The following is a 65,249-nucleotide window of genomic DNA, read 5'->3' on the forward strand; positions in this document are numbered from 1 at the left end:
TGGCAAGACGGAATCGATCAAACCAAGCTCTCGGAGACTACTTCAATCCATACATCGCCTTCTTCAATTCACACATAAGACGAGCATCATTAGGATTGTAACTTGGCGGCAATGACATGTAGACTTCCTCCTTTAAGTCCCCATGAAAAAAGGCATGTTTCATATCATATTGCTGCAATGGCCAGTCAAAGTTTGCAGCTAGAGATAATAAAACCCGAATAGTATTGATCTTAGTCACTGGTGCAAATGTCTCCTGATAATCAATACCATAAGTCTGGGTAAAACCACGGGCCACAAGTCTAGCTTTATACCTGTCAATAGAACCATACGGTTTATGTTTAATGGTATAAACCCATTTACAACCAACTGGTTTCTTCCTTTCTAGCAATTGCACCAATTCCCAGGTTTGATTGTTCTCAAGAGCTTGCATCTCTTTAGTCATATCACTGGCCCATTTTGAATCAGTTAACGCATCCTGCACTTTACTGGGAATAGCCACCATAGACATTTGATTTACAAATGCTTGACAAGCTTCAGATAATCTGTGAGTAGACATATAATGAACAATAGGATACTTTATCTTTGTCTCAAGTTGTGGTGAATATCTATCTGGTGGCTTTCCACGATTACTCCTTGGTGGTAATTGATACACACTACTCTCAACAATGTCATAATTATTGTTAGTATTAATCAAATACTCTATACTTACCTCAGGAATGTCAGCATGAGGAGAATTGGACCTCGTGGGATCGACCTCGCAAGTGCACGACCCGTTGGGTAGTATAGCATATGTAAGTGCGAGGTTGATCCCATGAGGATTGATGACAGATCGATTCAATTTGATTCCCTACACAAAACAAAAGAACATAAAATAAGAAAGAAAGAAAAGAACACACTCAAGCAAATAAGTGAACAAGTTCAATTCAGATTCACAGATTGATTCTAGCTAAAGTATGATTAAGCCATGGTGTCTAGTCCTAACCTTGTATTCCTAATTCCCTAATTACATCATTTGTTGTCGAACCTAAATTAAGCATTAGAAATCCATTAAGCATAGAAGAATGATTTAAACAATGAAGCATGTATCTAATTCCTGTTGTCAAATGTCCATACATACTATTCCTATTCATAGTTCAATTCGAATTAAGGCATATGGTGTCTACTCTTAATTCCAACCAAGATAGCTAGCATACAAGTTTTGATGGTGATCAATCATTCAAACAAGCATATTAACTTATAAGCATACTAAATAAGACCGAGAACCGTAATTGAAACTTGGAAACTAATCAAACTTGAAAACTTAAGAATAAGAAATTACATGACAATGAAAAATAAAGTACAACTAAGAAAAATATTAAGGAAATTCTAGCAAAAGGGTTTTATTACAACAATTGAGAACTTAAAAGTAAACGACTGAGAGAATTTGAGGGAGAGAAGGGAGAGGAGCTCTAGAGATATGTTTGAGAGTTCCCCCCCCCCCCCCCCTTGGGGTGTGTTTGTAAGCTTAGAGAACCTCACTATTTATAGGCATAAGGGAAGGAAAAATATGATTTGAGTATTGCCTCTACTTACAACACCCACTTCGCCAACTTTACCTAACTTTCTCACCAAAAATTATTAGCTCATGCATAGGTCATGCATGACCAAGCAACTTTATGAGCATCACAACTTGGGCTTCCCAACTACAAATGAAGACCTTTACCACACTAAATTGAAGCCCAAAAAAGGATCTTTCCAATGGACTAAGGCCATGTAGCCAATTCTCCATGAAATCCATTGAAAAGTTTGATACGCCTTGATTGCACAGCTGTTGGCCCTGTTTGACAATGAATGCACTACAGTCTTCTTGTAGGCACTTTTTTGGCTTGTTCCTCCATTCATAAAATTATGGAAAAATATGGAGCTTCAAGATTTTTGTGTTATCTTTCCAACCATATGTAGCCCATCTCAAGGAAAAATCAGAAAGGCCTTTAAATATCATTTTTTCCACAGTAACGCAGATGCTTCCGAATTTCACCTTAAGCCGCCTTGTCTTGAAATATTGCTCCAAAAATTCTAGAAAAATTACAGAGGCATATTCAATGTCTTAGCTTCACTCTCCAATTGGCATTGCACAAAAATTCCACCAAAAAGTTGTATTTCCATTGAGAACTGATTGAGTGCGCCAGTCAGTCTTCAGGTTGCACGTTTTTGCACCTTTTTATATCTTTTTCTCTCCAAAGTCACTGACATGACCCGCCCCGAATTCCTCAGAATCTGTGACGAATCCTGTGATATTTCCGACATAATCTAATGCCGGGCTCACTTACTAATGAGGGACAAGACTTTCTGCCAAAATTTCAGCAGAGTCTCTCATGAAAAACGGACTTAACCAAAATTTTCAACCTGTCAAAAATGCAGTTTAATAATCACCAAACTTCATCATGCAAAAGGTATGTTATACACAACAAACAAACAGGCCCTCGGCCTCATAACCAAATATTTTCTAAAACGTTCTTGCTGTAGAACTCATTGTAAATCCATACACCCATAACACTTATCGTAAAAGTAATTAGAGAAGACCTTTCTTCTTCCAAAATTCATTTCCACACTTTGAACAATATACAAGCACAACTCAAACAGTTTATTTTGCAGCTGCACCTAGATTAAACCCCAGGCTACCTACGTATCCCTTTGTGAGGGATCAAGTCACACGTAGTTCTTAAATCAACAATCACAATTCAGATAATATACAATTATTTAAAGCAATACCAACGATTAAATTTAGATTCATTTACAACATCAAATTCGACAAGGCACACACTGAACACTTTACAAGTTCTTTTCCTATCAGTTCTTTCCTGCAACCATACCCTATCCAAGGCATATGTTGCCGAACAACACTTTCCAAACTATAAATCATACGTTCATATCTGTGCAGATCCTCACAAAACACCAGTTCAAGAATTTCAACCGAAAACGAATCCATATATATATATATATATATATAAAACTACACATCTCACACCATCATCATGTACCAGGGGAAGACAATCCAATTCGGAGATCGTTTGACTAGACCATATGGAGGAATCCTCAACAACCATGTGGCCAGAGACAAGTCGTCCATCCGAGGGACTGGGCTAACCAGCACGCATAGCAGAATTCTCAATATTCATGCGCCTGTGACAAGTCCTACGCGCGCAGATTACCCAGCTATCCATTTCCATGTATCCAAGTATCCATGTCCACTGTTTCCAAGTATTAGTATCCAACGGGAGGTATATATGATAGTACACATCATGTACCGGGGAAAACAATCTAACGCGGGAATCGTTTGGCTGAACCACACGAAGGAATCCTCAACAATCATGTGGCCAGGGACGAGCCGTCCAATCGGGGGACTGGGCTCACCAACATGCATAGTAGAATCCTCAATACTCATGCGCCTGTGACAAGTCCTATGCGCTCAGACTACCCCGCAAGGGTCTACGGTAAAACCACGTCAAGGGTGCTCGGGTTTCGACATACCCAAACCATATCCACAATTTTCTAAGTATCCATCAATTCCATAATCAGTAACCAAGGAAGCCCACATGCCGGAAAGTCCAACACCACGTGTGGGTATAGTGACTAGGGAAGGTACATATGATGGTGAGGTTTATAACTCTTATATAAACATTATAAAAATAATATCCTTCCTTAATTCAATTTTCCCAAATATTTATTCATAGTATAGAAAATAAACTCTCAAGCATATATTCTATAAAGACCCAAAAATAATTCAAATAGTAATCAAAACTTGTTTACACTTAATTTCCATAAAATACTATATTCCACAATTAAAATAATAGACTTTCGTAAATAACCCGATATCACCCAATCCATATACTTTAATAATAATCATAATAATATTAAATAATGATAAATAATAACCCTTAGAGATCCCATATCCTCATTAAGCCATATTAAATCAATTTTCAATCAAAGCTCATTATGCAAGAAATTCCATATTAGTAGAACAAAGTACACTTAAAAACAAACGTCCACTCATTTCCTAACAAGCAAAGCCGAGTCTCAAGACTCACTTTCACAACCCATCAATCAAGTATCTCATATTCATATATCCCATAACTTCCAATATTGCATAAACTTCAAATACCAAAATAATATCCAAGAATACCATAAAATACTATAAAATAATCTCAGAATCCCAACATAATCAAAATAACTCACATAACAATCAAGCCTCGTTTATAAGATCGTTCTAGTACTTCTCGAAGGAAGAAACTACCGCGGAAGACTCACGGTCAAACGAGGGGTCAAACTGCCCAAACTTGGTCAACCGGGCTCGTAGGGCCCACAACCTCCGATTTCCGATCCGAAAGTTCCTATGGGTTCAACAAGGTTTATTATACATGTTCTGCAAGTTTGATCCGAATCGAACGGTCAGATCACTCGCGATCGCACGATCAGACGGTTACCATTTAACCTAATTTTGAATCATTGAATCAAAGCATCCGGGACATCTATTCATGATCCGCGAATTCCTACACAATCCTAGAGGTATCTAGATCAACATATTTTGAAATGAAGTCAATCCAACGGTCCGAACATATCGAACACAGATTAACGCCTAATATGCGTAATCCGATCGACAGTCAAATGGTAACCAAATTCAAATCCGAGTATATCATCGTGCTCGGGGTGACAAGGGGATCATTTTAGGACCAAATGGGTCACCCAAACAGTACCCACGCGCCGCCACACGCACTAGCAGCGTGTTGGTGTCTTGAGAAATTTCGGCGACCGGAAAAATTCTCGAAACACCCATCAATAGCTATACCTACTTGATCAGGACAACAAGTGAAACAACTTTTGTTTTTGGACTAAGGCCAAAAAGTGACCGGAACTTGCCGGAATCATGAGTCGAAAACCAGCCAAACTTAAGCGATAAATCGAGTTCCAAAACTCAAAAATCGATCCTAATCAACCCAACCCAACCATTAGCTAGAACACACTAAGAGGATGAAAAAGCATACCTAGATCGAAGAAATTGGTGGTCGGGAGAGAGAGAGAGAGAGAGAGAGAGAGAGAGAGAGAGAGAGAGAGAGCGAGAGAGAGAGAGAGAGAGAGAGAGAGTGTGTGTGTGTGTAATGACCTCAAAAAATAATGTTTGGTCTTATTATTTTTGGTGGAAAATATTATTAAGTTGTGTGACTATTGGATGTTTTGTGAATTTGGTTTGATGTAAAAATATTGGAATTAAGTGGCTTAATCTCAAATTGGGACAAAATACCCTTACGATTAAGTTTATGATTTTTCAAAGGACGTTCAGGAAATTGAATTGAGAAAATTATGATTTTTGAATTAGAAAATCGAGCTTGATCTCACGAACGCGTAGGCGCAAACGGTTCGTGAATCCAAGTTGAAACGAAGAAGTTATGCTCGTTTGAAGTTTTAGGGACTTAATTGCAAACAGAGACTTTGTCTATAAATTACAGATGGACACTGTTGGGATTTCAGAATTTGCAATTGTGCCCGAAGGTTTGAGAGCTCGTCGGTGAGGCGATTTCCTGCGGTTTACGGTGGGGGTGATCGACACCACTCACACAGATCAAAATCCTACTATCTCGTGAGCATAACCCAAGAAGAATCAGAGCCATCGAAGGTGTAGTGAAGGCACCGTGACGCCGTGCAGTTGGTTCGTCACTAGTGAAGTCAACGACTTCAACCTGCGGTTTGAGCCCCTTACACTTCGAATCGGACCTTGAGGTAAGAATTAAAGCTGTTCTACTCAGTATTACGAACATTTTGGCGTAGGTCTTGATCGGCGATTCTAGAGTTGGTCTGTCACCGGAATAGTACCCGAACCACCACCGGCGGTGGCGGTGCGTGGTGGGGATTCTGAGTTAGGGTTTTAGAGACAGATTATAGTCCTGGAGTTACTGAACATAGTGGTATGTTTAAAGTGTTGAGATTCTGTCATTTAGTCGACGATCGGAGCCTGACAAATCTGGACCATTGATCGGAGATGATCAGACCGTTGGATTGTGTCCAATTTTAATTATGTTGTAGCTGGTGTTGTTAGGAGTCTGTAGGTTCAGACAGATTGATGACCGGACGTCCCGATCTTAAGTTATTATGTTTCGAAGTTAAGGCGAGCGATCGCCATTCGATCGTGCGATATAGAATTATCCGACCGTTGGATTGGGCCCAAATTGTCGCAAGGTGATGCCGAGACTATTTAGAGTCCATGGGTGCGATCGGATTTGGAATCTGAGGTTGTGGGCCTAAGGCGGATTTTTGGGGTGTCGGTTAGACATGTGGGACCTACGGGACCCAAATAACGACCTTTTGGACAATGGGTGTCATTGGTCATGATTCGACGTCAACAACACGTACATCACTGTTTTGGAGTTGGTTGGATGAGATTTGATAACTTTGGACCCCGATTGGTCCAAAGGGCATTTTCATCATTAGATACGAAATCTTGGATTTTGGAGTTTTGTGCTAAGTTGAGCTATGTACTTTGCTTAGGTACTGTTGGAGTTTGAGTTGGTCGTTGAGGTTTGGGATTGAGGATTCGTTAAGTTGTTGAAGACGCAGCTTGGACGAGATGTGAGTAAAACCATCCTAATCGTGAGTAAAATCACGAATTATTATATTTATTATAATGTGACCCCGGATAATCTTAATGGCTATAATTAATATGTTGTTTGTGATTTTGTAAAATGTTTAATTGATTTAAAGCACATGAACTTGTTCACCAACGGTTCATGAGGTAAGTGAAACCTATTTTGGTTTGAATTGATTATTTTTTATTGGAGATTTTGGTGTTGAACCATATAACATATGTTGTGGATGTATGGTGTTGAACCATATAACATATGTTGAACCATATAACATATGTTTCGGTGTTGGTGTTTTGGTGTTGATGGATTTAGGTGAGAATACCTTGAATCCCTTCTGAGTTTGTCAGGTGGGCATTCTCGTGGCAAATAATGAGGGATAAATTACCCTAGGGAGCAAGACCCAAGAACAGTTAGAGCTCTAGTCTGGCGCCATCTAGTACTCATGACTGGAGTGTAATCATGAGTGAACACTACTTTGGAGTTTTGTAGTGTTATAGATTAGAGGTTCATAGTATTCTCTCTTCTATGTGTCAAATAAATGACGTGTTAAAACTACTTTGAAATAAAAGAGTTTTGGTGTGGTCACAGGTGGTGATCGAAACGGTTCTTTAATTAAAATAAAAGAATTGTGATTGTGATGATATTGATTATTATGATTACCTTGGTTATACAAGGATTGTGGTGTGCTGATGAAAGTGCATGTGTTTGTATATTATGTGTAAATTGACGTATTATACTCTGGATGTGGTTTACTCACACAAGCTTTAGAAAGCTTACCGGGTTGTTCTGTGATGAACCCGGTGCACTATTCGATGGTGTAGGGGAAAATCCTGCAGGTGGTAGAGACCAGGAGCAGGAGAATTAAGGTGAGGAGCAGGAGGCTCATTGGTGGTTCCACAGAGTGCAAAGTGTGGTGTGAGAGTGTTAGTGAGTGTTAGACTTCCGATGTGTGAAATGAGTTCTGAGGAGCAAATTTTGTAATTTAATGATTATTCATTTTATTATGCAAGTTTGTAATGTAATATTCGACTCCGGAGAGTTGAGTCATTATTGACATTGTGGTTCGGAACGGTGGTGCAGTATCAAGAAAGAAAATTTTAAATTTCTAGGTACTTTCGTTGAAGGTTCCGAACTTCACGTCCCGATTGTTGGTTGTTCTGTTTAAACTCGCAAATTTTTGTTGTTGAAAATTTGGGGCGTGACAAGGAGAGAGAGAGAGAGAGAGAGAGAGAGAGAGAGAGAGAGAGGAGAAATTCAGATTTTAAAAAAACCCACTTTGAAATATTTACGATTATGCCACTAGGCTTCCGTAGATTATAACTTCTTCGTTTCAACTCCGATTTGAGCTCACTACGTGTCTACGAACGCGTATCGACGCAATGTATACCATAATACCATTGATTTCCCCAAAATCGTTTCAGATTAAAAAATGGCCAAAAAAACCCTATCCCCGAGGGCAAAATTGTAATTTCATAATTTATTAAATTAATTAAATTAAACGAATACTTAAATTTGGGTCGGGATGTTACAGTCACCATTGATACCTAAAGTTCAATGAACTGAATGAAAAACACAAAAGAGGTTAAAAGCACAAGTTTAACTCAAAAACATTACCAAATCATAAGCTAGAATGGTACAAAATGAAATACAATTTGCACTGATCAATGTGTTCATTGTAGAATACTTGCATAAAATGTTTGTATCTATTGTTTACTCAGCATCAACTAAAAGATTGATTTTAGACTGCATCTGTGGTTTCTCATACCTATTTTTCAGTTTTGACTAAATTCACATCGTTCTTTTAGGTTTGAGGGTGAGGAGGGATGCATAAATCTCTAGTTGTTGGCATCTTAATTGTTCGTTATATTGCCCCTGCCTTCTTATAGGCCATTGCACAGACACGAATATGCGACACGAAGACATGGGGGAACGGTAAATCTCAAAAAACTAGGAAACATGGACACGGCGATTAAAAAATAATAATTTATAATAATACTTATATGTATTTTTAAAACAAGATATTTATGTTCATACTCAAATTTCACAATACTACATAGTGAAATTCAAATGTAGTTTATTAATTTTATATGAATTATAATTGAATGAACACACTTGTCCTTGAGTTTGAGTTGACACCCCGACACTTGGGCTTAGTGGAGTGTCCATGCAACATAAGCTAGCTTCCATGCATCTTGGTTGGGGCTAAAATTTGGTTTAGGGTTTAGTGATCCAATTAATCTGTTTATTCTTCTGCTTCAGATTGCACTGCCACCTGCGATGACATTAGGTATGCCCTTCATAACATGGCAACTCAGTTATCATTCTGTGGACTTACGTTTGGTCCGCTGCCTTCATGTGGCTTGTGGCCCAAGTGTAAAACAGCTACAAAACATCCATCTCCCCCCACCCACCCAATTGAAGCAAAATTTTACATCAACCGAATAGAATATTACGACCGTAGGCAATTTGTGAAATTGTAAACAATACACAGACAATTTCCAGTCTCCTAATCAGATTTCTGAATTAAATGCAAAGTTGAGCAATCCACATTTGCTGATCGATCCTAAGATTTAACACAACTGCAAATATGCTTGAGGAAAGCAAATAAAATCCACTACTTCAGAATATCTAGCCATGAGGATCCAAATGAAGCCATCCCGATCCACATTTGCTTCATCAAAGAGAAGCCTTGTTCAGATCATCAAAGTAAGGGTGTTCCATAGCCTTCTTTGCTGAAATGCGTTTTGCAGGCTCATATTGCAACATTTGCTGCAAGCATAAACATTTACAGCAGGTATTACTTACAATGCAGAATAACATGGTACCATATAAAAAAGTTCCAACCATTTTGAGTAGAGCAAAACTGACATACCAATAACAAATCCAACCCCATCACATCCAAATTGAGAACAGCCTTGGACAAACTTTGAGGGCTCCACTGGGGGTATTCATGCCAGTTCATGAGTTTGCTTACACCTGGCCACACTTCTTCATTTGGAGTACCTAACAACCTACAGGAAAAATTCATAAAGACCAATTAGTCCAAATGACAAGGAAGAAAGTAGATGGAACATCTTTTTTTATAAGAAAGAACTGGAAGCCATATTGGTGAACCTGAATATATGTAGGAGCTGCTGCAGTTCAGAATCCCCAGGGAAGAGTGCTTGCTTTGTGACAAGTTCAGCTATAAATCAGATAGAATATAATGTTAAACCAATGACACAATTGTAAAATTCAATTATATTGAAGTTCAAACACACTGTAGGAAACGGATCAGTACCAAATATACAGCCAACAGACCAGATATCCACTGCAGTTGAGTAATGTGTAGCTCCCAGAAGGACTTCAGGAGCCCTATACCACAGGGTCAATATCTGCAACAGAAATTGCACAAATTCATTGGCTACTGTCAAAGCATCAAGATAACTTGGAACAAAATACTGCTCACACAGAAAATGAGAAAGCATCCAGTACCTCATGAGTATACTTCCTGAGTGGTACAGTAAAGGCTCGAGCTAGTCCAAGATCAGCAATTTTAAGCATCATTGTCTTGCGGTCCATAAGGAGATTGTGAGGCTTAAGATCCCTGCATAATATGCAGTAAAATAAAATGAACCAATTAAAAAGGAAATTCAATAAGAACTTAACAAATAAAAAGAGAAAGAAATGGGTTACCTGTGTAAGATTCCATGACCATGGCAAAAGGCAACACCTTTACAAAGTTGGTACATCAGGCTCTGCATCATCAGAAATCACAATTCTATTTACATTTGTGATTAAGTTGATAAGGAACAAATAATTTGGGGAAGCAGAATTCGAAACCAACCTTAACAATGGGAGAAGGTATGTATTCTCCAGATTGACGGAAGGTGCGGATGTACTTCTTAAGATCGGTGTCCATGTACTCAAACACCAAGTAAAGCACAGTCTTGCCTTCCTTGTTCTGCCCTTGTTTCACATCCATCAACCTATGCCATTGGCATAGTGGGTTTTAGGGTTTCGTTAATTGATAGACAGTTGATTAACAAACGCAATAAATTATAGACAAGAAGAACACCAAAGATTGAAAAACTCATCTCCATCAGATTAATTGAAATTCCTAAAAAAGAAATCAAACCCTAGTTGTAGAATTAAAGGAAGAAAAGAAAGGGCAAGTAAGCAACCTGACGATGTGGGGGTCTCTGGAGAGCATGCGCAAAATGGAGACCTCACGGAGAGTGGTGGGAGGGACGCCTTCCTCGTCCTCATGGAGACGAGTCTTCTTGAGGGCCACGATCTTCCCAGTCGCCTTCTCCCTCGCTCTGTAAACCTTCCCGTACGTTCCTTCTCCCACCTTCTCAAGCTTCTCGAACGCATCCATCGCCGACACTGTTGTTGTATTCGCTGCCTTCGACTCCATTTCTCTCAATTTCTCTCTCTCTCTCTCTCTCTCTCTCTCTCCTCTCTCTCTTTCTGATTTCAGTTTTCAAGTGACAACGTGCTTAAGAGCGTGAGCGTCCGATTTATATAACCGTTAAGGGTAGTTAGGGGAATTTTTTATCTTTGCCGCAACGGCAACTCTTTTTGAAATTCAAATTCTCCAAGCCACCGTTTGCCCCCTTTTATTTTTTGCCTTTTCCATAAAACCCCGCGCCTCGTTTCTATATTTGGACCAATTCTTGTTCAGCTAAATCATTTAGGCCTAAAGAGTCCAAAGAAAAACCAAAATGAAATATTTGGGCTTACCATCCCCATAAGGCCCAATTTGACAGCCTATAATAGAAACAAAAGAATATCTCCAATTCTTCTCTGCACTGCATGCTTGATTTCAGGTTTTCAGTTTTACATTCTAAAATGTCCTATTCAATGTTGCAGGGAGGCTATAATTACGGATTATAATGAGGAGGTCCTTAATAGCCCAATCTAGTGCATAATTATTATTGGACTGTTGGATTGAACTCCCTCAATGTTGAGAGATTATAGGATACTGCGGTAGTACAAACACGTGATACATCTAGTACGGCCATATCATCTACCCATATTATAACACGTGAACAAGATGTATCACATGGTCATACTACCGTAGTATTCTATAATTTCTCCTCAATGTTGGCAAAAGGAAGAAAAACTAATTGCTAAAAGCTCCATTAAGAAAAAAGAGAGAGAGAACAGAACATCAAAGTTATTCATACAAAACCTTTATATACAAGGGGGAAACATCAAAAGTTATTTGATTTCTCCATCCACTACATGAACACTATTATACTACAGTTACATCTAACTACAACTCTGAATAATTTACATTACAACCGGCCTACACTATGGGGATGAAAGAAAAAATCCAAAAATCCCTTTTCTAACCACTACCCGGTAACTAAGCATGCGTGTGACGATGAAAGAAAGCCAACCCAGCCAACTCCCTCTTCCACTTGTTTTGGTGGTATACATGAAAAGGGTGGGCAGGTTCTAACTTCTTAGATTTAGCCTTACATTCCGAACGTTCACTGATATCTTTAACTTCTGTTCTTCCATATCCTTCAAAATGGCAAGTAGCTTGGCTCGATATGCTTCACACTGCTGACTTGCAATGTCCAACTCAGCTGCCAATTCCTTAATTTTCTTATCCTGATCCTACAAAAATGAAATGAAGGAACAGTAATTAGTTATAACAGACATCTAGGCGTGAAGCTAGAAGAAAGCAACTAACAGAATCAAAGGCATGAAAGAACAAGAGGAGGAAACTCTGAACAAGAATTCTGGAGTTGGGACAATTTTCAAGTCCTTTCAGCCTTCTTTCCCCAAATTCCTCTCAAAATATCATTTAGTATTACTAATCCATGGATTGAGTATACTTTTCTAAAATCTAAAACAAAAACCAAAGCCAAAATCTATACAAGAAAACCAAATAGCAGAATCTATGCTTTAGAAACTGAAAATCTGATTTCCTAGCTCATTTTAATTTGATATGAATTAAAACCCTATCTGATCTCTAGAACGTCTTTTCAGATTTTGTGGCAGAAGTACACAATTATGTATTGGAAACATACAACAAAATGTTACAATTTCAGAGGCCAAACAAAGCTCACCACAGGACAAGACTGAAGCTGCTGGCTGCAATTAATTGAAGTACTCTGTACAACCCCAAGACCATGCTTCTTTGCAGCAGTAACCTCGCTAGCAGCCTCATGAAGAGCGTCCATTGCCACAGTATAAACACGCACGGATTCTGCTCCTTCTTCTACATATTTGATAGCTTCCCTGCGTAGATTGTCATACCGAGCAGCAGAGGAGTCTTGGGAATCATTTGGCAACCCAAGAGTGTGCTCATCCCATACAACTCCACTTTTGGCACTTTTGGTCCAACGTTTCAATATATAGTGATTTGGAAGTGTAAGAACATTAGTTACTCTGAAAACAGCTAATATGTGCCTGCATATAATACCTGAAAACTCAAACATTTGGCAGCTACAACTAGATTTCTTCTCAAAAACATTGAACCTAACAAAGTAAACTTTGTGATCTTCCCCAAATTTTGCTACCCGATACACAGTTTCTGATCCTGTATCATCAACCATAGTTGCAGGATAAGCTAGTGTCTCGACTAATTCCTCTTGGAATTTCATGAACACTATCCTTGTATAAAGTTTTGCAGCTTGTTTTTCCATTGGAGATGGAGTCCTTAGAATTGGAGAGATGTTCATTGTATCATAATCTGCCTTTACTTCCTTTTCATGGCGAGTGGCAATAGCTTTTTCGTACTGCTTTATTAGCACCTGAATATTAGTTGATGCATTTATATAGCCATCAAAATATGAGTTTATATTATCACTTCCTTGGGTTACAGACATCTCCCCAAAAAATGTATCCCGAAGGAAAACTGGCACCCATTGCTGGCGAGCATCATACATGGACTGAAGCCACTCATTATCCCCAATATCATACCTTTGAAGAAGGGACTCCCAACATGACTCAAATTCATCAATTGTCTCTGTCATATTGATGCACCTCTGAAACTCGGCTTCAAATGTGGGGTGTGAGTGATATATGTCGGACAATTTCTCCTGAGCTTCCCTCAACACATTCCATTTACAAAATCGGTGGCGAGTTCCAGGGAATACTTGCCCGACAGCTGCCCGAATGATTCTATCCTGGTCTGTTGTGATTGAGACAGGATGGCGGGTAGACATTGCAGCTAGCCAAGTCTGAAATAGCCAAACAAATGAGGACTCCGACTCATTAAGGAGTAATGCACATCCAAATAAAACAGGTTGCCCGTGATGATTCCACCCAGTAAATGGGGCAAATGGGACCCGGTATCGGTTTGTCCTATATGTTGTGTCAAATGTAACAGCGTCTCCAAAGTAGTCATAATTCATTCTTGAATTTGAATCAGCCCAGAAAATGTTTCCTGTTAAGTTCTCAAAATCACCCTGGACGGCAAAATAGAAGCCAGGATCTTCAGACTGCATTCGCTTCAAATAGTCAAAAACAAACTGACCCCCACTCCCCAGAGTTCTCTGCCTGCTGCTACTCATATAATTCTGGCAATCGACTTTTGTGAAACCAACATTATTAATTCCACCTGATTCTTTGATCAGCACAGACATCACACCACTAGGACCCATACCAGCCGCTTGAAGGGTATCAATCAGGCTTCGAGCAGGACCAGAGACATGCCTATGTGAACGAAGACAATGCACCTTATCTGGAGGCACAAGCTCATGATTATGTTCCTTAACTAGTTTCGAAACAGCCCATCTTCCTGAACTCTGTTTCTTCACAGTCATCTGTGCTTTACAACCAACTCTAGTGACTGTACGCTGCCGCTTGGACCTATTTTCACCTCCGTCACGGCGAAACCCTTCACGGGAACACACTACTTGGCGGCATATGATGGAGCCATCTCGACGAGACCGCTGGTACACGCTGACCCGGGTGCTGAAACCAATCCGCCGTGCATAAGAATTATAGAAAATGCGTGAGGCCTGTTCGGAATCGAATTCCATGCCCTCATAGGGTTCAAGATTGGGGTCTCCACTAGCAAAATCATCACGAGACCTAGTAGAATTAGAGGATTGGACTAAATCATCATCGAAAATATCATAGCTATCATCTGGGTGTTCTAAGTCAAGGGCAGTGGCGTCATCTTCGCCCGAACCACCCATGTCAAACTCCACCGCTTCGTTCTCAATATTCAGAGGCTCAAAGTCCATGACTGATTATAATTTATATGAAATTCATGATTATATATATAGTCTCTAACTTCTCCATTGATTTGGATATTTTCAATTTATATTGGCACGGCCAGAAGGATTAAGCATTAAGGTGGGGTTTATGGCTGCACTGCACTATACACCAAAATTAAAACCCAGTTTACTACCACTACTCTACTGGGGTAGTGGCACTGGCAGAAATTAAGAGAGAGAGAACTGACCGTAGTGAGAGAGAGAGAGAGAGAGAGAGAGAGCTTAACTAAGCAACAGGGTATGGAAATTTGCAGTTGCAGGCGAGCTTCGGAAGACCAAAACGACGCAGTTGAAGTTCAACTTCCTGGTTTAGGGTTTTCCATTTTTGGAGGCAATGTGAGAGAAAAGAAAGTAAAGAACTTTGCAGTTTTGGTTGAGTTCAGTTTACTGTTTTGAGAGTTGAGAGCGATGGGAGGGGAGGGAATTTTGGGGGTTTGAGGGATTTCAGTTTGGTTTTGGGGAGAACACTTTTGGGTGTCACAGAGGAAGAGGGAACTTTCTTCTTCTTATGGAGTGGCAGTGATCTGATGTTACGCGACGTTCCTTAGTAGTCTCTTATGGCCACTAAACAGTAAGGGCTTATTCGGGAGAAGAAATCCATTTTACTTTTTACATTCCAACCCAAATGTCACAGCTGACATGGATTTGGCGTAATGTTGTTTGCTGTCAATTTCGATGTACTTCACTTCAAGCTTAAATTTGTTTGTTTCGATTATTTTAGAGTGCTGCTAAACGAATTCTAAAATTAATTGAGTACACCCATCTAATAGCACTCTAATATTTTAATTAAAATTTAAAATTAACTAAGTACACCCTATTTAACTACCAAAAATATCTCTGGTGCACCCTAATACACTATCAAATAACATTCTAAACTAGATTTATCTTTTTACATAAATTTATGCCTTCTTTTCAAATTTTAAGTTTGCATATCTGACCAATAAAACTTAAATCATAAACCAAGAAGCAGCAAAACCCTCTTGAAAGCAGCAAACCCAGTTTGTTCGCAAAATGCCCCATCAAAATTGAGTTTTTAAAAACCCACGGGGGGTCTACCCCATTTTACTATTGCAGGAGCTAGGACAACACCCTAAGGAAAGTTGTGCTCCTGGAATTGGTGCAACACCTGCATAGCACAATTAACCACTTCCAACATCCCACGTCGTCTGCCTGTCCATAAAACAAAATTCCTCTCATTCCAGATTGTACACAACACCATCAAAACTTGTTCTACAAACTCTTTATATGCGTCACCAAACAGTTGCACAAGCCAACATTTAAAATTCAGGCCAGCACGGTTTTGTAAAAGCCTCCACCATGGACTAGTCTCCCAAAAAGCAGAAATAAAATCACATGAAATGAAGACGTGATGTAAATCTTCTAAAGCAGTCCCACAAAAAAAATAATCTCTTTTTTGGTCATTTTATATTAAGGTAAATTAGTAATTTAATAAATACTATGATAGTAGGGTGTACTCAGTTAATTTTAGGGTTCGTTTAGCGGCACTCTTATTTTATTCGTGAACCTCATATTTTATCTAGGACTGCTTGTCTCCTTCCGTGTAAGGAGATATTTCTCCTTCCTGCAAATCACAGTTTGACACACATGCAAAAATAATTTATCATAAACACAAAAAGAAATTTTTTTTCACACATGTCACATTGATATTGACAGGAACGTAGGAGCTCATTCTTACATAATAAGGAGTGAAGTATTTTCTTTTCACTTATATCTATACAGGGAGCTTCAGTTGAGGGATCCCTCAAATAACTTATTTGAGGGACACTCTTGTAGGGCTCACTCCGTATTGTATTTCACTAATCCAAACCTTCCATTTTGTAGATACTCATTCAAAGATCATCTCTACAAAAAAATTACTTGAATCCGATATATTTGACCACTCAATTGAATGATTGAAATTTTAGTACTTTCTTGAGGCATCGTGTTCAATGATTTTGTATGACACAATTGGATATTGAAACGGTTTCTGATTTGTCTAATGTTTTGCAAAGATGATCTATGAATGTAGACTTAAAAAATAGATGGTTGGATTGTTGAAAACAAATTTGCAGGGGACCCTAAAGGGTGTCCCTCAAATAATTTATTTGAGGGATCCCTCAATATAAGGGGACTATATATATAGAGAGAGCATCCGTTGAGGGACACCCTCATAGGACCTACTCTGCCTTGTATTTCACTAATCCAAATGTCAATTTTGTAGATATTCATTCAAAGATCATCTCTACCAAAAAAAAAAAAAAAAAACACTTGAATTCGATATCATTTGACCACACAATTAAATGATTGAAATTTAAGTACTTTCTTGAAGCACTGTGTTCATTGATTTTGTTGGTCACAATTAGATATCTTAATGATTTTTAATTTGTTTGATTTTTTGCAAGGATGATATATGAATGAAGACTTAAAAAATAGACGGTTTTGATCATTGAAAACAAATTTAGTAGGGTACACTAAAGAGTGTCCCTCAAATAAATTAATTTGAGGGATGTTACCATGTGGTTTCATTTGTAAGAAATATATGCTCACGTCCTCTCAATTTTAACAATGAAGTACCCCAACATTGAAAATTTGCTACAATATGGCTTAAAAGTGAAACATTCAAAAACCCTTAAAACACCCTTGCTTAGCAAAAATGCTAGAACACCACAATTTAATAAATGAGGACAAACTAGTAAAAATTTAATTTTCTAAATTATACAAATTAAAAAAAGCAAACAAATTTCACTTAAGCAATTATATGGAAGCAGTTACTCCCCACTCCAAGCACATTCCTTTGTTTTCCATGTAGGTAGACATGTCACTGGATCAGATTTTGATCAGAATCCGATGTAATTAATAGTAGATGGAATAGACTTCTCAATTCGATAATCCAATTACAATCCAAATCCGGCAATCCGATTATAAAATGGATTCGGAAATGGATTATAGTGGACTAGACTTGCTATGAAATATAATTTAAATTTTCTATGCTTTAAAAAGTAGATAAATACAATAAAAGAACGAGGCTACTAATGAAATTTTAATTGTTTTTGTACATCTAAAAATAAATTCAATAATAATCTAATTTGATCCGAATTCGATGCGTAACGGATATGGATTAATAGATGCAATCCGATAATCTGCATACGATCCAAATGCAATAATCCGATTATATATGGATTCAGATTTGAATTGAGGTATATCTAATCTGAATCCAATCCATTTACAGGTCTAGTAGGTCATCAATTTAAAATTTACAAGCAATATTGGGGAATGGGGGTTTTCTTACACACACTGTCAAGGTGCCATGGAGATTCGAACTTGAGACCACTAGTCTACAAGTTAAGGTTCTTTTGTGTTAGGCTAAACCTCATTGGCTTTGACATGTTTATTGGAAATGCTCTTGGTTCGTCATTTTATGTTGGAGCTGATTTTGCTAATATAACTCACCAAATCAAGCACTTAAAAGCAATTAAAGAGGTTGGAGATGTCTAGGTCGGCACTCGTTGAGCCAATGAGCGTATGATGCCATGATGGTGGCGATTGAGAAGTGGAGACTGAAATATGATGTTGGTGTTGACAAAAAAAAAAATGATGTTGGTGGATGAGGGAGAGAAAAGAATGAGAAAGTGTAGATTTAGGGTTTCAATGCCCAGGCAAAAGGCCTCATGGGCCTCAAAATCAGGTTTCAGGGCCCAATTCTTGTCAGGGCAAGAGATGGGCTCCACTAACCCGGGCAAGCCCCAAGGCAAGATGAGCCTGAGCTCATGTTCGCAGGCTATGACATCAGCACTGACGCCATGCTGGCGTTTTATTGTTGGCGTGTGACGTACATGCAAGGATTGCGCAGGTCACGCATGCCAACGGTAAAAAAAATTGAATTTGTTTCATTGAAGCCAGGCTAGCATTAGCACTTGCTTTCCTCCAATGGCTAGAAGCCACATGGCACTACCTAGGATGTCCGATGGCCATAAAAATTGAAAATTTTTGAATAAAATTGGAAAAAAATACCAAAAAATTCTAAATTTTTTTATTTATGTATAAATACCTACCAATATTATTCACTTTCCACACCAAATCTTCATACAAATTCTTCTCCTAATAATATTATCCACTTTTCACACTGTTGGGGTCTTTTTGTTGAGAGCTACAATGGGCTTGTTGGACTACTGCGAAGTAGATTGAGCTTTCTAGCGCCCCTCTCTGAGTTTACGGCACCAAGCCCCAAAACACCCCGAAAGAGTTGAGACCTTAGGGAGTGCTTTGGTCTTCTTCAATGGCTCTTCAGTACATTGAAAGTTTTTATGAGAAGGATACATCAGCTACTGTGAAGCTATTGCTTGATGATAGAGGTGGAGCAGACGCTAGAAGGTTTGCTTGAAAAATAGTGGAACAGGTGTTCCAGCTGCTGGTACTTGTTTGATTGGGCTTTCGGCAGCTTGACGAATGCTTATGCTTGCCCCTCTGCTTGAGTTCAAGAACTAGGCCCCAAGAGTGCTTCGAAAAGCTCATGGAGCCTTAGGAAACACTTTGGTTCCTCTCACCAACAAGATAGACAATTGTTACAGATCAATATTATGGCTTGGCATGAGAAGCTTGTGACATGGGAGCTAAGCTTTCACGAATTTAGCAGTAAAGAGAAAGAGCTTGAATTTCTTATGGAAACGAATATTTAGAACAAGGGAAGAGATAAATTTGGGGGGATTTTGACTAAGGAAGAGAGGGAGAGATGGAAATAGAGAATGGAGTGTCTTGAGTAAATTTCCAGCCGCTTGCAAAGCTTGGTCGCGCTCTTGGATCGTGTGTTTGCTGGGTAGAATGAGCCTCCTTTTATAGGCACTGGAACCCTCAATTTTATCTAGCCTCATGTTGAGACCCAAAAATCCAAGGGTTGGGCCCAAGTTTATTCCTAGCTCAGCACAAATATTCGATTGCAAAAGGAGCCCAATTTGGACATAAGGGAACTTGTAGGACGCACCTGCGCGAGCCATGAGCCACGTGTCACACTAAGCAAACGTGCATGCCGGCCACGCAAAGGGGGCCAAAACGCACTGACTTTATAAATTCACGCTTACTAACCTATCCAATGCTACCTGGCCCGATCATAGCCTATTGTGGCATGATGGAACTCAAGCACAAGCATGCTGAATAAACATGTAACGCCATGTAGAGGACCGCTATTCTAATACCATGTCGTGCTACAGGCTTAAGTGGGCCCAAGCCACGTAATTACCCGGGACTTGCTGAGGAGGTTGTGGTATGGACAGGTACGAGCACTCACAGGGCCCATTGAGGGTTCAAGGAATGAAAGTTTTAGGCCACTTGGGAGCACTAAAACTCAAGCTCATTCCTCGGGCCCAAACACATGGGTTAGCATGAGAGAGGAAAAACTCAAGGAATTTTGTTTGTCTTCCTCTTACAGCAGGCCAAGCCCATTTGTCAGGCTGCTGGAACAAAAAGTCCCCTACACCTCTCTCCCCCTTTTCCTTCACTTTCTTCCATTTAATCTTATTTGGTGAAACTTCCCTAGTGTGAGCCCATAGGCACGAAGCTTTTTGGGGTTCCAAGGTTCTCACGCAGCTGGACTTCTTCATGTGGGTGAGGTGCCACCCACTTTTCCCTCTGGTTTTCCTATTTGAGCTTGGAGAAGAAAGAACCAAGGGTAGGGACGTTAGTCTAATGGGTATTCCTCATGCGTATATGAATTTCCTTTGGTTTTGTAGTGGCTTGCCATTTGACTTGGTTCTGAGGCTTTTGACAATGCTAGATATTTTATAAGGTGGTGAGCTGGACTTTTTGTAAGGTATTGGGTCATTGCCATTTTATTTCCAGCGGTCAGTTAAGTCTTCATGGTTTCGTCAAGCTGCTGGAAGTAGCTTGTTTGCTTCGTTTTTTGACGACGTGCTGGACATTTTAGCTTATGTGAGATTTTTCTAGGTTTTGCAGACCATTGGGTATTCTCCTAAGGCATTTGGTCACTTTTCTCTCTCTCTTGCTTACCCATATATTTGGGCTCAAGGAATGTGCTTGAGTTTTGGTGCTCCCAAGTAGCCCAAAACTTCCATCCTTGAACCCTCAATGGGCCTCGTGAATACTCGAAACCATCCATACCACAACCTACTCAGCAAGCCTTAGGCATTTGCGTGGCTTGAGCCCACTTAAACTTGTAGCGTGGCTTGGTGTCAAAATAAAGGTCTTTCCGCTTGGCGTTGCACATTGCTTGGCGTGTTTGTGCTCGAGCTTTCCCTATTGCAGTGGGTTATAACCAGGCAAAACAGTGCTTGACGGAACAATAAGCGCGGGTTCATAGAATCAGTACAATTTATAGGCTCATTATGACCTTTCTGCATGGCGGGTTGCATGTTTGCTTAGCGTGGCATGTAGACCATAACTTGCGCAAGCACATACGACAAATTCTTGCATACCCAAGTCAGGCTTCTTTCTCGCTTAAGTGTTGTATTGGGCCAGAAATATATTTGGGCCCAGCCTTGGATTTTTTGGGCATCAACACACTCTAAATTTTCTACTACTAAATTCCATTTGTGTAAAAATACAAATGGTCTCTTCCATCGAAGTTGAAGGCTCATGGACAACCATGGAAGATGTTTTGTTGTGTGAGTGTTGGGTCCAAGTTGGTTATTGTCCAATCACAAGCAATAAGATGAAGTTCTCTCATATGTGGAGGAAAATTCATGGAGAATTTTGTGAGTTCGCCTCATACGGTAATGGTCTTAGCTAGTAGGTAGAAAATTTTGAATAAAGAGTTGGGAAATTAAGAGATGCATTGGCAAAAGCAAGAAACAACGTTCGAAGCGGCGAAAATCTTGGCAACGAAGTAAAATTTTTGTAATTGTCGTTTTATTAAATTTAATGTCATATTTTTTTTGATATTTTCTTACATTTTCAATTTGTTTTTTATTATAGATTATTCAAGCACACATGTGGTTCGGTGCCATTAGCAAAGGCAAAAAATCTTTTAACAATCACCAATATTGGGAGGTTGTGAAAAATTGTCCGTTATTCAAAATTATTCCCACGGGTCCAAGTGTTGTGTTGAATGAGACGCCACCTCACAATTCACCGGCATCGGATTCGTCGTTAGACCCCCCGATCGATCAAGACTCGTCAATCCAAAGGGAGCCGAGGCCTATTAGGAGAAAGGCGGCAAAGAGAGTAAGCACTTCGAACAATGAATGTGCAAAATTTTTGGAGCAAATTGTTATCAACGATGCACTAAGAATTGAGAGAGACATGAAAGGAGATGAGATTGCTAGGTAGTACCCACCCGAGTAGACAGTATTATTGATTTGATACGTGATTTGAGGGGAATGTCGTCTCAACACATTGTTGAACACCGGGGATTGACCAAGCATGTTAAGGTCGTTTTGAGATCCCGCTACTTCCAAAAAGGCATGCCAAACTTAGGTATTGAATAATGCAACGGCCTCCAAAATGATACATTTTTTGCCCTTCCTATTTCCCATAATCTCCTTGCCATGCAGTTGGGTAATTCTTCCACTGCCAATGCATGCAGTCGATGCTTCCAATCATGTCTAGGAAACCTTGAGCCTCGGCTTTTTGTAGAAGCCTTTGAAGGTCCCTAGGCGTAGGTTTGAGGAGATAATCCCTCATGTAGATAGTTTCAATTGCATTACAGAATTTGATTAAGCACTCTAGGATAATGGATTTCCCTATCCTAGCAATCTCATCCACATGGTCTGCAAATGCGTCATACGCAAGCATCTGTAAAGAAGCTGTAAGTTTTTGCTCCAGAAGAAGACTCAAAACCCCAACAACATCGTACTTCTGAACAAAGTATGCATCATAATTGCAAACATCATGCATAATTTTATTGAACAAATGAGGATGCATTTATATCGCCCTCAAAAATCAACATTAGAGTACAACGAAGTTGGGATAAAGTAATCTTCCAAGAGATTCTTACCCTAAGAGTGCCTACGTTTGTCCACGTTCGGGCCACGATCGGGTTGTGAACCACGGTGGTGTTGGCTTGATTGATCGACCATACCCACCACTAAAACAACTTGATCATCATTTGTTTCCCACTCCCTTTTTTCTTCATCACGTTTACACATTCTTTCTTCATTTTCTCACTCAACCCTCTCCAACAACCTCCTCGTGTAAGACATTGAAAGTAGAATGTGTTTTGTAAAATCTGAGAAATGAAAGGATATCGAGGATATGAATGATTGATGTGAATTAAGGGTGTGGTTTTATAATAGGATTGAGAATATAGAGATGACACGTGACGCAATAGTAGCAATCAAAAATCTTATCCGAAATCTGAGATGTGAATTTTATAATAAATATGGACACGTGGCAACCGAAAATCTTATTAAAAAAAATCTTATCAAAATTAATATTAGAAGTATAAAAAATAAAATTAATTTGTTGTGAAGAATAATTGCCCTTTGCCATGGCAATAGGTGGGAAAACACCAAAAAATTGCTAAGCCAATCATTATTCACGTGAATAGTAACAACCATTGCCTCCCCTCGCCTTTTGCTATGAAAAATGGATGGAAGTGCTCTTAACCTACATATTATACATACCTACCAGGAAGGTGTCTCATAATTGAGCCCTACCTAACCAGAGACCTACGGTCAGGAAGTTACAAATGCACTCAAACACATCAGATCAAAAAGGCTCCTTATGATAGAATAGAAAAGGAATGGACACTACTTCCCTCCTTAGTGGGAAGGAGGGATTCCTACTTCATGCAAATCACAATTTAACACATAAGCAAAAACAACGTATCAAATACATAAAAAGATAAATCTCTACACACATATCAAACTGTGATTGGCAGAAAAGTAGGACCTCCTACTACTTTTAGAGGAAGGAAGTATTTTCCACAAGGGATTGATCTTTAATTTTTTTGTTAAATTGAGATGTTGAACACATGCTTGTTTCTATAGTTCTTGCATCTGTCAAGAATTAATCTTCAATAAACCCTATGATCACCAAAAATTTGCTCATGTGGCAAAGGAATGAAACTCTATAAAATTGTCACATGTCTTGATCATACAGATGTAAAGAACCGAAAGTTAAACCCGGCACCTTACTAATTCACAAACATCATTTTATCCTTCCCAAAATTTGAAATACAATCCTCATAATTATTTTGTGCAAAACAGTTGCTTCGAAAGGGAAAACAAACTCTGATTATTCCCATAATTTGACACTTCCAAACCTACATTTCCGCATGCTAACCAAGAAAAAAGGACATGAAGATGCCAAAAAACTTTAGAATTCAGTGTACAATAGGCATCAACACCAGTGAAGTTCGATTGAAGAAGAGAAATTAAGTTTACTATTAAAGGGACGATTGGCCATTGATAGGAGAAGAGGACATAACGGAAAGGACTTCTGTCACAGAGGCCATAACACTCAAAGCTGCTTTCAGAACCTCTTGTGAGCACCCAGGCTTTACAATAGTCCGAATCTGGAGAGAAACGAGAGAATGGAGATATCCATGAGAACTAAAGCCATGAATGCAATAGAATCCAGACCAACAAATTAAAAAGTATTCCATGCTTATAATGCAACAACTGAGCTGCAGAAATATTATATTTTCTATCCTCATAATCAGATTTTCAACTATATGGGACTAGCATAATTCATTGTAATTACCTAATGTGTAGGTGTCAAAAAAACAAAACAAAACAAAAACAGAGAGAGTGGGAGGAGGAAAAGGGACAGAGAGAGTAGCATTTTGAGTACCTTGTCAAGATACTCCTGCAGTTTCTTGATACGCCCCATGTAATCCTGGTCTTCAACACATAGCGTTACAGCCTTAGAATCAGCACCAGGACCATCAAACTGAAGAGGGCCTGGATTTCTGTAGATATCATCGAGCAGGAATTTTGTAGCATTTTGTCTCAACAGCCTGCGACCAAAGTCAAAAAGCAGTGTGAAATCAGGGGTGACTATTCTCAGATTTCCATGCTCAGGTTTCATGTAAACAAGGCCCATATCGTAACTTACTCATATGCTTTGCCTTTCAAATCTACAGTAGCTGGATGAATAGCAGGTTTTCCAATTGAAGCAGTCCCAGGATTTTGAGACCAACGCCTAACAGTCATCATTGCCTAACAGTGTCAACCAAATGCAGTCAAAGGAGTCAGTCTCCTAAATCAATAAAAAAACCCCAAGGAACCGAAAAGACAGGTAAGAAATTATAATAAAAAAATACATATATATACAAAAGAAATTCATACTGTAATTGGAGCAGCACCACATCGCCACTTATTCACAGGATTCCTCAAGTTAGTTATAGTTGCCATGTAACCATTCAAACCAGCTGCAAGAATATGGTAGCAGACGTGCCCTAGAACCTGCAAGTGCAGTTATCATATTAAAAAGAAGCATGGTAATAGCACAAAGACTTAGGAGATGAAATGGCCCTAAACCCATACATATGCATAGTCACAGTCGAATTTTGATGGTAAAGACCCCCGAGCCTGATAACCGAAAAAGTGGCAGATTGCATTGAATTTCTTCCCCTTGTATGTGCCTTCTTTCTGCTCATATAACCAAACGCATCAGCACTAAAAGTTAGAGAATAACCTATAGCAAATCAAGACTCACACTTACTCTAATTGAATAAATTTCTGCCTATGTAGAGAACAAAGATGGAAAATACAAATGAAAAATCACTTAAATTTGGAATGCAGATACAAAAATATCATCAGGAATAAAAATAAGGGAGATTCACTATTATACCCAATATAGGAGCCCAAATTATTATATAAAAAAACCCTATATGAAATGGAGTTTAGAAACACACCCAAAACCCATTTACAACATAACCAAAAGGCTTTTAACTTCTTTTAAATTACAAAACTGCCATTGATTTCTTAAAACAAACCCAACCCCAAAACCTCATAAAAAAACCAAAACACTCAATAGGGCATCAAAGTAATTTAATAATCAAAATTCAATTCAATAGGGCCAGCTGTCATTTTTTGGGTTTTTTTTGGGTTTGTTTATAGAAATTAAATGGTGTAGGGTTTATGTATATTATCAGTGCTAAGAATGGGTATATGACTAAATATCTCTAAAAATAAATGAAATGCAGGTCCAGTTGGTTCTCTCTCAGAGAGACACAAGAGGGAGAGAGAGAGAGAGAGATCATACCACACGTCTATTCATCTCCACTTCTACAAGATGTGCCACGAGTTTCTCTGTCTCAATCTGCACAAGAGAGAAAAAATATGAAGATTCTATAGATGAGTAATCCATTCACAAAAATAGACATATCTCCGGCTAATTACCTGGGATAGCTGCGCAGAGTCATCTGATTCAGGCAAAAGGAGCACCTGTAACCAGAAATGGACCCTATTATTCACGAAGATCAACCACATGGCAGATAGTCATACAAGTATTAAGGCAAATTGGAACCTGTTTCTTGATAAAGGGTGGCAAAAATTCAAACAAAGCAGATGCCCAAGGAGAAAGTTGAGAAGAAATTCTATCAGCAGAAACTCCTTGCCTATGCAAACCATGAATTTCCTGAAACGAATAAGGCTCCAGTGTTAGCATATAAATAAAGACAGACCAGAAATATTAAGAATATCCAAAAATAAATAAAAACTGGTTTCCCAAGGAAAGAAAGTCCATCACATCGCCCAATGCTTCTTGATTAAAGCAAAAACAAATGGGAATCACTTGGGGGCATGGGAGAGATGTAGAAAAAAAAAAGCTAATCTGCATGAGTTACCTTCAAGAGGGCATACACTTCAGGAATGCTTTCAATAAGTCCTTCTGGTAATAGGATGACACCATGATTCTTGTCTGAACCAGATGAAATTAATTAGGATACAGAAACATGAAACTCAACAATGACAAGAAAGCAACTGAAATTATTTTGAACCTTGTGCTGCACGGGCTTCGACTGCATCGCAAATTTGCGTTGTAATGTCAAAAAGAGTTAGCTTTGATGCAGCCACCTCCTCACCAAGAATTACCTGCAAAAAGCATATTATTTGATATTGAGAAAAAGAAATCAAGAAAACTACCGGAGATAAAATGAAATTTTAGATTAGATCAATCCCAGACAAAGAATGCTAACCAAGTTTGGGTGGGATTGGAGGGTGCACTCCAATGCAACATGTGATGCCTTCCGGCCCATGAGTCGAATAAAATAATAATACTGGAAAAACAGAAACAGAGAGTTATTTATACTTCCTATGGGATAATGTGATCACCATAAAGAAAGGTTGTGGTGTACAAAGATCAACATGGCATACCACCACTTGAAAGAACATAACAGAGACTGAAATGAAGAGTTCACTTAGGAGAAGCAAATTATGTCAAATGAGTACATTACCTTCTCTGCAGAAAGAGCATCAGTGCAGACATTGCTGATTAGCTGGGAATTGACCTGAGTAAAGAAAAAAGAAGAAAACTCATTTCAAGATTATTTTTGTAAATGTGCACCATATAAACTAGTTTTATCAAAATCCAAACAAGAAAAGATGCTTAGTCTGTGACTAGCACCAAGCAATCAACCAGTCTTTCTTTTTAATAGGAAAGGAATCAACCAGTGTTATGCAAATATGTGCCCTGACATACTCTCATGCTGAGTTATACTGAGCAAACAAACATAGAGTATGATGCTAAACAAAGGACATTCACTTTTGAAGGAACTTGAGAAAACCCACCAAAAAGAGAAAAGAAATATGATAATAAAAGGAAGTTGGTAAAGCTTCCTGATTTCTAAGAGAGTGCCTCCCTCTTACAGATCAAATGTCAGAATCATTTGACTCATACCTTACAGATTGTATCAAAGCCAACATTAGCTTCCACAAACTGGTTTTTAAGATCTCCATTCAAAGTGACAGGAACCCCAACCACCTGCACAAAAATTGAAAGATGCGATCAAAATTCTGGCCGCACATACATATAGCCAGTTAAGTTACACAAGATGCAAGATAGAAACTACATTAGAAGCCTAAAACTTAAACCACATTGCAAATATAAAATGTAATTTAGTAAACAATAAGAATGCAAAGTACCTTTGTCTGGCATTTTGCTTCAGCAAATGTCTCTGCAAGCTGGGCAGCATCGGTATTTGATGTCACACCTTCATGAAAAGAAAACTTAAGAATTTAATTTATGTGATTTAAAAGTATAAACACCAACTACCAAAATATTAAAGTATCAACCTTACCTCCAATAATGACAAGACCGTCCAATTTCAAATCCTTGCATGCAGTTAGCGTGGCATTGACTTGCTCAACTGTTCTAATTTGATCTTTTGTCCTTCCCAGCAAATCATAACCGCCTGGTCAAGCACAATCATATCACAGCTCATAAGTTTTAACATTAAAAAATGATACCCTCACACAGGAAATTATCTTCGTATCACTACATACCTTGATTTTTGTAGGTTGCAAGAATTTCATCTGTTATCTCAAGAGTTTTTTGTGCAAATAAACCTTCAGAACCACCTGTTAACAAATAAAATTGTCGTCATAAGTAATGTCAACTTCCGTGATGAGTGACATATACATGATTCCATAAAACTTCACATCAACCAATGAAATCATTTTACACACATACACAAGGCAATAAACCAATGCAAACAACAGAATATAGATACAAAGACCCAAAGAAAAGAACAGAGCGTACCCAAAAACCCAAGTAAGGTACTTTTGGGGTTGTGAACTTTAAGAGCGTTGAGGAGACCCCATATGACATTGTGTCCTCCAGGAGATTGTCTCCCACAAAAGACAACTCCCACCCTGTTCAACGAAAAGAATTTAAATACTTAAAATGTTTAGATCCATTCAAGCCAAAGATATAACTAAAACACCACAATGCACCAAACAACCAATGCTAATACATTATGGAATATAATAGGCAGATAACTCAGAGAGCAAGAAAAGAAAAATAGAGAGAGAGATAAGAGAGAGATATGCATGCAGACACTAAATTCACACAACGAAAAGTAAAGATGGAAATTGCTGGAAATCATGGATAAGATTTAGAATTGGCAGTACAACAGCAAACAAATTATTTAACTGGTGCCATTACAATTCAAGAAAATACTTTATTATACAACTGGTTAAAATGCAACATATGCACATACCTAAAAGGTGGATGCTCAGTAATAACCTGAGCACCAGGGACTTTTGCAGTTGCCCTGAGAAAGTGAGCCAGAGGCTGACCATAAGTGTGTGGAAAGTAGCGGCCAATGGTGTGGGCATCTGTGGGATCTAGAGATGTGGTTGTATCACCAAATTCAACCCTTACAGTAGCTCCCTGCGAAATGACAATGTATAAACAAGAACTCAGTACAAATTTCAACCGCCGGGAGTAAAAGATTCACCCCATTTAAATATAGTTGATAAATCCTAAAAATCAAAACAATTATGTCGAGAAAACGGAAAGCTCCTCTAGTCAATCAGAGATTGCATAGCAAATACACTTAAATATCTGTTCTTATTGATTGCACAGCAATCAGAGACCAAGTCAAACATATATCTCTCGTTCCCGAGTTTAGACTTGACTAGTATGTTAAAAGCCATAAACCCGTCCCCTTTCATGTTTAGTTCATACTTCATATCTAAGACTATCGGTTTGGTATAAACTCTAAGATCATATCACTATAAATTCCAACCTTCAAATAGCAAATCTGCAACAGTTAACGACTAGGCAAAGCAACAAGCAGACCACTTCAGTAACAAAATAAATATCCAATTCACCCAATTCAATCATAGGGAGTTCCATCCACCAAACTTCTACTTCTGTGTACTAATACTCAGTTAGATCTAATCATAACTGGATCTGCAACTAGACAAGTAAAAATACGAAAAAGAATGAAAGTACTGAGAAACAACTCAAACGACGGAAACAATAAATAAATATAAAAAAAGGAGAGAAAAAAAAAAAGCAAAGAGTAAAGAGAGGGACCTGCAGACAAGGAGGAAGCTCTGGTTGATATTGGGATCGGAGTTTCTGAACATCAGAGAGCTCTCTGGGAATGCCGTAGTCTGAATCCATGGAGTTGAATTGAGTGAGAGAGAAGAGAGAAGAGAGAGAGAGAGAATTTGGTGGGTATTGAGTTTGGTGTAAAGTAGAAAAGCGCTGCTGCGTCTGGTGTCTGGTGACGGGTCTTCAAATGACGGGTTTTATAGAGTGCAAACGGGCCCGGCCATTGGCGATACTACCAACCAAAACCAAATCCTCCTGCTCTCTCTGCCCTTTCTTCCCTTGTTTCCAAGTGCCCCTTCTTTTCCAATTTTATTACGACATACCCACATCACCTATATTTTTTTAATTCACTGATTTGCCCCAAATATTTTCATTCACTGATTTCCCCTAATGCCGTTAAATACTAACCCTAACCCTTATGTTCCTCGTAATAAATGTTTTTTAAGAATGTTATTTAAAAACTCTTTTGTTTTTTTAGTGATATTTTTTTAAATATTGGAATAGATTTGGGTTCAAAATTTAGCTTTGAGTCTCCATTTCCTTATGATTTAGAATTCCTATTGACCTTTCAGTATGTGCATTGGTCATATTTTGTGTACATCTTTTGTCATTTTTTTCTTTTATAATATTGTTGTCATTTTCTAGCATGACATTAAGTTTATACCCCGTATCTTATTTTTTTTATTGGTCCCTCATCTTCTTTCCTAATACAAAAAACTACACATAGTCTCAAGTTCAAACCCCCATAACAACGTGATACCAGTTGTCTCTGTTGTAATTTAGACTATCGCTTGTATTAAGAAGATATTTTGGGCCAATATATGAAAGTGAGAAAAGGGAGCGAAAATTTGATGAATGCTAGATCCTCGCGGGACGGAAAATTGACTGGAAGATAGACGGGCAAGCATCTTTTGACGCACATTCGATTTGAATATGCTTGTAAGGGTATTATTGTAAATTCAAGACAGCCCCTTGTCTTACCAAACCAAACTCCGTAACTGAAATAAAACGAGGACAATGGTGGACACTGGATCTGGAAAATACCTCACCTAACACTCAGCTTTGCATCTTCAACAATTCTTTCTCTTTCCTCAATTCCTCACACACCACCTGTTTTTCTTTATTCTTTTTTTCTTTTAAATATATATTTTTTAATTCTTTTATTTTCCAGCAAATCTGCTGCATCATGTTTTCTATTGCTTATTTTCAAAAAAAATTATCGTACGTATAATTGCATATTCACCTTGTACGTGAAACAATAACATTTCCCTGTGCAGCTTGTTGCACAAGAATTCTAACAAGAGATTTGGCAAATCTTTATAAAGTGATACGCCGTACAAGTTTACATAGGATTACAAATCATGCTTAAGTCTTGGAGTCCAAGACAAGTTTACATAGGATCACAAATAATACATAAGATTTATTTTCCTGATTTACTTCTTATTTATTTTTGTCACATAATAATACAAGAAAAGTAAATTGTTTCAAATTATGCTTCAGAGATATTAACAACATAATCAAAAGAGCAAAGAAAAAAGGAAAGGACAAAACTGGATAAGGACATTATCAAAATTGAATGATCAGTAACTATCATTTTATTTCATTTTCTGTATATGGTTGGTGCAAGAATTGAAAACAATTTTTTTTTTTTTAAATTTCTAATTATATCCCTAAATTATAAATATAAAAAGTACATAATTAATGCTTGCCTTGCTTACAAAAATTTGATGTTCATATATTATTTTTGGTGTCAATATCACGTGTGTTATTCGGTAAAGTTTTTAACAAATACAATGAAAAATTCCGCCATTAGATAATATTTTAATTTATATTATATTTATTCAATAACATGTAAATAAATATGTGTATAATAAATACATGAATTTGTCTGTATTATTGAAATTTTTGTAAAAGGTATGTATATTAAACGTGAAGAATCTGTATACACATATATTGTATGTTTGATTTTAAAACAAGTGTATTTTTCCAAGTCTTTGAGATGTGTACCAAAAATACGTACATACATACATGTATAATACAAAATTGCTAACTAAGCTAAAAAATAAAGATGCATATATATATATATATATATATATGTTTTTTTGTCAAATCGCTTGAAAGACTAAGGGCCTGTTTAGGATTGTTGTCACTTTTAAAAAAAATTTGTTTTTACTGTGCTTTGAAAATAATTAGCTGTAAAGTAAAACAACTCCATGTTTGGTAAACAATATTTTTAGAGTGCTGTTAATACAAAAAGTAGTGTCAAAACTGTTTGGTAAATTTTAATATAAAACTGTTGTAAATGTGAATAATGAGTAAAATAGACATGATGTTGAAAGCGTTATGCGCTAAACATATAGTGGTAGTGGTGGTGGTGAAAGAGATGGAGGTGGAGGTGGAGGAGGTTGTGGTGGCGGGGGAGGAGGAGTATGTGGTGGTGGTGGTGGCGGTGGCGGTGGTGGTGGAGGTGATGGTGGAGGTGGTGGAGTTAGAATCATAAGGATGTGCTTCTCCCCATAAGCGCTTAAAATCACTTAAAGTGAGAAACAAGTGGAAAGTACTTCCCATAAGTGATTATGGGACCAAAATCACTTCCAAACGAGCCATAAAGATGCGTAGTAGCTATGACCCTTAACCCCTTGCCAACAGAAAAACAGAAAAAGAAAAAAAGATGCATAGTAAGGCAGACCCAAAATGAGTTGTTGGGCCATGCCTTCAAGCCCCACTACACTTAAAACCCAAAAAGTAGAAATTTTTTCTTAATAGTGCGTTTGGATGAGGAAATTTAAAAGTATAAAGGAATTCATAAATGACATAATTTAAATTGACGGAAATTAATAATCTAAAATTTGTAAAGTTTCTTGTTTGGGTGACGGATTTAAAATACGGAATTTAACCTTTATTTGTAAAGTTTTTTTTTTATTTTTAAACTCAATCTCTCTTGAAATTTTAGAAATGACAACTTTTAGATAGAATTTAAAGTTGAGATTTATGACCTCCAAATTTCATGTTTTTTCCCACGTGGAATTTCTAAATTTTTATGTCTTTTTTGTCTTAACACGAGAATTGGTTAATGTCAAAACACTATATACATGATGTCAAAAACGTCGGTTGAAAGAGGTCTATCTGGTGGGTTAGCTTATACAAATAATCTTTTACCAGCTGCGCCCATCGGTCTCCTTGGATTATTCCTATTGTTTCAGGTAACAATGTTGGAAATGGTTGCAGTACAAGCTCGATAATAGAACTTAGTCATGACATGTTGCCTTTTTTTCTTTATATATAAATTTGGAGAATGTAGCTGAACTTTTTTCTTTGGGTGTTCTTCTTCCAGACTACTATAGTCAATAACTAGAATGCGACTTTATATATGTTTTTCACATGAGGCAGCCATTGCTTTGGCATTGTTCCACTGGAGGGGTTCTAAATTTCGGAATTTTCTATATTTTTTTCAGGTGACATCTTTTTTTAGTTGACGTATAGTCTATACATTACTTTGGTGCCATAGTCACCAGCTCAAACTATGATGTATTCTTTTGAACATTCTATTCTATGTGATGTATAATACTACCAATTTTATACATGGAAGTCAAGTCAGAGATCAAAAGTAGAAAAAATGGAACTTGCATATCATATTTTTTCTTTAAAAGTACGTGTATGACGTTAATTTCATCTCTTCTGGTAGTTCACTGTTTTGATTCCTAAGGCAAAGATGAAACAAAAGACCACTGAATACCCAACTAGCACAATTGCAACAACATCTAGAAAGTCACGTCTATACCCAAAATAAGTCCTCATAAAATCATCCACAGTTCCACCAGAATCAAGGTGTATTCAATTTGGATTTATTATAGTCTTTGTTTATTATAGCTCTCACCTTAAAACCTACCAAAATTTACCACTCAATTAGGATTCTAGAGGGTTTAAAACAAAATTAAAAATCCGGGTATATTCAATTTGAATTTATACAAACATTAAAAGAGGTTTTACAAGTCTGAATTTTTAAAATCTTTTTAAACTCTCTGGAATCCTAATTGAATACATCTTAGAAATTCTGACTTTTGTCAAAATTCCAAGTTTATTTCCCTCGTCCAAGGCTCCGGCTCTTTCATCTTTGGTCTCTCTCTAATTATCAAACCCATCACCGCGTTTCCTTACCTGCCGTACCGTGCCACCGAAGTCAGCCCCCAACCCCACCGGGTAAAAGAGCTTCCTGCTGTTAGGTACTCTTCTGTTTTCTTCTGTGTTCTCTTTGTCACTGGAATTGAATTAAAATTTGTTTTTGGTTCATTGATCGCTGTTTAATGTTGTTTTTGTTTTCTTTGGGTTTATTTTGTTTCTTTGTATGTCTGCAATTGAATTGACATTGACATTGACATTGAATTTTTCTGTGCTTGAAGAAGCTACCGTTTTCTCGTACCCATCACATTCATGAGAATTTCCGCACCAAGTAATTGCAGTCAGTCATTTAAGATATTTAAGAAAAAAAAGTGGAAAAAAAAAACTAGAAACTTCGTTTTATTTTTCTAGGCTAAGAAGTAGAAAGTTCTATGATGCGAAGGGAAGTAATCATATAAAGGTGTGATGCAATTTAAATAACAGTTAAGAATATCTGTGAATCTCACAACCTATATCATATTTATTCTGTCCTGAACAATTACAGAAAGGTATGATAGATTGTGTTCTACTTTTAGTCATTTGCATTATGTTTTCAGATTAAAAAAACACATATCTTATGTTTATTTTAGATATTACATCTCTTTATATTTCTGTTTGTGTCTGTACTGTATTTGCCTTCGAATGGTGGGTTGTGATTTTTTTAATTCTTAATACCCTGTGATTAGTGAAGCATTTCATTCTCAAGCAGTGTCAACACTCTGCTATAAGGGTTTCTAATGTTCTGTTTGCGTCAGTACTTGTGCCTTACTTTCTTTTCACTATTTTAAATTCCTTTAAAATTATTCTTGTTCTAATTTGGTTTTGTTTCCCTCTTTTCGGCCGGGTAGGCCGACGGAAGGAGTTTTTGGTCCTTCTTCTCTTGAGATGCGTAGGCGTGCCACCACCAAACCACTTGATGGCTTGGATGGAAAGATCGTGTGAGTGTGTTTGCGCTTCTGACTTTTTATCAAACGATTGATCGACCAAGCAAGGAACCTCCTCTTGGCCTAGGTTCTTTTTCTTCCTTGAGGTCAAGGATGATTGAGCTTTGTATGAATATTTTTAGGATTTTTGTGATAAGTGTATTGAATGTAAATGCAATAAAAGAAATGACAGAAATGTAAGTGCGATAAACGAAATGGCAGAAATGTAAATGCGATAAAATAGATTAAAGCGATAAAGACTTGAATTAAATTTGAATGTAAAGACAATTGAAATTAAATTGCAAGAATGTAAGCTTACACTAGGAAAACGAAGAACTTAGATAATCTAAAGAACTTGAAAGATAAAATCCTAGACTATGAATTGAAAAGTACAGGATAGAAAGATAGATTTTGTGTGTTGAGTCGGAGGTCTTTCTTTCTTCATCTGATGTCCTATTTATAGAGCTTCTCAGCTCATGGGTTTGGCCATTCAACTAACTCTGCCTTGGAAATCCTCCCGATGTTAATACCTTCCGGAGCTCGAGGCGTGAACTACCCGATGTCTCGGAAATCTTCCCAATGTTAATGTTTTCCTGAGCTCTAGGCACGAGCTACCCGATGTCTTGGAAATCCTCCCGATGTTAATGCTTTTCTGTCTTTGAACTCCGCCACTTGTAGGGAAACATCTGCTGAACACATCTGCTAGAAAACATCTGCTGAAAACATCTGCTAGAAAACATCTGCTGACAACATCTGCTAGAACTTCTTAACTTAGTTTCGTAGGCTGAGCTTTGGACTTGATTTGACACTTGGTGAGAAGTTGTGAACTTAGAGCTTCTGACTTAGTTAAGACTCCCACCAACATTAAGTGACGTGTGAACTCCAAGTATTTGGATGTCGGCCGCGTGGGTTCCCCACTCAACCAGACATCTTAGCTTTTTGTTTGATATCGCATGAAGCCATCTTGGTATGTTGGTCTTTCAGCCAACACTTTGGCCAACTTTGCAGCCGCAATTTTGCATCCAGCACATTGCAACCCACATTTTGCATCCCACACATTGCAACCCACATTTTGCATCCCACATTTTGCAACCCACATTTTGCATCCCAAGCTTTGCATCCCACATTTTGCATCCCAAGCTTTGCATCCCACATTTTGCATCCCAAGCTTTCCCACGTGACTTGCTGCTTCCTTTGTCCAAATGTTAGTCAACAAAACACCACTTTTGACTGCAACTTGCATTCATACATATAAATAACAAGACAATTGGATTCCAACCCAAACACTTGCAACCCAATTTGCAAAGAGACCAAATACTCCAGCCGACCAAGTTTGGGAATGCCAAAGTAAACCCACGTGGGTCCTCTCATGTCCAAGACATTTCTTCAGCCAAGTTCAAAACCTCCCTTCTTGGTTTACATGCTGGCTACATTTCTTTTCCTCATTTTCTTCTTCCTCTTTCTTCTTCAAGACTCAAAACCGAGGGCACTGTTCAGAAATCCAGAAGTCATATTTCGGAAGCTCCAATCAGAAAACTTCCTTCATGAAAGTTGTTCGTCTACCTGAGGACTAAAATCTGTGAAATTTGTAGATTGTTCTCAATTTTCCTGATGCCTCAAAACGGGTTTCCATCTTTTGTGTTCAGCCATGGCTGCTGGGTTTCTGCAGACTCGGTTTCTGCATTTGATTTTAATATGTGATTCTCGGATGGTTGTGATTGCTTCACGAAACTTGCTCGAAATTGTGTTGGCTATAACATATCCAAAATTGAAGATCATCCAACCGTTGTAGTTCCCCCTGCCTTTATTTTTCTGAAGTATGGACTTGGAGACCACTTGACTTAGCTTGGATTTGGAGACCACATCCAAACATTGCCCCCCGATTTGTTTAGCTCGAAATTGGTGTGGAGGTAAACAAATCGAAACCCAAGACCTTTCAATTTCCGAAAGGAAACCTTTTATCACCTTGTTGCTGGCCTTAGCTTGACCATTTGATTGAGGATTGTATGGGGTGGACTGAACCATCCTAACTCCCCAATTTTTTGCGGCTGCCTTGACAGCCTCTCCCACAAAAGCCGTTCCTCGGTCAGTCATGATAGACTCTGGTAATCCGAATCGATGGATGATAGACTTCTCAATAAACTCTGTCACCTCAGCTTGGGTAACTTGCTTGAGTGGTACGGCCTCTACCCATTTTGTAAAGAAGTCGGTGGCCACTAAAATGAACTTGTGACCCTTGGATGATTTTGGGTGGATCTGGCCAATCACATCCATCGCCCAACCCTTGAAAGGCCAAGCCTTCACAATAGGATTCATGGGTCCGGCCGGAACATGCTGAACCGGACCATGCCTTTGACAACCTTGGCATCCTTTGGCGTAATCAATGCAATCCTTCTGGATGGTCGGCCAATAATACCCATGCCTCCTTAGCAACCATCTCATCTTTATGCCTACTTGGTGGGCTCCGCATATTCCTTCATGAACCTCAGTCATAACCACTATCTGATCAATCTTTCCCAGACATTTCATGAGTAAGTCGTCAGAGCCAATACGAAAGAGCTCTTCATCCCTGAGCACATAGCTTATGGCCTTTTGCAGAATCTGCTGGCAATGTGGACCACTTGGACATTTCAAATACTCCACGATGTCATGTCTCCAGTCATCTGAAGTTACAGTCAATGCCATGACCTCCATTGGTATTCCTCTTTCAAAAATCGAGGGCAACGATCGTTTTTCAACTTTGAATAATTCCTCAGAAAACCCTTCAGAGATCTGAACCCCAGAAGCCAATTGGGCCATTGCATTGGCCTATGAGTTGTGCTCCCTTGGTAGGTGAGCGAGTCTCACTTCATCAAAACCTTCTATTAGTTGGCTGGCCAAGGCATGATAGCCAAGCAATGCTTGGCTGGTTACCTCATAGTCACCGGATAGTTGTTTCAGAACCAACATCGAATCCCCCATGATTGACACATTATTTATTCCAAGCTCCCTCAAAATTTCCAACCCAATGATCAAGGCCTCATATTCGGCCTGATTGTTGGTACAATCAAAGTCTAATTGAAATGAATAACGAGTTCGGAATCCTTGGGGTGATTCAATGATGACACCTGCTCCCCCCAAATTTGATGTTCGAGATCCGTCGAAATAGAGACGTCATGGGAATAAACTTATCATGTCGACTTTGAAGAAGTCCATATCTTCTATTTCAACACAAGGGTGAGAGGCCAAGAAATCAGCCAAAGCTTGCCCCTTGACGGCCTGCTGAGGTACGTATCGGAAGGTGAATTCTCCCAATGCCATCGTCCATTTTCCAATCCGCCCTCTAATGATTGACCGAGTGAGCATGTACTTGATCAAATCAGTCTTGGCGATTATATGCACCACGAAAGGCAACATATAGTGCCTTAACTTGGTTGCGGTGAAGTATAAGGCTAAACAAAGTTTCTCCACCGGTGAATATTTTCTTTCGGTGGCCGTTAGAATTTGGCTTAGGTAGTACACTGCTTGCTCCTTTTTCTCATCGTTGTCTTGGGCCAAAAGACTTCCGATGGAATTTTCTGTGGCCGAAATATATAACTTCAAAGGTCGGCCTCGTTTCGGCGGGATTAGCACCGGTGGCTTGGTCAAATACTCTTTGATGGAATCAAATGCCTTTTGGTGAACTTCTTCCCATCGAAATTTCTCCTCATCCTTGAGTTTTAGCAAAGATAAAAAAGGCTCGACTTTCCCGGCGGAATTAGCTATAAACCTCCGGAGGAAGTTTATTTGGCCTAGCAAACTTTGCAATCCTTTCTTGTTTTTCGGGAGCGGCGCCTCAATGATGGCCTTAGCCTTATTTTTATCAATTTCGATCCCCCTTTGATGTACCAAAAATCCTAGGAAATTTCCGGCGGAAACCCCAAAGGCACATTTCTTTGGGTTCATCTTCAATTGATGCTTTCGCATTCTCTCGAAGGCTAACCGAAGGTCATCCAAATGACCTGGTCTCGATTCCGACTTCACAACCACATCGTCGATATAAACTTCTAAGTTTCGACCGATCATGTCATGGAAGATGGCATTCATCGCCCGTTGATATGTGGCTCCGGTATTCTTTAGGCCGAAAGGCATCACGACATACTCAAATGTCCCAATGGAACCAGGACATCTAAAGGCTGTCTTGTGAATATCTTCTTCGGCTATGAAAATTTGGTTATAGCCAGAGTGTCCATCCATGAAGGATAAAATTTCATGCTTGGCCGCCCCATCAACTAAGAGGTCCGCCATGGGCATGAGATATTCATCTTTGGAAGTTGCGAGATTAAGATTACGAAAATCAACACAAATTCTTATTGCTCCCGTTTTCTTCTTTACATGTACAATATTAGAAAGCCACTCCACATATCTTGCTGGCCCAATAAATTTGGCTTTAACAAGCCTTACAATCTCTTCCTTGACCTGTAATTCTACTTCCGCCGACATTCGGCGAGGTGGCTGCTTGAAGGGCTTGAAATCCTCCGTTGTCGGCAGACGGTGCTCGACCAAGTCACGACTTAGTCCAGGCATCTCAGTGTAATCCCAAGCAAAGCAATCCTAGAACTCTCTTAAAAGCTCTTCCATCTTGGCCCGAAGTTCTGGCTCCATCAGACCACTAATGTAGATTGGCCGACGATTGTCTTCTGTCCCCAAGTCGATTTCCAACAAAGGGTCTTGGACTTCCGCCTTCGAATCATCCATCTGAGTTGGTGCCAACTCCACTTCCTCAATTTCGAGTGCATCGTCTTTAGGGCCTTCGTGGAGGAATTCCACCAAATGAGCGGTGGACCCGTGCTCGGCCGCTTTCTTGGCCCAAAAACCATATAGCCGTCTCAAAGTGTCTTCCACCGCGGCTCTATTCTCTTCTTTCGTGGTTGTATCAATCATTAAGAGAGAAAAAATCAGACATCGTGGGGCGCTCCCCATCTGCTTGGGCATCGTGTGCCCCCAAGTCTATCAACTTCTTGACCGAGACTCCCGTAAGTCGGCCGTTCATATCTGACCCTGTAAAATAAAGAGGACCAAGATCATCCTCGTAAAACCTGGCCTCCACCGCGTTGGCTGAAGCCATGAAAGGCCGTGAGTCGGCCTGAACCAATTCCACGCTCCCATCCTCATGCCAAAACTGTAGAGTTTGATGGAGCGAGGAAGGGACACACATATTTCCATGAATCCAATCTCGACCTAACAATGCGGTAAAGTGAGCCGTTGTTTCCACCACGAAGAAAGCCGTCACCCTGACCTTTTCCCCTACTCTGACTTGGAGTGGGATGATTCCTTTCGATATCGTGGTGTCTCCCACAAAACCACTAACCGTCGTCTCAGTCGGAATTAATTCTTCTGAGCTTTTCTTCAATTTCCTCATCACTGAAGCTGGGAGGATATTCACCGTGGCTCCCGTGTCAACTTGAACTCTGCTCACTGGGACCCCATCAAAGTGAGCATTTACGTATAAAGGTTTAAGATGGGAGGACATCTTCTTGGTGGGCATTTCAAAGCACACTTTCTCTGGCATTTTCTTCTCCGCATTCGGCATCACAATCTGAGGTCGAGCTACCTCTGCCTTCGAAGTCTCCTGAATTTCCTCGATTTCCTTTGGTTCTCCCATCTGAACCATGGACTCGACTTCGTCAAAAACATCTCCATCCATGGAGTTTGGTTGACCTGGCTGAGCTTCAAAAAATAGTGGAAGTGTGACCACCATAGCATCGACCTCGTCGAAGTCCCCAAACCTCACCTTAGTCTTATTTGTCTTCAATTCACTTTCCAACTTGGTAATCTCTTCCCTACACTCATTAGCTAGTTGCTCCATAGCTTCTTCTGGGAGGTCTTCAAAATATTCGTCATCACCATACTCTTCATTCTCCCCATAAAGTTCTTCATTATCGGCTAAGGCGCCTCCTAGGTTTTCTGAAGCTTCTTCGGTCTCTACGTTGGCCGTTGGTTCGGCCTTTTCTTCTACTACGGATGTTTGGACATCGACCATGACTTGGTCCTCTTCCGTTGTCAGCTTATCTTCGGTCGTCTGGGGTCTTCCTCTGACATCCTCGACCGTTTCATGGTTATTTTCTTTTTTCTCCTCGACCACGGGTGGTGATGTCACCTTAATTAGTATTTGCTTCCTGGAGGTCGAAGGATTGGCCTTGGGTTGAATCTTTTTAAACTTCTCAACTTTTGATGGTCCGTCATCCAACACTCTCATTGGCTTGCTAGATTCCGCCTTGAGATTGCTTGCTTCAAAAGCTCCGGTCAAATGAGCCTCCAACTCCAACATTGGCTCATTTAAGGCTGTCACCACAACTTGACCATTCACCCATTGTCGATGTATTTTCATCTCCTCGGCCGCTGCTGCCTCTAACGAAGCCACGGCATCAGCTTTGGCGAACTCCAACTCTTCTAGTCGAAGCTTCTCTCGAAGGTCGACCAATCGGTTAAGTTGGGCTTGCCTCTCGTCCGCCCACTCAAACTCCGCTTTACAAGTGGCAGCATATTGTCTCTGAGCCCTTCTTGTTTGAGTTTTGCTCAAGGGTATTGGAGGCAACTTTGAACCTCTACTCTTATACCATTGTCCTGCCTTGGTGTTTGGCATCTTGAAAGTTGGGACACTAGTACCATCAGATGGGCGAGGCCTTGATACATAGGCCACATCTCGACTCTTTCCTTCTCCCACCGAAACCCACATGCTTCTATTTTTATCTTGGCTTGGGTTCAGTGGATCAACATCTTCATATTTGAGTGGCATCTGATGATTTCTTCTCTTAGGCTGATATCGCGGCCTCTCGTACCTATCTTGGTACTCATGTAATGGCCGTTTGTTCGGCCTAGTCTCCGTCATGCCCCTTGGGCTATATGGACCGTAATTCCCGGCTGAACTTTTAATCTTGTTTTTCCCAGCACTTTTTGGTCTACCTGTCTGGGCTTGATCCTTGATCATCTCCTTAGTCGGTTCCCTGGCTGACTCCTTGGGTTTTGGTAGAACTACCTCCACTGAGACCTCACATTGACATCGGCTGCATAGCACAATAGCCTTGGGAGGTTCTTCCATAATTGGGATTTTCTCTTCTAGAGCCTTTGTCACTTCTGGGTACATTTTGGCCTTACCCTTCGCCTTAGAGTCCATCAGGTTCTCCCTTGCTCTTCTCTCAGCTGCTGCTTTTCCGGAACCACCCAAGTCTAATCTTGGTCGAGGTTGATCTGGCCTTGGGAAGTTGGCATTCACCATGTTGGCTTGAGCATTTGGGAATGGATTCTGATCAACACCCATTGCAGCTTTCTCTGGAAATTTCAAGATCTTTCGATCAATGAGATCCTGCACGACATTCCGAAAAACAAGGCAATTGTTAGTCGCGTGAGACCATACATTATGCCATTTGCAAAAAGTCTTGTTTCTAAGTTCATTAGCCGATGGAATATCATGACCATTTGGCAATTTTATCATCTTTTCTTTTAAAAGTTGGTCAAAGATTAGTTCGGCTTTCGAAATGTCAAAGGTATAGGACTTGGTTCCGACTCCCTTTTGAGAAGTTCCGCTAAACTTAGAAATCTGGACCGTTGTCGGCCTCTGATCCTTGGAGGCTTTGGACAAAGCCTTGCATACGCGTGGTTCGCTGACCACGATTTCAGCCAAGTTTATCCCCGCCGATTCTTCTTCCTCTTCTAGGAAGGCTTCCTCATCTGCCTCCTTTGAATTCACATCTTCGACATCCACCGCATGGACATCCATAGTTTTAGATATTGGAGGTTTTGGTAGATCTCTATAAAAAGTCGGTCGAAATATCGACTGATTCTTTTGTTGTTCCTCCTTTAAAAGATCTTCACATCGATCCACCCGAAGTAGGAGGTCATAAATATCACGAAATTCAATACCCTCGAACTTCTTCCGAAGATCAAGCAATAACCCACCTTGAGCCAACTTTCCAAACTCATGTTCAGGCATGTTGATCGTACACCTAGCTCTTGCTTCTCTGAATTTCCCCAAGTATTCTTGGATTGACTCGTTTGGTCCTTGGCGCATCTTGGCCAAGTCGGCCATTGACACATCTGGCTCTGGCCGATAAAATTGTTCGAGGAAGATTTGCCCCATGGTCTGCCAATTTGGAACAGAGTTCTGAGGAAGTTTGACATACCATGAAAAAGCAGCCCCCGTGAGGGTGCTCGAGAATAGCCTTAATTTCAAGGCCTCGCAATGTCCGATTTTGGCACATTGGGCGGTGAATCGACCAATATGCTCCACGGTCGACTGGAGTCCATCTCCTGAAAATAATGAAAAATCCAAAACTTTGAATCCTCGTGGAAATTCCTCTTGATCAAAATGCTCCGGATACCATGGCGGTGGCCAACCATGTTTTACTCCAAACTTGGAGCCCTTCTTGTTCTTGACTAGGATCTTGCCATTTTGTTGGCAATGGGTTGAAAAACTAGGATGACTAGAACTACCCGGATGACTTCTAGCCAACACTTTGGCCGACCCTTCATGCCCCCCAAGTCCATTTGGTCGGCCAATCTTGGCCTTTGGCTGAGGCTCAATAAACTTGGCCACTTGCAATTGTGGTATCACAATGTCGGGTTTTTCTCCTACAATCATGTCTATTATTTTTGCATCTTGAGTCATGCTCCGACCTTCTTCTTCACTAGATCGTAGGCCATTACATCCTAAGATGGTTGCCTTGGGTTGGACCATATTGCACATATCATCGGTGACCACCTTTTGGGTCTCATCCCCTTGGGTGGAGTCATTTTCCTCAACCAATGTCAGATTCTCAATAGGAAGGTCGACTTGAATATTCGATTTTAAAGTCATCTCACCCACCTCTTTCTCATCCTCACGTTCTCTACCAACCTCATTTTTTCCTAGAGGAGTAGGTGGAACGGGTGGTCTAATTGCAACCATATCAGGAATTTCCTCTTGTGATTGAGAAATAAGGTTAGGGTTGAGGGTTTGCCCCTTGGCTAGTTGGCTAAGTCGAGATGAAATCCTACGCAAACCTTGGATGAGAAGTTCATTGGAAGTTTGTACAAACTCTTTTAATTCAACTTCCATCTTAGATGTCATCTCATTTATACATTCTTCCCCTATGTAGGTATGGTCGCTAGATGGCATCTCACCCACCTTGAGATTATGTTGGCCACCAAAGCCAATTGGATGATCTGCTTGGTGGGAATAATAATTAGGCTGATCATAGATATTGGCCGGATTATTTTGGCCACCTGGGTAAGTGCGTTGCCCCCATGCCACTTGATTAGTTTGGCCACCAAAGCCATTTTGATCATTCAAACCATTTTGGTTCATAACATCATATTCGCCAACATAGTTGTGCCCACCATATTGGCCACCAAATCCACCAACATAGTTGTACCCATCATATTGGCTACCAAATTGACTACTTGAACCATATTGGATGTTAGGCCCACCTTGATGGATAAAATTATATTGGCCATAGTGGTTGTAGTCACCATGTTGGCCGATGGATTGGCTACTCGAGCCATAAGCATCATAGCCGTTGTAGTTCATCGGCTGGTAGGATTGTTGCCATTCCTTTCGGTCGCTCATATAGTTAATCCCACCGGGCGTGCCAAATTATGTTTCCCTCTTTTCGGCTGGGTAGGCCGACGGAAGGAGTTTTTGGTCCTTTTTCTCTTGAGATGCGTAGGCGTGCCACCACCAAACCACTTGATGGCTTGGATGGAAAGATCGTGTGAGTGTGTTTGCGCTTCTGACTTTTTATCAAACGATTGATCGACCAAGCAAGGAACCTCCTATTGGCATAGGTTCTTTTTCTTCCTTGAGGTCAAGGATGATTGAGCTTTGTATGAATATTTTTAGGATTTTTGTGATAAGTGTATTGAATGTAAATGCAATAAAAGAAATGACAGAAATGTAAGTGCGATAAACGAAATGGCAGAAATGTAAATGCGATAAAATAGATTAAAGCGATAAAGACTTGAATTAAATTTGAATGTAAAGACAATTGAAATTAAATTGCAAGAATGTAAGCTTACACTAGGAAAACGAAGAACTTAGATAATCTAAAGAACTTGAAAGATAAAATCCTAGACTATGAATTGAAAAGTACAGGATAGAAAGATAGATTTTGTGTGTTGAGTCGGAGGTCTTTCTTTCTTCATCTGATGTCCTATTTATAGAGCTTCTCAGCTCATGGGTTTGGCCATTCAACTAACTCTGCCTTGGAAATCCTCCCGATGTTAATGCCTTCCGGAGCTCGAGGCGTGAACTACCCGATGTCTCGGAAATCTTCCCAATGTTAATGTTTTCCTGAGCTCTAGGCACGAGCTACCCGATGTCTTGGAAATCCTCCCAATGTTAATGCTTTTCTGTCTTTGAACTCCGCCACTTGTAGGGAAACATCTGCTGAACACATCTGCTAGAAAACATCTGCTGAAAACATATGCTAGAAAACATCTGCTGACAACATCTGCTAGAACTTCTTAACTTAGTTTCGTAGGCTGAGCTTTGGACTTGATTTGACACTTGGTGAGAAGTTGTGAACTTAGAGCTTCTGACTTAGTTAAGACTCCCACCAACATTAAGTGACGTGTGAACTCCAAGTATTTGGATGTCGGCCGCGTGGGTTCCCCACTCAACCAGACATCTTAGCTTTTTGTTTGATATCGCATGAAGCCATCTTGGTATGTTGGTCTTTCAGCCAACACTTTGGCCAACTTTGCAGCCGCTATTTTGCATCCAGCACATTGCAACCCACATTTTGCATCCCACACATTGCAACCCACATTTTGCATCCCACATTTTGCAACCCACATTTTGCATCCCAAGCTTTGCATCCCACATTTTGCATCCCACACATTTTGCATCCCAAGCTTTGCATCCCACATTTTGCATCACAAGCTTTCCCACGTGACTTGCTGCTTCCTTTGTCCAAATGTTAGTCAACAAAACACCACTTTTGACTGCAACTTGCATTCATACATATAAATAACAAGACAATTGGATTCCAACCCAAACACTTGCAACCCAATTTGCAAAGAGACCAAATACTCCAGCTGACCAAGTTTGGGAATGCCAAAGTAAACCCACGTGGGTCCTCTCATGTCCAAGACATTTCTTCAGCCAAGTTCAAAACCTCCCCTTCTTGGTTTACATGCTGGCTACATTTCTTTTCCTCATTTTCTTCTTCCTCCTTCTTCTTCAAGACTCAAAACCGAGGGCACTGTTCAGAAATCCAGAAGTCATATTTCGGAAGCTCCAATCAGAAAACTTCCTTCATGAAAGTTGTTCGTCTACCTGAGGACTAAAATCTGTGAAATTTGTAGATTGTTCTCAATTTTTCTGATGCCTCAAAACGGGTTTCCATCTTTTGTGTTCAGCCATGGCTGCTGGGTTTCTGCAGACTCGGTTTCTGCATTTGATTTTAATATGTGATTCTCGGATGGTTGTGATTGCTTCACGAAACTTGCTCGAAATTGTGTTGGCTATAACATATCCAAAATTGAAGATCATCCAACCGTTGTAGTTCCCCCTGCCTTTATTTTTCTGAAGTATGGACTTGGAGACCACTTGACTTAGCTTGGATTTGGAGACCACATCCAAACAGGTTTCTTCTGTTCAAATGAATATAGATGAGCAAAAATATTGAGTGAACAATAGACTGAAAAATTCTTTGGTAATCTTTCAAATGTGGTTGTTTTTCTTTTTTAAATTGCTGTAATGTTGCATGTGGGTTGACTACGTGTCTCATCTTAATCACCACTATGTTTTTTTTCCTAAAACAAATGCAATTTAATTAGTTTTAGACTTGGGGTATTTTCATAATTGTAGTTTGCTGTGGTGCTAAATATGCAATTCTGTATTTAGTAACGGAGGTAATATAATTGACATTAAATTTTGATCATGTTGCTGAATTTACATGTAGAGGGTTTTTTAGCAGCCATGGGGGCTATTTGGTCCTCCGATACAAGTCCTGACTCGCCATCATCCGACTCAACGAATCCCACTGATTCTCATAAGGCTGACTCACCACCAGATTCATCAAATCCCAACATGTCCAATTCAGATTCTAAAACCCCAGAAGACCAAACTCCAAAACATACCGTAGATCACCAATTGGATACAAAAACTCTAGAAGAAGAGAAGCATCAGGAAGATGAAGGCGCATTTTGAAAAGAAGAAGAGCAAGATGAGGGAGAATGTGGCTTTTGCTTGTTCATGAAAGCTGGTGGGTGCAGGGAGAGTTTCATAGCTTGGGAAAAGTGTGCTGCGGAGTCTGAGATGAACGAGGAGGATGTTGCTGAAAAGTGCTTTGAGGTCACCGCGGCCTTGAAGAAGTGTATGCAGGCTCATCCAGATCACTATGCGCCCATATTGAGGCTTGAGAAGGCAGCTGAGGAGGAGGCTGCCAATTGAAAGAAGAAAAGACTTCTAAGAGCTCGGGGCAAAATGCCACTTTGATCCATTCGAACCAGCATGGGAATTCTAGTGAAAAGCGAGATAGTTAAAGACAGTTTAGAATTTGCCTTGTGAATTGAAATAGTACTATGATCTGTACATTTTCTCATCTAATTCCTAGCATGGGCGGTAAATGAGATTTCTTACACTCCACATTTTGGAACTGCTTTTCGTTGCTGATATGAAACTGTGGTCAGAGCCAATTGAGATGTATGACTAGTCTACATGTTTTTGCTAAGAGAGAAAATTACACTACGAACCCCGAGCACAACCCAACCCTAAGAAGTCATGTTATGAAGTTACGTCTTCGAATTTTCGGCCATGGTTTCATTTAGAAGTAAAATCTTGTAGCTCGTAACACGTGCAGGTGCTAAAGCTTAATAAGGGCGAGAGATGACAGGTTTATGAGGTTGCTTCAGGTCATTGTTATTTGTTTTGATCACCTCTATTTAATGACAATGCGACATCAACATGTTGCAATTGATTATCCTCTCATGAGCTAATAGATGCGGATGCCATAAAACATGACATAATACCCATAATTTGATTTTCACATCAGGGTTTAAAGCCAACAACGAAAAGGCAACAGAAAATAGGACAATCACAATAAGCAAGTTGTTACATAACACTAATCTCGATCCATGCAAATATACTTCAAAGTCAAGATGCCTTGAAGTTCATAAAAACAGAAAATTTAATACAAATGCATTTCCTAGTCAACGCCTCTGAAGGCTCCCACTATTACAGTCCGAAGAGGCCTATCACACCGAATATGCATTCCAAGATAGCTTAGATAAGGAGTTTCTCAATGGCATCCTGCAGTTCACACATAAAATGTTCAGTATGTAAGACCAAATCCAAGCACTAAGGAAACCTAAAACGAAGAGTACCTTGAGCTGTTGTATTTGCGACTTCAATTGACTTCCCTCATTGGAAGTCACTGAACACGCAATGACAGGTCTTGTGACACCACAGGCTCGGCCTAGTGCTTGCTTCGAAGGGACAAAAACGTAGGGAACATTCTGCCAAATTCAAATAGAACATTTGTAAAGTGCTTTAAATTGATTTAAATCACTAGGAGAATCATCAAACTAAAAAGTAAGGATTTTGATGCTTCAATATAAAAAATTAAAAAAATCATGAAGAAACAAACATAAAATACTATCTTGGGCATGGTCTTTCATGTCTGCAACCAATAAGCCTTGCTTACTGAAATGCTTGCGCCAAATGGGATGCACAAGGGCTAACCTTCAAATAGGCGATTAGGTGCATCTATGTCCAGCCATAGACCACAATCCTACCAACTACGGTAAATACCTAACGGGTCTGGTTTGGGTCAAATATAACACAACCAGTGCCACAATATAACACAAAACAAGAATGCAATCAAACACAACCGAAGGGGTAATACTTCTCTCTCACTTCATTTTTGCGTGTAAAACATCAAACGCTTGGAAACTACAGTAAGTAGCTCTTAACAGACGAGAACGAATCATAATAGGACAAACAATACGCCTAAAAGGAAACATTTAATCCACAAAAGGTGAGCAAATAAAAATAGAACTTCAGAATGTCTTTGTGAAAAGCAGCAATAGTTGAATTTATTGAACTATCCTCATATGAGAAAAAGAACACAACACTCTCCCATCATCCAATAGAAAGAATAAAAAAACCCATGTTGCAATCAAAGAATCAAGGCATTTATGACACTAAAACTTCAGTGGCATAGATATGTAACAGGAATGATGAATAGTACCTTATCTTCAGCCAACAGGGGAAGGTGAAGAAGAATCTCAATCGGCTCAGTGTCACACGCCATCACTACGAACTCAGAAATACCCCTGTTCAGGGTCTTAGTCGCTGAAAACCAAAACCCATAAAACAAATGTTAAAATCTATATAAACAGATAAAAACAGAAGCAGGCAGCCATGGCATTTAAATTTGAGCATTTAACGTACCTTCATTGGCACCCTTTTTAAGCTGCTTGTAGTTAGCTGCCTGTTGAACCAGGTCGAGTATTGTGATCGTCAGCTGCGCATCGGCCAAAGGGTACGCTTTTGCGTTCACTGCCTCTCCTGTCTGCAATTGCATTCATACACAAACAAATTAAAAAACAAACAAATGACAAACACAATCAATCAACCATGCTCTCTAAGCTGAAAACAAAGATGAAGAGCAAGATACTACCATTGTGTGGTCGATTTCGTGGGAGTAGAGAGGCTAGGGATTTTTATGAGACGGAAGAGAGAGAGCGAGAGTAAGAGATGGAGTCGAGAAAGAGGGAGGGAGAGAGAACGGCGGTTGGATTGGATTTGATAAAGAAGAAGAGGAAAAGAGGAAAAGAGGAATTAGGGTTATAAGCTAAGGGCATGAGATTAAGAGATATTGGCTTATATAAGGCCCTTATTGATGGACAATGATAATTCATTTTCTGGGTATCTAGGCCCATCTTGTTGCCCTAATTCGATCAGCCCACAAATAGGGACACTGACTTTAGGCATTAAAACCTGAGAGAGGGAATATATATGAAAAGTTGTAGGACAATTAGCATCAAGTGGTCGTGCCGGAGTGGTTATCGGGCATGACTAGAAATCATGTGGGCTTTGCCCGCGCAGGTTCGAATCCTGCCGACCACGTTTTGATATTTATTTTTAGAATTTGGAAGAGGAGAGAGATTGTGACTTGCATTTTGCTCTGTTTTGCTTCCTCTTCTTCTTCACTCGTACACAATACAGTTCTCTTTTTGTTTAAATTATAAACGTGCGTGAAACAAGATTAGGTAGTAGTAGCTAGTAGCCTAGTAGGAGGTGGTGATAATAGAGAGCATTTTATTGTTACTCATGGCAAAGGGTTAACATTCGGTCTGTTCTCTCAGGCACTTTCTCAGTAGAATTCTTTGATGGGTTCCTTTTGTTTTGGGGCCCGGGCCTGCAGAAGCAAGACCATCAATTCATCTTTTATATGGTAATGGGAGGGAGGGATCGATAAACTTATGCATGCTGATGCTGGTGCTGCTTCAAACAAATTGCAGAAAAAATAAACCAAAAAACTGCATCAAAGAAAGCGTTTGTTTTGTTGCATGCCACAGAGTAAAAACAGAAATGAGTCATCGTATGAACCTTGCTATTAACAAACAAGATACATCAACATTCAGAAAACAGAGCATTGTTTTGCTGTCATGTTCATATGACCCTTTGGGATGGCATGCATAATGCATTTAATTAATGCAAATCATATTTTTGAAAACATATCTGGGCACCACAGTTAAGTTGAATGATCTTTTTGATGGGTTTCTCATCTCTGAAATACCACAACACTTTACTTCATCTCTGAAATGGCCGGTGGGTATATTTGATCAAGTTCTCACCACAACAGGAGATTACAGAGATCAACTCTCTCAACCCAAACCCGAAATACATCCAATCACTCACACTAGTCACAAATACAAATGAGTCAAGAACAAATCTCAGATTCTTGTTCACATACAAATACCAAAAGGAGAACATATACAAATGTGTGAAGTAACTCATAAACAGAAGAGAGAAACTTAAAGACTCTCCTTGTTGCTCACTAAGTTGCTTGCACACCAAATACAGAAGAGAGGCTCACACCCAATGACCAAGAAAGACAAGATAAAATGGACCTTTTGCTCTTCACCAAAGCTGCTGTATGCAGCAACATAGAAGCAAACAAATAGAGAATTTCTTCTCTATGATCGGCAGCCCAAGCTCCAAACTCTCTTGTCTAAAAGGTGCAGCTTGTCACACACTTCTCACTCTCTTACCAAGAAGTACAGCCAATTCCACCAAAGTCAACATCCTCCTGGTTTTCTCGAATTATAATACAGCTTGAGGTGCCATGCCTTTTCTTTTTCCATGTTTTTTGAGTATGGGCATTGAAATTATATATTTTGTTAAATGTGCTATGCATTTTATATGGTTTTTGTGTATTGATAATCCCCTTTTCATAAGGTCATATATATAATGCAGAACTGTGATTGATGTAATGCACTCTTCATTTATTTATTTATTTTTCCTGTTTCTGATGTCGTACAATGCGTATTTAAGACTTACATTTGAATGAAAGAAAAAGAGAACAAATCTAGCTTAGCTGAGCTTAGCTTTTTCTTAGAAGCACATGGTTCACCACATTGTCCAACTTTTTGAGTGAAGAACCTTGTCAGCCAGTGGCCTCCCCCGCCAATTTCTTCCACTCTTTAGCCTTATTCTTCAATTTCGCAACCTTCTCCCCCTCCATCAACTCTCTAACAAGCTTCTCCACTTTATCTTTCTTCACATTGTTATCAATCTCCATCCCAGTCTGAAATGCATGATTATGTGATGATTTACCTGTTGTCAAGTTTCTCATATGGTCAGGTCATGCCTCAGAAGTACGTGGTTGAAAGAGTTGAGCCAAACACGTCCAGTGACAATTCATTACAAAACAATTTTCAACCTATGCTAACGTCTAAGAAATGCCAATAGAAAATTTCGTACTAACACAGTCTCCATTCCATTGCAAGTATACCAACAATTTGTTAGTGGAACAATAGAAAATATGAATTTGAAGATAATAATAATTCTCAACAAAATTGTAATAATCAAATACAACAACAAATTTACATGAAATTAATGTAAATCAACAAACACAAGTAGAAATACTAACAACTTTAGCGATTGAGGCTTGCAAGAATTGCAATGTCCTAAAGACAGATTTCGCCCCTGCCCTTGTGCTTGCAGTTCTATAGGCGTCCATCTCCCAGGATTCAACAATCGATAATCCTAAATTGAAGTACTTCAATTTAAGACTCTGGCGAACCAATTATATATTTGTACTCTCAAGACACTTAGGAAGGAAACTTGAAGACTAATACTCTAACATAGCATGAGTGGGGAAAAAACTCCTTTTTTGTGAAGAAGAAGGTAATGGGTTTATATAGAACCCATCAGGTATCCATCAATAGACACAACTTTTGATAGCAAAAGATGCTTCTATATTTGATAACCGCATTCAACAAAGCAATTGCTTTTGAATGCTAACAAATAATATCAATTGCATTTGAAATAATGCAATTGTTCGAGCAAAACTGACTCTTGTATTTTTTCACTCAACCATAAATTTAAATATTATAATATTTAATTAATATTATAATTATTAAATTTCCAACACAATTTGTTTGCTGCTCAGCAAAGAATGGCCGGGAGAACATAGACACTCGAGCTGTGACACTGTCAATGGTTGAAAAAACAAAGTACAGCCGCGCGGCTATACTATTTCTTTAAATAAAATTTTCAAAACCGAGTATAGCCCCGCCCGGCTAAAATTTTAAAAAATCAAAGAAATAGTATACTTAGGTTTTCCAAATTTTAAAAAAGAAATGGTACAGCCGTGCGGCTGTGCTCAGTTGTTTCAAATTATATTTAAAGAAATCGTATAGCCGTGCGGCTATACTCGGTTTTTTATAATTCTTTTAAAAAGAAATGATAAAGCCGCACGGGTATACCCTGTTTTTAAATTTTTTTTTACAAAAAACGTATAGCCGGCCGGCTACACTCGGTTTTTAATTTTTTTTTTAAGAATTAGTATAGCCGTGCGGCTATAATCGGTTTTTTTTAATAAAAGAAATAGTATAGCAAACGTTAAATACTTGTATTGAACATGTATGTGCGTATTTTCTGTTTAATACACGTATTTGTTTTGCAATATTTTCAATAATACAGAAAAGATTCACGTATTATACCCATAATTCTCACATATTATTTAATATAAATATTATACATGAAACATTTTAAATCAATTATATTAAAATATTATATAGTGGCTGAACTTTAAGTTGTAATTTGCCAAAAAATTTCCGAATCAAACACGTACGTATTTTATTTGTATAGCCGCTGCTATACCAAATAATATCTATAGAAGTTACACTAATTCAACTAGGAGGGTCATTTTTCTTAATTTTTTTTTATTAAATAGTACAGCCTTGCGACGATAATCTGTTTTTTCAAAAAAAAAATTTAAAAAGAAATCATATAGCCACACGCTTTTTTTAATTTTGTAAAAAAGAAATAGTAGAGCCGGGCGGCTAAACTCGGTTTCTTCAAATTTTTTAAAGAAATAGTAGAGCCGCCCGGCTATACTCTGTTTTTTTAATTTTTTTTAAAAGAAATAGTATCGCCACTCGGCTAGACTCGGTTTTTCTATTTTTTTTAAGAAATAGTATAGCAAATGTTAAATACTCGTTTTGAACATGTATGTACATATTTTTTTTAATTAATGCACGTATTGTTTTACAATATTTTCAATAATGCACAAAAGATACACGTATTGTACACATAATTCTCACATATAATTTAATACAAATAATATATATGAAACATTTTAAATAAATTATATTAAAATGTTATATAGTGGCCGAACTTTTAAGTTGTAATTTGCCAAAATTTTTCCAAATATATAGCCACACGCCTAAACCAAATAATAGCTATAAAGGTTACACTAATGCAACTAGGAGGGTCATTTTTCCATTTTTTTTTTTAATTAAATAGTACAGCCGTGTTGCTATACTCTGTATTTTCAAACAATTTTAAAAAAAGAAATAGTATAGCCGCTCGGCTATACTTTGTTTTAAATTTTTTTTTAAAAATAAATAGTATAGCCGTGCGGCAATACTCGGTTTTTAAAAAAAATTTGTCAAAGAAATAGTAGAGCCGATCGGCTATACGCTATTTTTACAATGTTTTCAAAAAGAAATTGTATAGCCGACCGACTGCACTCAGTTTTTCTATTTTTTTTTTAAAGAAATAGTACAGCAAAAGTTAAATACTCGTATTGAACATGTATGTAAGTATTTTCCTGTTTAATACAAATATTTTTTTACAATATTTTCAACAAAACACAAAAGATATACGTATTATACCAATTCATCAATAAAAGATTAGAGAACATGAGGATATAGAGATACGAACCTCAAGAATCTCAAAGTGAAGAAGACAGAGGGGAATCTCTCTAACCCCCGACTTCAGTATGAAGAGCGAGATAGAGGTGAGGATGAGGAGAGTGACAGACTTGGGGGTCGCGTGACGACAAAGTTGGGTTGTTGATTTCGATAGAGGAGTCTCCGTCCGATGCGTGACGACGGCAAGCTCTGTGAAGACGACGAGCAGAAATTAAGCGACCACTTTAGGTCGAGGGTGAGAGTTGAGGGAGGGAGAGATAGAGAGTTGAGAGGGGGAATGTTTTCGAGCTTTGGAGAAATTTGAAAATTTTAGGTCGAGAGAGAACTCGCTTAAGCAGCCTAGCGTGTTTTAAAAGACGACATTTATCTTCACAAGTGTCGAGTTTTAAAAATGAAACAAGGCAAATCGATTTTAGTGGTGTATAAGATGATATATCATAACAGTTTTGTAAAACCGTCGTCTTTTAAAACACAATGATGGTTTTAAGCTGAACCGTCGTCTTTTTGGTGTCATGGATTCACTATTTTGTAGTAGTGATTTAATCATGTTAACTTCTTAAACGATTACATGCTTTTCAAAAATCTTCAATTCATAACATCCATAAATATAGAAGACCAACTTGGAACATGACAGATGTAGTATTATGCACGAAAAACTACAATGGAGTACAAGTAAGGACCATATAACTTTACAACCCACGGTACAAGATATTAACATAGATTTATTTCCTGAGGCACTGGCTCGAACTGAAACAAACTAATATTGGTTTAGATTTCCTAAACATACATCAGGAGTAGCAAGTCAATCTATTGTTTGTGGCATTTGTAAGTTCTTTCTTGTGCAGTAAAGACTGGTACGGGGTGGCTCAAAGTCATGGATTAGGGGTAATATATGATCTTCCTCTATTGTCTGATACAATAATGTTCCAGTCTTTGTAGCAGTGACACATGTTTATACCCAAAATGAACAGCCAATGAGAACAAGACACATGGAAGAAATCGAGCCTGGTCAGGGAAGCCTTCGGCACTGTTGTGTAGATTTCAGCTGCACCAAAATGGATTCAGCTGCATCCTCAACTTGTGATACTCGCAAGTGCACGAACCGTTGGTAGTTTAGCGTATGTAAGTGCGAGGTCGATTCCACAGGGATTGGTGATTGAATGATCCAATTCAGTTTTCCTACACAAAACAGAATCAAAAACAAAGAACATGAAAGAAGGAAGAAAATAAGAAAGTAACTCAAGCAAATAAGTTCCCAAGTTCAATTTAGATTAATGGATTGATTCTAGCTAAAGTATGATTAAGCCATGGTGTGTGGTCATAACCTTGTGTTCCTAATTCCCTAATTTGATCATTTGTTGTCTAACCTAAAATTAAGCATTAGGAACCCATTAAGCATAGAAGAACATTTTAAACAACCAAGCATGTATCTAATCCCTGTTGTCGAATGTCCATACATACTCTTCCTATTCATAGTTCAATTCGAATTAAAGTATGGTGTATACTCTTAATTCAAACCAAGATAGCTAACATGCAAGCCTAAATGGTGATCAATCATTCAAACTAGCATATTAACTTATAAGCATAATGAATAAGAACAAAAACCATAATTGAAACTTGGAAACTAATTAAACTTGAATACTTAAGAAAGAATGTACATTACAAGAAAAATAAATTACAACTAAGAAAACATTAAAGAAAGCTAGAATTGAGAACTAGAAAGCAAAACTAAGAGAATTTGAGGGAGAGAAGGGAAGGAAGCTCTAGAGAAGTGTTTGAGAGCTCCCCCCCTTGGGGTGTGTTTACAAGCTTGGGAAACCTCACTATATATAGGCCTAAGGAAGCTGAAAATCTGAATTAAGTATGGCTAATGCATACAACACTTGTTTTATAAAATCTGAAATGGTTGATGCACTTCACTAATGCATACAACACTTCCATTATAAAATCTGAAATGGTTGATGCACTTCACTAATAAATCCCACCAGCAGCCCTAGCTCATCTTCATGTCACCATGACCAAGCTTCCAGCCAGAAATAATAGCTCATCCTGAGGTCAGCATGACCAGCAACTTCAAGGGCTTACGAATTGGGCTTACCTTAAGCAAATTAAGACTTTAAGCACTCAAACTTGAAGTTCAGAATGTCTTCTTTCCAGCCATATATCATTTGGGCCAATCCAAGGTCGGAGGAGGAAGTTAAGGCCAAAACAAATTGCTAACTCATTTTGCGCGCTGATAAAATCCATCCTGAGCATGGCTCTGTGTTTGCTAGGTAACAGACTCCATATTTATCCAATGGGGCTGAAGTTTGGATATGTTATATTACACACCCATTGGAACAACTTTCATGAAGAATGTGGCCTCATCCGAGCTATGTAGGTTGCTGAAACAAAGCTTGCAATATGACCTACGAAACTGGGCTGGCAGGGGACTGTAGCCAAAATTGAGTTTGTCTTTAAGCTCTTCATCCATTCATCCAAATTAGGCCATAACATGCATGGATTGCATCATTTACTATCCAAAGCCCTCATTATTACCTAAAGCTCAATGAACTGAAAGATAAACACAAAAAGGATTAAAAGCACAAGTTTAACTCAAAAACATAACCAAATCATAAGCTAGAAGGGTACAAAATGATATGTAAATATGCACCGATCAAATACCCCCAAATCTAGATTTTGCTAGTCCTCGAGCAAAACAAAAGGAAAACAAAGATAAAAACAAACAAGAAGTTAACTAGACCACTTTCGTAGGTAACTCGATTGCATTGAGCATATGCAACAAGCCTTTAAACCTCTAGGCATCCCTAGTAGGAGGAGTTGTGTCTCCTGAGGGTTTAACAGATACGATACCCACAAACGTTTTACTGACTCTGTAAAACAAGGTAATTAGAAAACTTAAAAGATTGTTAGTCCTTAAGCAAAATAAAAAAACAAAAACAAAAAATAAAAATAAAAATAATTACATTAACAAAAACAAAACAAAACAAAACAAAACAAAAAAAATTACAAAAATAAAAAGAACTCAAAACAATCTTTCCGAACATTTTCTGAAGAGAAATGACTCATGCACATGACTCAAAAGTTTTAACAATAAAAGCTCAATTTTAAACATTATTCACAAAGCGGCAAAGTTCAAAACATAATATGCTCAAAGTGTGGTAGTGTGATAGCCAAATGCAACAAATTCCCCAATCTTAGTTTTCACACAATTTCAAAAATCATACAAAGCACAAGTTCAACTTCAAATCTCACCAAAGTTGTCCTCTCACAAATGAATCACTCGGAAGAGGGCTATAATGCAACACTCAGTTATAAACATGAGATTAGAGTTAAACCATAAAGACTTAACTCGAAATAGAAAGATGAAGAACTTGCATTAATATGATCTCAAGAAGGATGCCAAACACTTAAAAGTAGAAAAATGAATGCAATTCAACCACATAACATTTAAGATCAATTTAGGTCTTTAACATAGGTTGTAATGGGGCCAAGGGTGTAAGGTGAGTAAGAAATGAAAGGTATGGATAAAACAAATTCCAAGGAACTCAAAATATAAGAGCATAAAACAATTGTTTACAAGACTTCGAATCATCACAATGAGAATTTATTTTTCTTTTACATGATCAAAACTCCTTATACCTTCATTTACATTGATTCACTCCTTTCCTGAACAACCACCAATTTATTTTGAAGGCCCAAAAATGAAACCCAAAAATGAAATTTCATTCAACCACCACTTAATCACAACTTTTCTCTTTTCTTTCACCAATTGTGTGATATAAATATATATTTTTTTTCTTTCGAAATGTAACACCCATTCCCTATGAGTTCCTTAGAAAGGTAAATATTTGTTTTTCGGGCTAAGGCGAGGAAATATAATTGGTAAATGAAAGAAAAGGTTTACATGTAGGCTCAAAATGGTTAACAATGGAAAATCATGCTTAAGCATGCATAAGGTTAGCTTGAGAGGCACAAACGATCCAAAGAGGGCCTTAATATCACTTCTTAAAATGTCGTGAAGTCAAATTGCATAAGAATAAATGACTTTTAAGTGTTCAACCAAATCAATGAATAATGAGATCAAACAACAACTTAGATGACAAGAAATTAAGAGTATGTGTATAACACTCATGAATTGAAGTACAAGGCTCAAAAGCTCACTTTATATGGTTGGTTATATAAGTCTAATTTATGCTTCATACAATTCTTTAGATCATGCAAATCCTTTAATTGGAAAATTATGAAACAAATGGCAAGTGTAAAGAAGGTTTCAAGCATATCATGCTAGAACAATGCCAATTTTTTTATTTTTTTATTTATTTATATGAAATCCAATTTTCATTTAAGTCATGCAAACATTTATCACAATCTCATCAAATGTGTTCGGAAAGTGACTAAACAAAACAAGATTCAAAACAAGAAAGAAATTTAAATTTTTTTTTTTTTTTTTAATTTTAAGAAAAACCAAGTTTACTTGCTAAACTCCAATACCCCCAAACCTAGAAATGAGCATTGTCCTCAATGTTTAAAAAATAGCCACAAACAATGTCATAACAAGAAATAAAAGGTACTAAAGTAAATAGAACCCGCCTAGTTTGTATTGATTTGTTTTAGTTGTTGTTCCTGGGGCTTGGCCCCCCTATCTCACCAAAAAAAAAAAGGTACTAAAGTAAATATAAATCACAAAACACACTTGAATTAAAATACACAAATAAAATAAAATAAATAAAAATAAAAATTACAAAACAAACAAACAAACAAATAAATAAATAACGAAACAGTAAAACACTCAAAACAGTAAGCCCTAAACAGACAGTCTTACGCAAACTAAAACCCAAACGTTTGAAAGCCCAACCCCAAAGAAAGTTAACTCACTTTGAAACCAAAACAATGGTGAAAACCCGACCCACAATGAAATCCAAAGCCCACACGTTTTAATTTTAATTTTTTCTTAAAAAGATAAAACGTCAATTATGAGCGCAAAGCGGGATTTCTAAAAAGAGGGAATGTGGTCCCTGATGTCGTCTCATGGATAGTCATGGGCAGACTGAGCGAGACACGTGTTGACAGATAGAAGCGCCGCAGATTTCACAAGCAGAAATTACGGGCTCATGGAAAGGCGCGAAGGCTTTACTGAACGCGTCCGTTCAGAAAAGACATGTCGTGATAAATGAGTTGGGTATGTTTGGAAAGCGAGAAGGTTGTGGGACTCGAGGAATGCTGGAGATTCAGAAATGCTTAGACGCTGCAATGGCTAGGGTTTGTCAAAGACTATGTATATAAGAAGGAAAAAGATGGGGATAAAAACAAAACCACAAACTCAGAAACACAAAAGAGAAAAGAAGAAAAAAAAATCAGAAATCAAATGGCCTCATCCTACCCATTTTCGTTGGATCTCAACCTAGCTCCACCGACTCAGACATTGGGCCAAGCAGCGGCACCAGTATGGATGCCCTACTTTGGCTCCTCCCGGGGGCCTGTGTCTGTCAATGACTCAATACTCCTAGACAACGATGTTGCTATTGGAGTTGGCAGAAATTTAGTGACTCCCAAAGATATACATGTGTTCGGGACAAGGGATGACAACCGGGTCACGAGTGATGCCCTGGCACTGAGCGTGCAGAGTACAGCATGTGTCGCAAGTTTGGGTCATCGCCTACTTGCGAAGTCCCATGAGGTGGAGGTGCTCAAAGCTCAGTTGGCGGCGGAGCGAAGTATGGTTGAAGATTGTCAGAGTGCTATAAAAAGCTTGAAAAGGGAAAGGTCAAGGATAGTGGAGGTGAATCGACACCAGCTAGAAGTATTGCGGGACGAGAATAAAAACCTATCAAAGATGGTAGAGTTGTATTCTCGCGACATGCGAAAGCAGCTGGAGGACCTAGACCGACCGGGTAAACGCAAGAAAGCAGATCACGAGAGTAGTTACGCTCAAGCTAAGATTGCGATCTTTGGGAGCTCAAGTGATGAGCCCCAAGAGGCTGTGCGTGAAGACCCAGAAGTGGACATCCAGACGGCCAAACTAAAAGCTCCTTGAGTCTAACTTCTAATATGGCTCTTAGGAATTTGATAAGCATTGTGTTAGGTCTGAATCTTATTCTTTTGCTAGCTAAGTCTCACATAATTATGTTTGAGCTTTCTATGCACTTTAGCCATGATTATACAACTCTTGCATGTCTTACCCAATTGTATGCATTTTTGCTTGTGTGATTCACTGGAATGTTAAGTTATAACTAAGATATGATTTAGGCCATCTTTGTTAAGCCTCTTTCTTTTTCCTCCATCAACCCATACAATACATATTCCATTGTAAACCCTTTTGTGCCTAAACACTTAGCCATTTCTTTCTATCACCTTATCATCCATTAAACATCCTACCATCTAGGGGACATGTAGAGTATGATTGTATTTCAGATTGTATTCAAGGCAATAAATGAGCTAAAGAAAAAAAAAATCAAAAGAAAAAGAGAAAAGAAGTGTGGCCAATGTAGTCACGACCCTAGGGTGATATAAGGAGAAATAAAGGTGATCTAGGGTAAAGAGCCGCAAAATTGGGCCAAATTTTATACAAAGTGTGTAAATGTCAAAATCAAATTTTGAAGTGATTCAATTGCAAAATCTGGTGTTGTGAGCTTTTCAATTTATGTGCCTTACATTTCAAATGTCAATGATCTTGTTTATATGACATGCTCTACTTTGTTCCTTAGACTTTGTATTTCAATATCCATTCCTTTCCTAACCATTACATTACATCCATGAGTAAAGTCCTATTGATTTTGGTTTAGCTTGGCAAACTTGTGTTCATTCTTGCAAGAATTTATATCGTTGTTTGAGAAGCATGAGTTGTATCTTCATGGCTACTTCACACACACACACCTTGAGCATGATTTTTGTGAGATTGTGGTAGCACTTGAATAATGTTTAGAACTTCCTTAGTGCTTGTTTTGTTCCTTGTTGAACCATGTCTATGAAGTTTAAAATTTCTGTCTGGTTGGAAGGTTAACGTTTTTTTTTGTTTTTTTTTGTTTTTCTTAAGGACTAACAAATCTATTAAGTTTTCTAACCACTTTGTTTTGTAGAGTTAGAAAAACGTTTGTGGGTATCGTATCTGTTAAACCCTCAGGAGACACAACTCCTCCTACTAGGGATGCCTAGAGGTTTAAAGGCTTGTTGCATTCGCTCAATGCAATCGAGTTACCTACGAAAGTGGTCTAGTTAACTTCTTGTTTTGTTTTTATCTTTGTTTTTCTTTTGTTTTGCTCGAGGACTAGCAAAATCTAAGTTTGGGGGTGTGTTAAGCTCATAATTTCATACATATACATGCCCAAATTTACTTACTTCTTTTGCTTAGTTTCCTAGATTTCTATGTTATTTGCCTCTCTTTGTGTGTTTTGTAGGCAAAAAGAGCAAGAGAGCATAATTCATGCAATTCAAGCATGTTAAAGCCTAATTTGGATGAATCGATGAAGAGCTTAAAGACAAACTCATTTTGGCTACAGCCCCCTGCCAGTCCAGTTTCGTAGGTCATATTGCAAGCTTTGTTTCAGCAACCTACATAGCTCGGATGAGGCAACATTCTTCATGAAAGTTGTTCCAATGGGTGTATACTATAACATATCCAACATTCAGCCCCATTGGATAAATATGGAGTCTGTTATCTAGCAAACACAGAACCATGCTCAGGATGGATTTTGTCAGCGAGCAAAAACGAGTTAGCAATTTGTTTTGGCCTTAACTTCTTCATCCGAGCTTGGATTGGGCCAATACTTGTGTGGTTGGATCAGACACATTCCGAACTTCAATTTGGAGTGCTTAAAGTCGTCATTTGCTTAAGAGAAGCCCAATTTGTAAGCCCTTGAAGTTGCTGGTCATGCTGACCTCAGGATGAGCTATTGTTTCTGGTTGGAAGCTTGGTCATGGTGACATGAAGATGAGCTAGGGCTGCTGGTGGGATTTATTGGTGAAGGGCATCAACCAATTCTGATTTTCTAATACAAGTGTTGCGTAGATACAGCTGCACCAAAATGGGTTCAACTGCATCCTCAACTTGTGATACTCGCAAGTGCACGAGCCGTTTGGTAGTATAGCATATGTAAGTGCGAGGTCGATCCCACGAGGATTGGTGATTGAATGATTCAATTCATTTTCCCTACACAAAACAGAAATGAAAAAGAAGGGAAATAAATAAAACAAGGAAGAAAGAAAATAACTAACTCAAGCAGATAAGTTCCCAAGTTCAATTAGATTAACGGATTGATTCTAGCTAATGTATGATTAAGCCATGGTGTGTGGTCATAACCTTGTGTTCCTAATTCCCTAATTTGATCATTTGTTGTCTAACCTAAAATTAAGCATTAGGAACCCATTAAGCATAGAAGAACAATTTAAACAACCAGGCATGTATCTAATCCCTGTTGTCGAATGTCCATACATACTCTTCCTATTCATAGTTCAATTCGAATTAAAGTATGGTGTCTACTCTTAATTCAAACCAAGATAGCTAACATGCAAGCCTAAATGGTGATCAATCATTCAAACTAGCATATTAACTTATAAGCATAATGAATAAGAACAAAAATCATAATTGAAACTTGGAAACTAATCAAACTTGAAACTAAAGAAAAGAATTTACATAACAATGAAAATTAAAGTAGAACTTGGAAAGACTTAAAGGAAAATTTCAGCACAAAGATCTCATTATAACAATTGAAAACTAGAAAGAGAAACTAAGAGAATTTGAGGGAGAGAAGGGAAGGGAGCTCTAGAGAAGTGTTTGAGAGCTCCCCCCTTGGGGTGTGTTTACAAGCTTAGAGAACTTCCCTATTTATAGGCCTAGGGGAAGTGAAAATCTGAATTCAATATGGCTAATGCATACAACACTTGTTTTATAAAATCTGAAATGGTTGATGCACTTGTATTAGAAAATCTAAATTGGGTGATGCACTTGTATCAGAAAATCTTGAATTGGTTGATGCACTTCACCAATAGATCCCACCAGCAGCCCTAGCTCATCTTCATGTCACCATGACCAAGCTTCCAACCAGAAATGATAGCTCATACCTAGCTCACCATGACCAAGCATCCAACCAGCACATGCTGAGGTCAGCATGACCAGCAACTTCAAGGGCTTACAACTTGGGCTTCTCTTAATCAAATTAGGACTTTAAGCACTCGAAATTGAAGTTCAGAATGTCTTCTTTCCAGCCACACAAGTATTGGCCCAATCCAAGCTCGGATGAAGAAGTTAAGGCCGAAACAAATTGCTAACTCATTTTCCGCGCTGATAAGATCCATCCTGAGCATGGTTCTGTGTTTGCTAGGTAACGGACTCCAGATTTATCCAATGGGGCTGAATTTTGGATATGTTATAGTACACACCAATTGGAACAACTTTCATGAAGAATGTGGCCTCATTCGAGCTATGTAGGTTGTTGAAACAAAGCTTTCAATATGACCTACGGAACTGGACTGGCAGGGGGCTGTAGCCAAAATGAGTTTGTCTTTAAGCTCTTCATCCATTCATCCAAATTAGGCCTTAACATGCTTGAATTGCATGAATTATGCTCTCTAAAGCCATCATTATTACCTAAAGCTCAATGAACTGAAAGATAAACACAAAAAAGATTAAAAGCACAAGTTTAACTCAAAAACATAACCAAATCATAAGCTAGAAGGGTACAAAATGATATACAATTATGAACCGATCAACAAGTGCATCAACCAATTCAAATTTTCTAATACAAGTGCATCAACCAATTCAAGATTTTATAATACAAGTGTTGTATGCATTAGCCATATTGAATTCAGATTTTCACTTCCCTTAGGCCTATAAATAGGGATGTTCTCTAAGCTTGTAAACACACCCCAAGGGGGGGAGCTCTCAAACACTTCTCTAGAGCTTCCTTCCCTTCTCTCCCTCAAATTCTCTTAGTTTTGCTTTCTAGTTCTCAATTCTAGCTTTCTTTAATGTTTTCTTAGTTGTAATTTATTTTTCTTGTAATGTACATTCTTTCTTAAGTATTCAAGTTTAATTAGTTTCCAAGTTTCAATTATGGTTTTTGTTCTTATTCATTATGCTTATAAGTTAATATGCTAGTTTGAATGATTGATCACCATTTAGGCTTGCATGTTAGCTATCTTGGTTTGAATTAAGAGTATACACCATGCTTTAATTCGAATTGAACTATGAATAGGAAGAGTATGTATGGACATTCGACAACAAGGATTAGATACATACTTGGTTGTTTAAAATGTTCTTCTATGCTTAATGGGTTCCTAATGCTTAATTTTAGGTTAGACAACAAATGATCAAATTAGGGAATTAGGAACACAAGGTTATGACCACACACCATGCCTTAATCATACTTTAGCTAGAATCAATCCATTAATCTAAATTGAACTTGGGAACTTATTTGCTTGAGTTACTTATTTCTTTCTTTCTTGTTTTATGTTCTTTGTTTTTGTTTCTATTTTGTGTAGGGAAACTAAATTGGATCATTCAATCACCAATCCCTGTGGAATCGACCTCGCACTTACATACGCTAAACTACCAACGGTTCGTGCACTTGCGAGTATTACAAGTTGAGGATGCAACTGAATCCATTTTGGTGCAGCTGTATCTACACTCTTGGTAAGTATTCCCGCCTGTCACGCGGGTGACCCGGGTTCGTTCCCCGGCAACGGCGCCAAAAACTTGTTTCGTAGATACAGCTGCACCAAAATGGATTCAGCTGCATCCTCAACTTGTGATACTCGCAAGTGCACGAACCGTTGGTAGTTTAGCGTATGTAAGTGCGAGGTCGATTCCACAGGGATTGGTGATTGAATGATCCAATTCAGTTTTCCTACACAAAACAGAAACAAAAACAAAGAACATGAAAGAAGGAAGAAAATAAGAAAGTAACTCAAGCAAATAAGAAGGGGGCAAAGGCAACGCCTGTGCCCTCTAAACACCTGATAGTCCCGGCACCTAAAGA

The 65,249-nt window shown here is 38.6% G+C and overlaps 4 protein-coding genes, 1 non-coding gene and 1 pseudogene across 6 annotated transcripts; 2 read left to right on the forward strand and 4 right to left on the reverse strand.

Moving 5' to 3' along the window:
- Positions 1-9,109: 9,109 nt before the first annotated feature.
- LOC110758037 (cyclin-dependent kinase B2-2) lies at positions 9,110-11,098 on the reverse strand. The gene is made up of 8 exons (XM_021959820.2): positions 10,778-11,098; positions 10,441-10,582; positions 10,290-10,351; positions 10,089-10,200; positions 9,895-9,988; positions 9,729-9,798; positions 9,487-9,625; positions 9,110-9,383 (listed from the first exon to the last, which is right to left on the reverse strand). The coding sequence occupies exons 1-8, from the start codon at positions 11,011-11,013 to the stop codon at positions 9,291-9,293; spliced, it is 948 nt and encodes a 315-aa protein (XP_021815512.2). The 5' UTR covers positions 11,014-11,098; the 3' UTR covers positions 9,110-9,290.
- Positions 11,099-11,740: 642 nt separating this feature from the next.
- LOC110758093 (protein FAR1-RELATED SEQUENCE 5-like) lies at positions 11,741-15,336 on the reverse strand. The gene is made up of 2 exons (XM_021959887.2): positions 12,680-15,336; positions 11,741-12,224 (listed from the first exon to the last, which is right to left on the reverse strand). The coding sequence occupies exons 1-2, from the start codon at positions 14,804-14,806 to the stop codon at positions 12,060-12,062; spliced, it is 2,292 nt and encodes a 763-aa protein (XP_021815579.2). The 5' UTR covers positions 14,807-15,336; the 3' UTR covers positions 11,741-12,059.
- An 8,484-nt stretch (positions 15,337-23,820) lies between these two features.
- Positions 23,821-30,058, reverse strand: LOC110758049 (Phosphofructokinase family protein). The gene is made up of 19 exons (XM_021959837.2): positions 29,780-30,058; positions 28,956-29,128; positions 28,496-28,608; positions 28,240-28,314; positions 28,035-28,148; positions 27,880-27,947; positions 27,635-27,718; positions 27,192-27,245; positions 26,934-27,014; positions 26,736-26,829; positions 26,583-26,656; positions 26,264-26,374; positions 26,137-26,181; positions 26,000-26,056; positions 25,279-25,383; positions 25,081-25,197; positions 24,848-24,951; positions 24,584-24,749; positions 23,821-24,305 (listed from the first exon to the last, which is right to left on the reverse strand). The coding sequence occupies exons 1-19, from the start codon at positions 29,867-29,869 to the stop codon at positions 24,177-24,179; spliced, it is 1,854 nt and encodes a 617-aa protein (XP_021815529.1). The 5' UTR covers positions 29,870-30,058; the 3' UTR covers positions 23,821-24,176.
- A 15,801-nt stretch (positions 30,059-45,859) lies between these two features.
- LOC110758073 (uncharacterized) lies at positions 45,860-47,770 on the forward strand (annotated as a pseudogene). Its single transcript, XR_002526881.2, has 2 exons — positions 45,860-46,466; positions 46,785-47,770. The product of XR_002526881.2 is annotated as an uncharacterized LOC110758073 (transcript).
- Positions 47,771-47,893: 123 nt separating this feature from the next.
- LOC110748682 (uncharacterized) lies at positions 47,894-49,689 on the reverse strand. Its single transcript, XM_021948635.2, has 5 exons — positions 49,506-49,689; positions 49,277-49,397; positions 49,074-49,177; positions 48,208-48,339; positions 47,894-48,133 (listed from the first exon to the last, which is right to left on the reverse strand). Exons 1-5 carry the CDS (start codon positions 49,506-49,508, stop codon positions 48,107-48,109), a joined length of 387 nt encoding a protein of 128 aa, XP_021804327.1. The 5' UTR covers positions 49,509-49,689; the 3' UTR covers positions 47,894-48,106.
- Positions 49,690-49,872: 183 nt separating this feature from the next.
- TRNAS-AGA (transfer RNA serine (anticodon AGA)) lies at positions 49,873-49,954 on the forward strand. The gene has a single exon. It is a non-coding gene; the product is annotated as a tRNA-Ser (tRNA).
- Positions 49,955-65,249: the final 15,295 nt, after the last annotated feature.

This window comes from Prunus avium, chromosome 5, assembly GCF_965620075.1.
Source record: "Prunus avium chromosome 5, drPruAviu1.hap1.1, whole genome shotgun sequence".
NCBI lineage: Eukaryota > Viridiplantae > Streptophyta > Magnoliopsida > Rosales > Rosaceae > Prunus > Prunus avium.

What these genes read in the sequence shown, in the direction of transcription:
- LOC110758049 (XM_021959837.2), bottom strand. Translation starts at nt 29,869, where the DNA reads ATGGATTCAGACTACGGCATTCCCAGAGAGCTCTCTGATGTTCAGAAA. An exon ending in ACTGAGCATCCACCTTTTAG is followed by an intron (nt 28,609 to 28,955) that starts GTATGTGCATAT and finishes TTCGTTGAACAG; the next exon opens with GGTGGGAGTTGTCTTTTGTG. An exon ending in TGGAGATGAATAGACGTGTG is followed by an intron (nt 25,384 to 25,999) that starts GTATGATCTCTC and finishes TTATATGAGCAG; the next exon opens with AAAGAAGGCACATACAAGGG.
- LOC110758037 (XM_021959820.2), bottom strand. Translation starts at nt 11,013, where the DNA reads ATGGAGTCGAAGGCAGCGAATACAACAACAGTGTCGGCGATGGATGCG. An exon ending in AGAGACCCCCACATCGTCAG is followed by an intron (nt 10,583 to 10,777) that starts GTTGCTTACTTG and finishes CCAATGGCATAG; the next exon opens with GTTGATGGATGTGAAACAAG. An exon ending in TGGGGTTGGATTTGTTATTG is followed by an intron (nt 9,384 to 9,486) that starts GTATGTCAGTTT and finishes TTATGCTTGCAG; the next exon opens with CAAATGTTGCAATATGAGCC.
- LOC110758093 (XM_021959887.2), bottom strand. Translation starts at nt 14,806, where the DNA reads ATGGACTTTGAGCCTCTGAATATTGAGAACGAAGCGGTGGAGTTTGAC. An exon ending in AGCTTCAGTCTTGTCCTGTG is followed by an intron (nt 12,225 to 12,679) that starts GTGAGCTTTGTT and finishes TCATTTTTGTAG; the next exon opens with GATCAGGATAAGAAAATTAA.
- LOC110748682 (XM_021948635.2), bottom strand. An exon ending in TAAAAAGGGTGCCAATGAAG is followed by an intron (nt 49,178 to 49,276) that starts GTACGTTAAATG and finishes TTTGGTTTTCAG; the next exon opens with CGACTAAGACCCTGAACAGG. An exon ending in CGCAAATACAACAGCTCAAG is followed by an intron (nt 48,134 to 48,207) that starts GTACTCTTCGTT and finishes TGTGAACTGCAG; the next exon opens with GATGCCATTGAGAAACTCCT.